Raw genomic sequence first — 71937 nt, 5'->3', positions numbered from 1 at the left:
CTAAAAATGAAAGAGATCTCCACAGTGGATGCACATCATTGAAGGTTTCCTTTCCTTTCCTTCATACCTTGGGAATCCAGACCACTTCCCAAAGCCAGCAAGTGCATCATGGTCCTTCTAGGTTTCACTCCAACCACTGTAACTGTTTGGTTAATACAAATGCACAGTTTCTAGCAAAAGGGCTTACTGCAGCAGGACTACTTACAGCCAGGCCAAAATGTTTGGCAGGGTTCTTCTAGAAGAAGCTCTCTCTGGTTCCCTACTACCCCAAGCTGCCTGGCCACTTTCTGGTGCCAAGCAGAGACTGTGTGCAGGCAGCCAAAGTGCTTCAGGTACACATAAGCTTTATTCCAGCTTCCAGTGATATATCTTAAAACCAACCAAAAATGTAAGGTTTTTGAGGTGAAGCTCAGCTAAGGAGCCAGTATTTTAAAGGCTTGAGGACACGGGATTATTTCAGTATGCTTTTATGCCAGGAAACCCTTAAAATATCTTCTACTTTTTGTTAAAAAAGTATCTTTCTTACATAACTCCCTCTCCAAAAATAGACTTGAGGTTTTTAGTAACGTAATCAAACACTAAGAGAAAGTGAATGCCTCAGCTAATCTGCTGTTATGTTAGGTAAGTTTATATATTAGCTCACTAAATAATAAAGTAAAATAAATTAGTTCCTATCAAATGTTTCCTGAATGCATTCCAGCAGGAGCTTATTGTTATTTATTCATCTCTTGGACTGCATCTCTAAAAGCTGAAGCTGTTTCAGGAGTGTATGTGACTGGAATAGTCTAAGCAGAGGAGCCTTGGCTCGAGAATGAAACCAGCAAGTCATTAATTAAGGAGCTGTACTGTTTGCAGTCAGCCTTGTATTTCTGCAAACCACCTAAAACCCACCACTGTCCTTCTCCAGTTGTGCAGCATTTGGGTCACGAGGGGCATTGTCCCCCAGGAGCTGGGGATAACCATAAACCACAGTGTTGTCCCCCACTTACACAGGGGGCTGAAACACAGTGGTGTTGGAAACTGTCCTCAAAATGCCAGCAGCAGAGATTGAAGCAGCCTTTGGTGTTCAAGGCAAATGCACACAACCACATGAAGCACTGCAGGGCTACAGCACAAGATGTCAGCTTTCTGCTTCTCACTTGACACGACTTTGTCTTCCTAGAAGGTATGTAATATTCTTTGCATCCTATATGGTGTCAAGTCTGCATTTCTGGCCATATCTATCTGCTCGTGTTTGCATGAGCACCAGTGCAGGAATAGTTGAGATGGAGATGAGGATGACATAGCAGCCACACACAACAGAAACCACTCCAGATCCTCCAGGTCTTATTTCACAACGTTGCTTTTCTGCCCTCTCTCAAATGTGGTGCAGCAAGGAGAAATGTGCCTGGCTAGCACAACGGGCTGCTTCTGTCTCACTGCACTTGGGACTCTTTTGATTGCACTTCTAGAGGTAGCCCATAATGTTTCAATAGCAATACAAATACATATTTAAATTACACGTTATCATCAGAAATATGTTGAGTAACTTGGCCAGTTTGTCTTTGAAAATGATGAACTGGAAAATTCACTTTGGCCAAATTCAATCAGGAAGGGCTGAGAGTTGGTTCCCAAAGCAGACCAGAGCACCCCCAGCTGGATGGCTTTCGTGCCCATCCCTCAATCAGCACATTCCCAAGACTTATAAATAGGGATTTCACACGCTGTCATAAGGTTGTGTTCCAGTGGTTCCCTCATTCTCTGTGTTGTTTACCCTTTGAAGAGCTCTAGATTATAAATCATTTTAACCATTATATACAACGCTTTGCTCCCTTTGTGCAATAAAAAAACATGGCAAACCATTTCTACACTTCTTCCTGAAGAAAAACTGGGAAGCTGTAAGACAGAGAAAGAAGTCTGAGCTGTAGCTCAGGTCCTTTTTAGGCTGTGTGCTGGGAGGATGGTACGTTGGCCTCACCTCCTGCAGCATTCCTGCAGGGAACAACAAGGTCACTCTGGTTGCTCGACACACAGGCACCCACCTGACAGCTCCCATAGATGAAATATTCATTCTGCTTTTTAAAAGCAGAATGTGTTAAGACTTACAGGAAAGGGAGGATGTCGCAAATCTTCATCTGTTCCCAGAATGGGTGAATCCTTCGCCTTCAGCCCCAGAGCTGCACCCTTCAGCCAAAAAAAAAACACAGAAGGCAAAATCCCACCCACTCCTGGGCCACGGAGGGAAATGTGCTGCCTGTTACTGTGAGCAGAACGCGGTGTGGGAGAGCACCGGGCACCTTTGTCTTCTCATTAGCACCAATGGCTGATGCTCTTTAAAGAGGGGACTTTCCCACTGTGTATTTACATAGGGGGAGCTGATCTGATGAGGGCTGCTGGATGCTGAGGTATAAATAATGAATTGCACAACACACATTACAGGACTGGTTGAGTTGAGGACAAAAAAAAACATGGCAAACAAAGAAATCCACCACATTAGTTAGAAATCCCATGTCAAGGTCCAACAGAGATTCTTATCAACATCTTCCGTGAGCCCGGAGCAGAAGTATGATTCCTTAAATACAAAATTCTTTTACATACCAAACTTTGGTATGTCTCACATCCACCCAAAGGGCAGAACAAGTGCAGATTTCCTTTTCTATCTGCATTCAGTTTCTAATATGAGCCTGACCTGTTACAGAATCAGCTTTTTGCATATTTGTCTCCGGTGGCAGCAAGGAGTTACTACTTGATCTCTCCTCTAGAAAGAAAAAATTAACACAATATTTATTTCGACAATAGCTGTATATTAGTCAGCCAGGGAACTTTGTGATGCACAGGGAAAACGTCTGTGTAATAAACCATGAGAAGGGCTGTGAATTCTGCCAGCACTGCAGAGCTCTGGGCTCAGAGCCGCTCTCCTGGCCTCGTTCAGATGCTGCTATTGATCTAATCCATAGCGAAATGATCCCAGGAGACACTCCTTACATTATTTATCTTGGATTTGGGGTTGGATGGGGATTTTTTTTTAGTTCTCTTCTTTATTTGTCTCTGTTATTACTAATATCAGATGCTGTTAATGAATTCCACAGACAAATGGCTCTCACCTCTCGTGACACATTATTAATCACAAGTGTTGAAGGATTCTGTGTTCTTTATCTCTTGAGCTGTGCGGCCAGCCCCAAGCTGGGCACCCACCTGCACTGTAATGCAGGGACCAGCCACAGGGGAGCACGGGGGAATAGGGCACGTGGGGGGAATAGAGCACACAGGAATGTTCTGTGGGGCAAACAGCAGCATACACTGTCTCTCTTGATCCCCACACAGCCCCAAGCCGGGCAGGAGCATCTGCATCTCCGTTAAGCAGATACATGGGGAAGACAGAGCCAAGAAAGAGATGAGAGATGCCAACTCTCCAAGGGATTGATGCCTGACAAGGGAAATAACAAGCACCTGGCTAAAAGAGATCCAGCATTGCAATGCTCGGCTTTGCAGAGATGTCAGTTTGTGCATGGGTGCTCTTCACTCCTGAGCTCCTCATGCTGCACGTGTTATTTGGGTCCAGCATTAATGCCCCCTGCAGTCCAATTAACTCAGCTGAGGAACTCAGCTGCAATCATAGACATGGGGAATATCAGAGCAACTCTCAATGGCTGATAGTTTTCTGTCTGTTTTCCAAGCAGGGATCATAGAGTATCCCGGGTTGGAAATTACCATAAGGATCATTGAGTCCAACTCCTGGTTCCACACAGAGCCATTCAAAAATCAGACCAGAATTTCTAGTTGGGGCTTCTCCTGCAAGCAAGAAAAGCCACTGGGAGATTTCAAGGAGCAAAGGATGGAGCTCCCACACTTCTGGCCAGTTCCTGAACCAGCAGCAGCCCACAGCATTGCTCCATGGGATAGCAGGTTTGTGTTCCTGCTGATCCCATGGGAGAGGGGGATGGGACAAGAAGGAGATGCACAACGGAGCTGCTGCAGTTTTATAACACTCCTCATTGGCTACTGGAAAGAGGTCAATACCAATAGATGTACAGCATCAAGCTTAATGTGACCCAGGACGTGGTGGCTAATCAGCAATACAAGTTGTATATGGGGCACATGGGGCTCCACACCTTTGGTGTTTCTTTTTTTTCCCATGATTATTTCCTTCCTTTTGCAGCACCAAAGTTGTTTAGCATGAAAAGTGGAGAGTTGGACTAAATGACCTTTTAAGTCTCCTTCCAACACACTCCCACGACCCTATGATAAAATACCTGTTTGCTCTTCATCCGTGCAAGGCCCTACCACATACCTGTGTGCCATACAACCCCTCCTGCACATACATACATCAAAAATGTCAAACACATCTCTCGAGGTTGTCAGAAATAGTTATCGTTGTAGCCCAAGCTCTTGAGATTGCAAACGGTAACGCTGAACCTCCCAAATGGGCGATATCATCCTGTCACCATGAATGACAGATAATTATGGCTTTTTCTAGATGCCTGTAATTAACATTGCTTTCTAACTTTGACAAGAGCATCCAGAAACGCAGTAGATGGAGACATCCTCTGAAAGCTTTGGCATTCCCTCCTTGTCCATTTCTTTACACTACAGGTCTTTAAACAAAGAAATCACCAGCTGTTTAGTATAGAACATCCTAGAAGGGAAGTAGCAATCCAGAGCTCCAAATAAATACGTGGGTAAATATCAGAGTAAAGGCTGAACCCAAGTGCTGTGTGCACGCAGCCCTTCCCCGCCAGCGTCCACACATGAATAATGCAGGGCATGGCGCCGGAGAGTCATGGTGTTATCTTGAAAATCAGGATCGACTGCTACCAATCTCCCTCTGCCCTACGCCTCCTAATATCCTCTGCCATTTCTGTCTTTTATCACCTTCACGCATCTATTTCTTAACATTTTTGCTGCTGACCTATGGCAGTATGCTTGATTAGGGCAATACAATTTAATATGTGGTGGATGCATAATGTCAGCAGTGGGCTCGGGTACCTGAAGAGCCCAGCAAAGAATAATAAGTCCCTGCTCCTCAGCCTGCATCGCTGCTTAACTACGTGACACTGAACATCAATCAGAGAAGGATTAGACTCTCCTGGTAATAGATAAACAGCAAAATGAACAAGATCATCTAAGCTCTTCAAACAAAATAATGTATTTTTAGTCAATGGAAATTCAAACCAGGTCTCAGCCAGAGAACCAGAAAAAGCAAAACAAAGATTATTGAAAGCTTATGTTTAAACAGTTTTAGCCCAAATATTTACTGATGACACAAAAAAGAAATGAGTGTATGTTTTGCAAGGAAGAGCTGGACCCCTTAATTGCATAGGAAGTCGGGCTTGGGGAATCCAAAGAGAAAATAAACATGCCCCCTGCAGAATGCACTGCAAAGCCTGCACATTATTTACACTCCCATTTCTCTTTAACCTACATTCCCCCTGACAGAAGTGTTGTTTTGGGTAATAATCCTTTTCATACGGGCCCAGACTACAAGAAACTATTTGCAATTCATTTCAAATATGGATTTTGGAATCTGCAGTGAATCTCTTTTGCTAAGAAAAAAAAAAGCACAAAGAAAGAATAACATGCTGCTTAATCTCTGTGCTCATCACATCCTGGAAGTTTATTTTGACAGTTAAGTTGATGCATTTAACTGAGCTCCTGGTCTATATTGCTCAAAGAAAGCCATCATTTATGACTCGCAGCTTTGTAGGAACATCCCGGATAGCTGCAGCATCTTTAGAGAAAATATTTACAAGGGGAAAGACTGTCCATTACTGCTTCCCTGCTGTTGGAACTTGGTCCTCCCAAAACCCACAGCACATCCTGGCTGCCTCTCTCTGGTTCTCAGTGGCTGCTCCTCAGGCAGTGATGAGCTGCAGGAAAGCAAAAGGTCTCTGTGGGGATGCTCCCTGCTGTGCCTCCTTGCAAACCACGGTGTAGAAGTGGCTTCATTCCTGCATCCCAGAATATAGATACACCCTTGGGGACAGCTATGGCCTTTGGCACGTGGACACCCGTGGTTGTGGGATCCACGGAGGAGTGGAAGGTCACCACATGAGCAGTGCCACTGTCCCTCCCAGTAACTGCCTTCCTTCCTCAGATTTGCTAAGGTGCAGTTTATTGCAGCACAAGGCACCACCGCTCCTGCAAGTCAGAAAACAAGGGAAGCTGTTGTGCTGCAATTACAAAAAGTAGGTCAGGTCCCACAAATGCAAACAGACAGGAGCATGTGGTTCTCTATGCTTATCTTTGGGAACAGCTCTGTAGCAAGAACCAAAAGTCCTCCAAGGATGGTGCTGAAGCATGGCTGCCCAGTGCTGTTCACTAGTCCCCTAGGATGCTCACAGCTGGGCATCCCTTGCAAGCAGCACAGCATCCTCACACAGCAGCTGCTCCGGGGTGGTGCACCAGTGTGCTCAATGGGACAGGAGGGGATGGATAGCAGCTGCCTCTCTTCACAAACCAGCCCCTGCCCTGTGTTCTCCTTCCAAAGATGATGCCAAGGAGTAGCAGAGATCAGAGACACTTGGAGAAGTGACCAGCAGCAGAAGCAGAGCGATTCCCCTGAGGTCAAGCCAGATGCTCTGTGTTTTGGGATGCTTTTGGCTAGTAACCCAGATTTTTGACTATGCACAAGCTTGTTCTTCCCTTTCAGAACACAGGGCTGGAGGCAATCAGCCAACAGTTTTCCTAGGCAAGGTGAGAACTGCAGCACCATTTAATTAAGCTGATGCTTTAAATGCACTCCAGCATTCCTCCAGCCTGCTGGAGATGCAGCAGCTGATGAACACGCGTCTGCAGCAGAGAACATTTTAATTCCCCCCTTCCCCCCTACCCCAGCCTCACTCTCTGCAGAATGATGGTACTTTCTGCCCCTGCAGGTGATGCCAGGCACTGAACCAAGCACGTTTCTGGATCAAAATCACTGCAGCACCAAACAACCTGCAGGACAGATCACCAGTACAAGGAGCTGGCTTGGTTGTATTGAGCTAAGAGGCACTCACCTGGAGCCACACACTGTGAGGTTCTGCAGGTGACACTTTGGTTTTATGAGGTCAGGATCAGCTCTTTGAATCACCCACTGAGAACTACTCTGCGTGCTGCAGTGCTGACAGGCAACCAAGACCTTCGCTCAGCTGCTGACCCCAGGTTATTTCAGACATCACCAGACCCTGTAGAGAGCTGTGATACCATCCAGCTACAGACTGCTGTAAGTGATCTCCTTTTCCCCCACCAGCATCAGACAAGCCACCCAAAGTATTTTCAACCAGAGATTCAGTGTATTCTTACCATAATGGATGTGCATAGTATTAAAAATAATTGCATTTTTTGACTTAACAACTACAATTGCCAAACACTTTTCTGCAGCTTGGCTATTGTAACACTGCATTAGCAAATGGGAGTTCATTTGCTCCAGTTGACTCACTTTGGGCCTCATCTAAGCCCATTCAAATGACTTTCTGCTGTCTTGAGAATATTTTGGACGAGGCTTTGCTGGTACTAAGCACACATGGAAAAGCACCCCGGCCTTCCTAACAGTGTGCAGATGAGCCAAGGCCATGCCTGCACTGCTCTGCCTGGACAGGATGGGGCCACCCCAAGTCTGACCTTACTGTGCATGTCCTTGGGAAGCACCAAACTTTTGAACCACAGCAGCAGCAGAAAAAGAGTTTTCACTATAAATATTCACAAGATCACACGCAGCCCTGCAAATCTTCTCTAAATGAAGGAAAATAAATTAGGAGAGGATGCTGGCCTGCTGATTAAATCTTAACCTCCGCTCCCTGTGATGAGCTGACATTTGCTGGCTCAGAAGCAGCAGTCACACAGACAGCCCCTCTGGCTGCCAGTGACATTCAGGGACAGCTCTGCCCCAGTTTTAGCACAGGAAGGTTTGATGGCACCAGTGCTCCATGGGAAGATGAGTGCTGGTGCCCGCATCACTGCTGCATGATGTAGGAGCAAGGTCCCTCATGCCCGCTCCCAGCTTTCCCTCCTCGTACCCACAGCAAACCTGTTGGCCATTGTATAACCACACCCCAATTTGCCTCAAAGAAAGCCAAATAAAACCAGAGGAAAAAGAATGCCCCCTTGCAATGCCTACCAAGCTCTGTTAAATTTTTCATTTACAATTATTTCCTGAGCAGCACTCGAGAGTTCAGGTGGTAACATTAAAAATTCCCCGCGCCCTCAGCTTTCCCTAATTAAAATTGACAACCCTCATTTTGAACCACAAACATAATTACCCAGTCCTCCTCACCAGCTTGATCACTGAGATTGTTTGTTGATAATTTATGAGTGCTAGGGAAGATGAATAACAAAGCGGAGGCTCCGAGAAGCCTCTCAGCTCCTGCCTTTGAAGTCACAGAGGTGCCAGTGCAGACATCCCCTTCCCATGCCATCACCACCACGGTGACATCCGTGGGACACGGGGCCCCACTCCTTCAGGAGTGCTTTTCTGGAGGGTTTCTAGGAATACCAGGGCGTGTGCTCAACCCCAGCTACTCTGCAGTATGGAAAGCATGGAAAGCATCCTGGGTGGCTTGGGGTGCCCTGGAGGGGCTGTAATAGGGTGAGCCCTGCCCCTGTGTGAAGAGCCCCTGCCACAACCAAAGTCAACAGCACACACAGTGTCAGTCCAAGAACAGCTTTTAAAAAGAGCTTCCCTAAACCAAACTGATTTCCCCTCCCAGTTTCCCCGTATTCCCTTAATATCTACAAAAATAATTGTATCATAAAGCTGGAATAAACCATTTTTGTGCTTATCTTTGCTCATCCACAGACCTCTATGCACAACAACAGCTCCTTTAGCAGCACTAAGGCCCTCCACGTGCAGGAGATGGAGCAGGATGCAGGTGGCTAAACTCTTTCCTCAAAATCATCACAGCTTCCTTACATCCGTGCAGTACTGCAGGAAAGGAAATCACAACAGAGGGATCAGCAAGAAGGCAAACATCAGTGCACCCTCTTTGAGGTACATTTTCCTCCTGGAACCATCAGACTTCAGGGGAACCCATACATCAAAGGGGCTCTCCACAATCAGCCCCATGAAACACACTTGTTCTATCCAGGCTGCATTTTGGAGAGGCTTTCCCACTGGTAGCCATGCAGCTGCAGGTGAAAAATCAGGTTAAGGGATCCAGAGGGTGCGAGCAGCACCAGCCATCCCAGTGATGGAGGAGGCAGGCACCAGGTATTGGCCAAGTCACTGTTTACCAGGGGGAGAGAAGCTGTGAAACAGCAGAGATGCTCTCAGATGATTGTTAAATGTTGGGTTTATTTAGGGAAATTTTTTCCCAGCCCTGCTTCTCAGGCATTTCCAGCATGGGAAATGAAGTGCTACTTGGATGAGAGTGGCAAAGCCCTTTCTCTGTGAAAAACTACTGCCTGTGTTTGCAGATGGCAAGAGCATGGGGTTGTTCTGCATGTCAGTGCTTGGACCCACAGCAGCTGCCAGCAGTGCAGAGGCTGCAGCCGTGAGAAAAATGGGGAAGGGACTGAAGCACAGAGAGGGGGCTATTAGAAATGCATGTATAAATGAAACAGTGTGCTGAGAGCTAGGCAACGACATTGAGCAACACAGAGTGCAAACAGGCAGAGCAAAGCTGTGCTATTCCCTTTAAGGTCAAAGCTTTCTATAAACTCACAACAAAACAACTCAAGTGCACCCTGTTCTCCCCTTGCACTTACCCAGACCAAAGCTGCTGTATATCTGCATCTGCAAGGAAGCTCTAACACTGCATGAGCACACACATTTATCTATAAAAGATTCCCCTCCTGAGAGGTGGTCCAAGATGGCCATGGGGGTGGTGGGTTGGACTCAGCACAGACCAAGTACAGTACTCTCCATTTGAGCTCTGCCTATGCTCAGGGGTCCATCAGATCCAACATCAACAGATGAACTACTGCCACTGCAGACATGTGTCCCCAGCAGGAAAAATAATTGTGTGATTATCATCATAATTCATCTGCAAGAAGACACCATGCTGAAAGAAACAGATAGAAAAGAATCAAAACATCCAGGAATCAAACAGCTCGTGTCTTTGGAATGAAAGTCCTTTTTGTGCTCTCAGTTTGGAGTTGAATTAGGTCTGTTTGGGTGGTTTTTTCCCCTCTTCCCAAAATGGAAAGTGAAAGATTTAAAGGAAAAATCAAAATAGCTCTTTCTGGAAGCATTAAAGTCATGTTTTGACTTGAAGAGATTTTTATACAAGCAGGTAGGAGAAGACAAGAAGAACGCCTGAAACATTCGGATATTGGCACATCCACTCAAAACCCTTCTGCTTAAAGCAGAGCCTGTCTCTGCCTCCAGCTGCTACAGGGGTTTTCCTCTGATTTCAGGTCATTCCCAACCTGTTTCCCTGCTGCTGTTACCATTATTTCATCAATAAGCTACATGAAAAATGACAAACCACAGAGGAGCAATTAATATCCATCCATTTCCTTTGGCATTAGCAAAACGCTTCATTTACAAATCAGCTCTGTGTGCTGCAACCCAGACATGTGCCTCAATTGTTCCCATTTGTCACCAACCCATCTCTCAGAGCACACAGGGTGAGTGCTGGACCCTGAACCAGGAGGGGAACCTCAGCCCCTGCAAAGAAATAGCATTAGGGGAGATCAGCATCACCCCAAATGTGGACTGGATAAATCAGGACTGTGGTTTTCTCCTAATTCTTGTTTAGGTTTTGGTGCTGTGAGAGCATCAGGTGTAGCTTGAAGCCTGACTTAGCTGTGCTATCAATCCTGTGCAGGAAGAAGTACCAAGATCTGTATGGAAGCCACAGAGGAGAGGTGTTTCCTCACAGCTAAAACCTAAGACAGGCAGAAGTCACCACAGATTCTCTGCTTTTCCCTTCAAAGCATGAGGGTCAGAGATATGAGGTGGGCACAGGATGGCACCATGGAATCTTTAAGGTTGAAAAAGACCACTGAGCTCATCCACTCCAACCACCAACCCATCCACACCATGCCCACATCCCTCAGTGCCACATCTGCCCACTTCTTGAGCACCTCCAGGGATCTGGGGGCAGTCTCAGAACAAGGGGCTCCTCCATGAGATCACAGGCACAATCTGAATTAAGAAGTACACAACAAGCTACTGGCACCAGCTCTTATCACACATTTGCTATCAGCACAAAAACAGCTTTAAAGAATCTCTCATTAAAAACAAGGCTCAGGATTTCCCCAGTCAACACGAAAGAAATGGCACATCTTGGTGTGCCATGTGCAGGAGCAGAGCTCACTTCTGGGATCACGCTGCTACTCCCATGCATATTAATGGCCTGAATTTAAAGCAGAGCGAGGGAAGCAGACAGCTGGGTTGCCAAAATCCCCCACGCATGCTGTGACCCGGGCAGGATGTCACCACTGCCCCCGAGTGCTGGGGACAGTGCCCTGCGAGAAGAGGACTTGGCACTGCTATCAGCAAGCAGAGCTTGAGATGATTATTCCGTTTAATCACTGGCACAGTCATTAGGAATTTCTTTTATTTTTAATCTGCCCTGTTCAGCATTTAGTTATGCAAGATCTGAGTTACTGCTGTGCCTGGTGCTCAGCACGTTTGGTGTTTCAAAGAGAGCAAGGTTACTGCCACCGAGGCAGGAGTGGAGCCCCAGCATCTGCTGCTGGAGGATGGAAATGAGGGTTTGTGTTAATTGAATATGTGGATTTCATTTTCTTGTGGAAGCTGAGATTTCAGGTTATGTTTCAATCTCTATACTAGGAAATAGAAGAAAATGTGTTTTTTAGTATTGAGCTAGTATTTGCACAGCTCTTGTCACTCAAGCAGAGCATCTTACAGTCACCAATTACCTCTATCTTCCCAGCATCTGCGTGAAGTAGAAAATCCCTGCCTGCAATGAAGGGTGGAGAAATAAAGCACTGCAAAATTCAGCTGTCTGCAGATCCAGGAGACTCAACTACAAGCAGTCCTTCTCCCGAGCTGGGAAGGCCAAGCTGGGTCCTCCCAGCCACAGGCCACATTGTGATGTTAGCCTGACAAATCCAACATCAGCACAAGCCTCCATGAACCTACGTTACTCCTCTGCTGCCTTTGTGAGTTTTGTGCTAGCAAAGGAAAGCTCTGCAGAGTGGTGATGCTCACCCTCCAACAGCAGAGGAGCGCAGCAAACCACCACCTGGGGCTGTGAGAGCAAGTGGTTGCCACAAAGCTTAAGGGAAGAAAAAAGCCCTGAAACTGCCCACCCCACCCACCCTTAAAACTCCTCCCTTAATTACCAACATCCTCATCCACTCTGTGGCAGTACAAAGCCACAGCAGACACCGCACTGCTGTTGTCAAGTGTCCTCAAAACAACCAAAAATGGGACAATATACATAATACAAATAAACATAATGTAATTGTCGTGATTATAATTTCCAGTAAGATCTACATGGGTTAGACTTTCTGTATAATTAAATCTATAGATTTCCCTCACATGCTTACCTTGCAGTTCCCCAAGCTCTGATGAAAAGCGTGCTGTTTCCAACAAGATTTATTGCATCCAGCACTCTATATTATAGCTGCTCTGCTAACCACAGTAAACAAGATATGAAAAGCAATCACACAGATAATGCCACAGAGGAACAAGCACTGGCTCTGTCTTTAACCCTTTCCTTCATGCTGGAAACATTGGGCAGCATTTCCATGCCACCATCCTGCTGCATTAAGGGTCTTGTTTCTGTCCTTACAGAGCCAGGGTTTGGGTTTCTCATTCATCTCATTTCCAAATTGTCAGGGGAGGAGAGTTTAACCTCAATGGCCGCCAGAGGGTACAGCCCATGGAGGGAAGAGCACTAAACAGGCAGGGCCAGGCAAGCTGCCTTGCTGGGACATCCTAGTGCTGCTCTGGGCTCAGCAGGATGTTGGCCCAGGAGACAGTGCTCTTGTTTGTAGTGCTTTGCATCACAGAAGCTTGGATTTGACCCTAGAGACTTGGAACCAGTATTTAAAGGGCACATTTCCATATGGAGGTCAAGTGGAGATGTGTAAGCTTAATCAAGTCATTGCTCACAAGCAGAATAGGTCCCCTGCTGCCCACATGGCACAGAGCATTCCCTCAGCCTCCCTTTTTCCCTCCTTTACATCTTCACCAGATTCAGAAAAACACTCCAGAGACGTGAACAGCAAACAAAGACAACAGTAACAATGATAAAAATCTGTTTTTCCCCATTCCCATCCTACTTATGCAAACAGTGAGCACACATCCCTTGCACCTAACCAAATAAATAAAGCCCTGCTAAATATCAGCACACAAGAGGATGAAGAAGCAAGCAGCCACTTGTTTGCTGCCTTACAGAAGGAAACTCTTGTCCATTCCAACTCAGTGGAATGAGAAAAATCACTGCTCCATTACAGTATTTTCCATCCCAAAACTCAGTTAACCATTTATGAACAAGACAAAGGCACCAAAAAGGCTTAATTTCTCCTTTATACACAGACATCTGCTCCCATTCCTTCCTGCCCACTTTCCTCCAGCTGTAAGCCTGCCTTCAGCCAGGCAGGAGCTGTCACAGCCCTTATCCAGGCAGAAGTCCTCCAGAATAATGAGCTCCTTCTGAGCGATGCTGAGGTCGGACAGCAGCTGAAGTACAGCCCAAAATGTTCTAGCAAGGGGAGAAAAGTTAAAACGTGCTGGAAATAAATGTAAAAATAGACTGGGGTCTGCAACCCAAACAGAATGTATATTTAGCAGCTGTGAGTGGGAAAGAGCATAATATTCCTGGAAAACATTCAAAAAGCATCCAAGGAAGATTAAAAGATTTCCAAGCAGAGGTTTTTAAAGCAGGTTGCTAGGGACGCTGGAGAGGGACATTACACTCTGCCTTTCAAAATATGTTCCCTAAAAAAAGCCATTTTTCCAGAGAGAATGTTGGTTCTGGAAACTTCTGAGAAAGGAGGTGTTTGGTATACAGCAGACCTGAAGAACACACAGCTGTCAGTACTGGGGACAAATAACCCTGGGAAGAACCCCTGGGAAGAACCAGGAGGGGCTTAACCCTTTGCTCTTCCTGGCAATAAGGGTTTGTCAGAAGCATTTTCCCTATTCAGGTTGTTCTTCAACATTTCTCTAGGCAGAGACCGTCATAGAATCATTAAGGTTGGAAAAGACCACTAAGATCATCCAGTCCTACTGTGCCATCCACCTCCCCAAGGTCACCCTGCCCCAGCCTCACTTCCTACGTCCCACGTGCCCTGCTCACTGCAGCTTAACTCTGCTCTTTCCTGTCCCATCCACTACACACACATATTATCTTTTCTATATAACATATTCAGATGTTTACGCCAAATAAACTTTGGCAGGATTGGGTCTTTCAGCCTGATAGAGACAGCAAGAGACTCATCTTCTGTGAAAATGACACTAATAAGGCTGAAGCTTCCTCTGCAAGTTTTGCTCCTTGTTATGTCTCTTAAGAAAATAAACCTTTGTGGCATGTGCTGCACATACAGCTCGTTAGTGCAATACATTTGATGGAGACAGGGTGTGTAAGCAAGGCCAAGAGGCAGAGCTGGCCCCCAAGAGCCACCAAAAACTGTTTGTGCTGCAGTTTTTGCCTTTGCAAGCGTGGTTCTCTGTTACATAAGCTGGACCCACTGTCTGTTGGCCCAGCTGAGAAGCAGTCCAAGACCTGTATACAAAAATGAGGATTCTGATACTGAAAGATTACTGTCAAGGAGCTGAAATGTGCCTGTTATTCCAGAGCGCAGCCATGAGCATCTTTCTACAACACAAAAGCAAGGATCCCTCTTAGCAGGGACAGGGGTTTCATCTATTTGTAATATAATAGAAGAATTTCAGAGATTTGTGCCTTATTGATTTTGCCTAATGGAACAAGCTCATTTCCAAGGGTTATGTGTACTCTGGTCTGCAACACAAAGGGCAGGAGAAATCCCCCGCTCCCTTTCTAGCGGGCTGTCAGCATTTAATTAATCTGGCAGCTGCAGGGTAGATTCTTAGTGCAACCCTCCAAAAAAGAAAAAAAAAAAAAGACAAAACATCAATTTATGTTCTGAATGCCCCGGTGCATTATTATACCCTTACAGCTCATAAACTGGAGCCTCCAAGGTGGGTTTGCCAGGAGCAGCAGTGCACCTGTCAGATTTCTCCCCTTTAAGGCCCTTTCAGATGCTCTCTCTCCTTTAAAGCACCAAACGCTTTCAGCAGGAGGTCCTCTTTGATGCTGATTTTCTGAATGCAGATAAACGAATTCCTCCTCTGTATTTGGAAGTGCAGAGGAAGTACCTGGAATTCTGTAACTGCAGCATGCATGGCACAGTGGACCCGGGCACGCTCTTTGGGAGCATCCCATAACACTCCAGCCAGTCACTCCTGCCTGTCCCCAGCAATCCTGCCATTCTGAGTGCCACCACTCAGAAGCTTTTCTCCCTGTCAGTGCTGCTAACAGCTTTGTCACTCCAGCCTCTCCTCTTCCCAGCTCTGCAAAGACCTCCCATTCACATGGATGGCACTGGTAACCATCACCTGCTTTGGTTCAGCCAGCTAAAAAACAATTCCTGAGGAGAAAAAACATTTTTATAAGCTGTAACAGCTGCAGCAAAGCCAACACCTCTGTACACCTTCAGGGAACCATGCAGAGGTCAGGTCTGCTGCCTAGCAATTAGAATCGTGGAATCTTTAAGATTGGAAAAGACCACAGAGATCACCAAGTCCAACTCCCCACCCACCCCCACTGACCACATCTCCATGTGCCACATTTCCAAGGTTCTCTAAGGACAGCGACCCCCACCTCCCTGCACTGCCTCTGTCACTGCATCACCACTCTATCAGAGAAGAAATTTTTCCTAAAGTCCATCCTGAATCTGCTCTGGCACAGCTTAAGGCCATTACCCCTCATCCTAATCCCAGGCCCCTGGGAGCTCCCTCCCTGGTGCACAGGGTTGCAGCATGCAGTGTTGGCCTAAGGGAGTGGATGAACAAAAACCTGTCCAGGGACCCAACGTGACCCAAATCTCTGTTGATCTTCTTGTCTGAGCTTAGGGAATGCAGACAAACAGCAAGCAGACACCTCCAGAGAGATATTAACTAAATGGAGAGAAAAAACCTTATCACAATACAACATAGCTTTCCATCTCCCAGACTTGGCAGGGAATGGATAATTTAGGGCCACGTCTGGGAAACAAGTGATTTTGCAGCTTGGCATGGCACACTCCCCATTTAGATGAGAATACTTTCTGGCACTGTGTGCAGACCAGAATTTGACACCAGCAGTGACTCACTGTGAAAAGTGGGTGGTGATTGACTTGGCTTCTTCCAAACAGTGCTACCAGAGATCAAAAGCCACACAGCACTAATGTAGGAAACTGCTGTATTTTGAGGAGCCTTTCTCAGCTGCCTTTTGGGTATTCAAACTTTTTTGTCTATTTCTGTTCTTTTAGACTCAGGAGGCTTTTACATTTCATGCCTCCCTGGTACTGAGTGAATTGGTACAGAAAGAGGGACCCAGATACAAGAAGAGAGAAAGATGACACAAGTACAGTGAGTTTCTTCAGTTCAAGGCTAGGGTTTCCATTCCTTTCCATTTCAAGAAAAGCTTAAAGGGACTCCAAGGGCTTTGCTTGTGGTAAAGCATTAACCTAAACTGTGATTTACATACAGCAAGAGAAACCAAGTCAAGGCTACCCATTGCCAAGAGTTCCTCCGCAGGGGTTCAGGTTGGTTGAAGAACCCCTTCAGCCATTCATTCAAGTCACACTTCCACTGCTCATATTCCATCAGCACTGGTGGGATAAATACTGGTTAAAGCATGACTTCAGGTGCCCGATCTCTAGTTCTTACATTAAAAGTGGATGCAGCAAGTGTGGAAGCACGTAGGAAGATGCCCTACCCCTCATGAATTCTTCGCCATCCATTCGCTTTCCCTCACGTTAACTCCCAGAGACACCACAGCCGTGCAGGTAGCTGTGTGCTGGACTGCCACAGCCCCACACGAGTAAGGGCACATTCAGGCCTGGGATGTTTTCTAGCAGCAGCATCGAGCTTCAATCCTAAGAGCTGAAAGTGCTCAAAGGGCATTGTAATGGCTGCCCAACATCAGAGGCGCTCCCGTGGATGTTTGGTTTCCTCACGCGTGGTCTGAAATTCATACAAGGTTTGCAAAGGATCAAATCTGTTCTTCTCAGAGCCAGCTGGGAACACCCCCAGAAAAATGAGAAAAACACAGCGTGTGTTGGGACCGGTGCCTCTCCCTCATTATTCCATGTAAATACATGCAGCCCGACCCTCCAAAAAGACTTTGCATTTCTCAGAAAGTGACCATCTGTCAGGCAGCAAGGGGCACTCATTATTTAAATTAAGGAGCTATTCCCTGCTGCCATGTTCACTCACATCTCGTTACAACAGCAGTTCTCAGACACCCCATTCCCTTCACTGTGAGCTGAGATCACAACCCACCCTGCAGCTATTTCCCATAAGGGCCCTGCTAAAGGATGCCAAAAAGACGTGGGCCAGAAGAGCCGTGGGTTTGCCATTCAAGGATGTTACACAAAGCAGAAAATAACCGTAAAGAACCCCATAGCCATGCAATGGCAATTTTGGGGCACCTCATTATGCTATCTGAGTGCTTTTGAGGGGAGCGGAGGAGAGCTGTGGTGCCATGCAGAGGCCTGCCCTCAGGCTGGGGCTGGCAGGAGCTGCCCCTGCACGCTCCTTGGGCTGCTCTGAGCTCCTGCATTTCCCAATCACCTGCACCATGCAGGGTGAAAGTAGGCGAGGCCACCCAAATATCAATAGTCATCACTGTGACTCACAGCAACACCTCATGCACAATTGCAGAAGCACGGGGATGGAGGATACCCAGCACAGCCTCCACTAGACATGGTTGGAGTGGATGCTCTTGCTGGGCTTTTCCAACCCTTATGATTCTAGGGCTCCCTTAGCAGTCCTGCAGCTTTCCCCAAGCATTTGCTGCTGAACAAACTGCTGTGGGATAGATTTTCTTGCTAGTTGTGCTAATCAAGGATTCCCATCCTGCTTCAACCAGGCCAGAAGGATCACATCAAAAAATCCCCGAAGCCCTATTCCTCATGGCTGGGAGAAAGTAAAGAAATTGAAGACCATATCATACCCAGGGATGAAAATAAGCAGAGCTGGTCTGAGGAATCATCTGCAGGGGATGGAGGGCCTCCCAAGGTTCCTCCAACCCCTACAAGTCTGTGATTCTGTGCATCCCCAGCTCCTGCTCAGCTGGTGGAGCAGGTCCAGCTTTTCACAGGTTGTCACCTCCACCACCAGATGCACATTGGGATCTGAAACGTGACTTCCCTGCGGCTGCAGAGACAGGCAGGGAAGCCCATGCCAACCACAATTAGAGGGTTGACAGCAGCACAGCATCCAGAGGTGCCACGCGGACTGAGAGTGTTTTGCTGGAGGCAAGCTGCGTGGCCAGGCACCAGAAAGGACTGTGAAGAGCTGGAAAGAGCCTTGGGAGTGTAAACTTGTTATTAAAAACTGAAAAACAAACAAACTGAGCTTTTACAGGAAGGGAAATGAATCTATTTTATTATTTGGAATAAGTATTTGGACAAATCAAGAGTAGATCCCTTCCCTGTTCTAAGCAAGGATAGATTCTCCACAAGCAATCCCAGGCTGTGTTTATTATGGATATTTCTGCATCTTGAAAAATGTGACAATAAGAATCAACAAAGCACAGGCTGTTGTATCAAATTGCTCTAAAAAAAGCCAGAAGGGAGCAGATCTTTAGGAATGCTGAAATGACATCAGCTCTTTTCTTGATCAAAATCAAGACTGAACAAGTAGAGGTATGCAATCTTCTCAAGTGCTGAATGCCAGAGGACCACGCACCAGGAAATTCTGAGCACCACATCGCAGATGGAGGCCAACATTGCTCATGGGGAAGCAAAGAGAAACGGAGTCAATATATGGGAGTGGCAATGGATGGCCACAGAGAGGCCTGGTCAATGCTAGGATAACTGGGCAACTCGAGAACACACAAAGAAATCCTGTTACACATGGATAATCAAAGATTTAGAGGGATGGATGGTGTAACGGTGCCTGCTGCTTGCCTCCTTGGCATGGCTGGGATCAGGATTTTCAGAGGAATTGAAACTCTGCATCCTGAGCGTTTGTGTGTTCCATGTCCAGCCACAAAAACAGCCATTCCTGAGCTCCTGCTGCTGCCAGCCACACTCTGGGGGGGAAAACAAGCAAGCAAGCAAAAACTGCTGGTACAGAATTTTGGAAAGCTGGGCAGAAATAAAATCAAAGCTCATCTCTGGAGCACTCTTCAAAAGAGAACAGTTGAAAGCAAGTCAAAGGCTATCATCCAAGAACAGCAATGGAAAAACCTCCTAGTGACACCAGTTTTAGCAGCCACTACAAAAGATAACCAAGGACAAGCAGGAGAGTGCAGCGCTTTGTGCCTGCTCTCTGAAAGTCCTTATTTCCATCACAAGGTGCTTTGCCCCCAGGCATGCCTCTAGGAGCAGCCTGTAGAGGTGCACCCAGCACACACAACAAGGGATTGGTTTCTTCTTGATGGCCATTTTGCCCACAGGAGGGATATCCCAGCAGGAAGCCCTGCTGAAAAAAATGGTGCTGCTATTGCACAAGCAGAAACACAGCCCTAGAAGAGCCATGCCCCTCTGTTTTGCACTGGAAGATCCTCAGCTGAACTATTTGGTCTAGCTATGCATCACATTTCAGCAGGTCCAGAGGAAAACAAAATCAGCCCAGGGAGTGGTGGGAAAAAAAAAGGCTGAATGAACAGGGTCTAAAATGAAAGATGAGTGATAACCTTCAGGTACACAGACATCTTCCCAGCACTCACAACAGCATCCATCCTAAGAACCATGCTCTTCAAGTAGGGACCCATGAGCTTTGACATCCCACAGCACAGGAGCCCCTTCCACCCATCTCATGACCAATATCTGCTGGGTCCGATGGGACTGGAGGGGGTCAACCCACCTCTGTGTCTCCATTACAGCTTTCTCCTGCTGCTTCTCGAGCAGGAGAAGCAATTCTTCACAGCCAACAAAGCACCTTCGCTATCAAATTGAGGTTAAATGAGAATTCAAAGAAATGCTTAAAAATTTCATCAGTGCCACTTGGACACATGCCTTCAGGCTGTTTATCTTTAAATGAGATGTCACATGTAATTTAGTGGCTAGATTAAGCACTGTTTTTCACTTTTAGTCGCTTGCTGTGGGCAGCTCTGTATCAGTGCGCACCTTCGTTCTTTATTAGGCAAGATAAATGAAAATGGCACCATTTTTCTGCATTAGAGTCCAAATATCTGACACGTCAACACCATCTAATGGAACAAAGCACTACAGATTCCTAGAGCAGGTGTTTAATTTGCATGCTATTACCAACAAGCAAGATTAATGCTTTACTAAGTACTTACGTTGCAGTAACGAGTGAAGCAGGGTGGGGTTCTCCTCGGGATGGCAAACGAGCCATACTCCACATTCCTTTTACTCCTCCAGTTTTACTGTCTTCAGAACTCTCATAGCTTCAGTGGGTTTTTTTGTTTGTATTCATTTTTTAAGTTGCCACATTTTTCTTGCAGTGAAAAAGCAGCTTGTAGCACCCAAGTTGGAGCAGTTTTTGATTGGATAGTAAGAATGTACTGTTGTGGGTGCACTCTGCCTTGGCTTCTTAGGTGTGATGCTCTTCCTATCTCCAGGGCCAAGCAAGCTTGAAGGAATCTCTTTTCTCTCTGCCTCAGGGCTTCCAGCTGTAAAGTGGAAGCTGTAATATCAGTCCTCATTTCTAAAGCCCTTTAAAACACACTGAAATCAAGAGGTTTTCTTTGCAGGCTGAGGGGAAGCCTCACTTCCAGATTTCATGGCATCAGCATCTATGGCTCTCACTTGCAGCTACCCTGCGTGCTACGTACAGAAAGAAGAGTGCCTGAACCTCCTGAAAGCTGCTCTCATTAGCAAGGATACCTCCTGTTCTTCACCAGGTTAATAACACCCTGTGAGCTGCACTTGGGGCACACCACATCCACGTGGTGACACATGGACCATCCCCTGCCCCATGAGCCAGAGAGAGCAGAGCAAAACTTAAGGGAATGACAAACTCAGCTGGAGGGGGACACACTGAGCCATCACCAACACACCTGCAGCTTCCTCCATTAAAGAGCTTGATTTTTAAGGAACACACCCCACCTGGATTCTCCTTTGGTCAGCTAGGAAATGCTTCTCTACAGGCTGCATTGCCCTTCAGATCTTCCTACCAGACCAGGAAGCTTTGGTGCAACCACACGCCCTCACCAATCAACCCCAAGCCTGGAGCTGCCCCTCATTTATACCACCCACTCCCCCCCATTTGCAGAGGCTCCACCTGTCCCCCAGCTGTAAGGGCTCCATCCACCCTTGGGGGTAACTTATGGCAAACTGGGCTATGGGGGATACTCCCTGAGCTGATCACACAGCTGAGAGCACTTTGCCCCATCCTTAGCACAGCTTTGTTAAAAGCCATCCTTTTCCTGAGGAGGAAACGTGAAGACAAGCAGCTCCTTCAGCTGCTCCTCCTGTGACAGCTGATGTGATGCAGCCTGCAGGATGAAGGGAACTGCTGCATCCAGACATTAAATAAAGGAAAAGCCTCACCCGCCGTGCTGCCGTGCTCCTGCTGCATTGCCTATTGTAGGAGAAATGAGGAAAAAATTAATTACTATTGATTTAAATAAACGTGCTTGCATTATTGGATGGTGGCAACAAACAGGCAGCTGCAGGGAAGGCACTTCCCCACTGCCAGCTGGGCTGTGCTGGAGCCTCAGCAGAAATGCTGCCACAAATGGGGTATCTCAGTCTTTTAGTCCCAATGAGGACAGCACTCAGTGGTGTCAGTGGGAACTCTGGTGTGTGCACTGCTTGCTGCTGGGGCAGCTCTGACACCAGAGGGGTCCCACGGATGCAGGGGGGCACGGAGGTGCCATGGCTGTTTGCATTGATTATTTTATCTCAGGGGGAAAAAAAGTAGCACAGAAATTAACTTCACAGCTCCCGCTGTTGCTCTGTTCCTATTTTATTTATTAGTCATTACGCGCTGAGGAAAACAAAGGGCAGCATGTTGGCACCAGCACTCCTTTGCCCACCTCTGCACCAGCACTGCTCTGTAGCTCCATCTGCACACTGAGTAAACTCTTTAAGGCTTTAATCAAACAAATGGATCCCCAGCTCACCCGTTCCTTTGGAGCTGTTATTCAGGTGTCTCATTCCTCATTTCCAAGAGCCCCATTCGTGTGGAGCGTGATTGCAAATTGGAAAACTCCTTTCAGAATGGGCAGATGGGAGATTTGTTCCCCTTCCTGCTTTATGTCTGGGCAGAGCACAGGGATGCACGACACAGCCCCATCTCCCTCCATCCCATGCAGACATCACTGCCCCGAGCTCGGTGTGGAACTGGGGCTGAAAGGCATTTACCAGCACACAGCAGCCAGCAAGCTGTGAATTACTGACAAGGTTTTACTAAGAATAATTGCTGCTTTTAAAAGTGAATTTCCCCTCCTTCCTCCCCAGGGCCTTTAGATGGTGGCAGTAATCATGAGTAAAAGGAAAATACAAATGAACTAAAACACAAAGTCACCCAATGGCAGCTGCCTGGGATCCACTCAGCTGTGGTGCAGAGGAAAACCAGAGCATCCTGAACGTGGATCCATACACAACTGCAGAGATCCAAATGAGCATGCTGCCCGCAGCCAGCCCCAGCCCAGCAGCCCAGGCAGGACGAGGCACAGCTCTCAACGTGTTCATTAGTGACCCCAGAGTGCTGGGGACAGTGGAGGACCTGCAGGTGATGGCATCAGCACTGTGATGTGTGCAGAGCAGCACCCACAGCACTTTGAAACTCAGAGGGTTTTCCAGCTGCCCCTCCCTGCACTCCCAATGCTTCCCTCAATTAGCAGCACCGCTCCTCTCATGCATGACGATGCACTCCAGGCACAAGACCTCGAGCAAGATGCTCTCTATTGATTCCTCTATTGATTTTTTATCTTTTCCCTTCTTGTTGTTGTACATGCAAACAGATGGTAATGACTCCCCATTACCACCACTCTTCAAGTCCAGCAGCAGAAAACCCATCAGTTCCAATTCGCAGCAGATTCTGAATGGAGCATTGGTGGCAAAATGCAAGTGAAGCCTACATGTTGGGGCAGATGGAGTATCGTTGCAGAGGGGCAGGGGGAACGGGAAAGTGATCTCTTCCCTCTTCTTCAGCATCTTTTTTTGGATGGGAGGACTTTGCAGCATTGCCCTGGAGCAGAGCAGTGCTGCATGGAGTGATCCTCCCACTTGCAGCACGTCCCATCCCTCTCCATGCAGACGGTGCCGCTGTGCACCGTCCTCATGCACTGCCCAAAGCAATTGTGTCGGTGGGAGCCACAAGAAAAAGAAACACAAAAGCACAAAATGAGGTTTGTTTGAATGCATTTGTTTGGTTGGTTTGTTTTAATCACTGACCTCAGAGCTTGTGGTGGAGCAGCAAACCCACAAGTGCTGGTTCTTATCCATCCCATCCGGCTCTGGATAGTTCAGATGGAGAACCAACAGCTGAAGATGACGCTGGGAAATTCCTGATGTTTTCCCCTTTAGCAGGGCCCAGAGGACAGCACAGGAGCAGCCTTTCCCATGGGGCTGCAGTGTTCCTTGTCTGAGAGCCACCTCGGGCAGGAAGGCAGAGCCTGCTCCAACAACGAGGTTTGGAGCAGAACGTGCCTTGGTCCCTGGGTGTGCAAATGAAACAAGTAACAGCCCTTGCCAAGTAGCAAGGGATCGGGCTCGTTGCCAGCTCCTGCACTGCCTTACAGTGCCACAGCCCTGCAATGCAGCTGGCTGCTCTGCCAAACGATGCACCCATACTCCAGCCCCACAAAAACTCCCCCTTGTGAATGCCCTGCAGGAAGCTGCAGGCTTCTGAGCACAGTTTTCCTTGCCTGCTTCTGGCCAGCCCCAGCTGTGCCAGGCTAGCAGCTAGGCCTCTGCTTACAGCTGCTGCTAATGAGGTTAATGGCATTAAACGAGGGTCGTGGTAAGGTGCTTGAAGCTGTGGTCCATGAAAGAGGTCACCAAGCGTGTATAGCAGAGGAGGAAAAGAAACAGGAACGGGATGGAGGGATGGAGGAAATGAAGCCCTGCAGGGCTGTACCTCTCTGCAGAGCCATGCTCTCTGCTCCTAGCTCTGAAAAAGAGCAGAGCTGTGGATGCAGAGCACACATCACATTAACCTGATGACTGGAGTGTTGTTGGAGCTGATCTGGAGCTGCTGTTATCTGAGCTCATTGAGCCTTTCTTGCTTTTTCTGTTTTTAAACGAGTAGTAAGATACTTTTTCAAATTCTGCACTGCTGGAAAGCCCCATCTGCACGCAGACAGCTGCTGTTTTTACAGACACCATCCAAAATGCAGCTAAGTACGACAGGTCTCTTGGAGCAGTCGACATTTGTTACACTGATCGCTTCCAGAGGGGTCGCAGGAGCTCTCTGCTTTATTTCTGTTGTAAAGCAGAAGCCTTGTCCTTATGCAAGGACAAAAGTCCCAGATGGAAACGTGCCTTGGGAAGGCCCTAAGTGCACACCAGGCACAGCCTTACAGCCCACAGGGCTCTCCCTCCTCCAGCAGCTCACCCCACGCATGCTGCCCTTGATGGAGCCCAGCACATGGAGTGCTCTCCTCCACTTTTCACCCGGTCCCCCTCCCTCAGTTTTTTGCCTTTAAGTGATGAAAATTAATTCCTGGCTTGCTTTCCTAAGGCGGTGCTCCCAAAAGGCTGCCGAGCTCCCACATCAAGCCAGACCCAACTGTGACACCTAGTGGGTACGAGGTGAATACCTCCCGTGAACTGAAAAATAAAACTGAGATAAAAGCGTTTTTTTTTCCCACCCCACTTCGGACTCTGGCAACGAGAGCCCACACAATGGGGCACTGTCTGCGGGGAAGGGCTTCCCGGCCCCACTGCCTTCCAAACATCACTCGAGACAAACCCTCGTGTAAAAGGCTCAGTCCTCAAGAACTGTTTCTTTCAGTACAGCACACGGATGTGGAAGCTCCATCAGAATAATGCATACAGGTGTCAGCAGCCCCAAAGCAATGGCACTGTGCTCTCTCAAGGCACGGAGCCACAGCTCTCCCGTGTCACTGCGAGGAACCACAGGCAGCACATCACGGTTTTGACCACACTCTGTGCTCCAGGAGAGATTATCCCAGAGAAACTCGAGCTTCAGTCTGAGTCGGCCCCAAATAAGAAATGGTTTTGCAGAACAGCCCAGCTCCATGCAGGCTGAGTCTGGGATGGAGATCTTCTGCTGTCTCAGGGCAAAAATCCACAGCGCTTTGGATCGCTGACATTTCAATGGTGAGGAAAGCAATGCAAGTCAAGGGAAGGTGAAAGAATACAGTGCACAAATAAAAGCCCAGAGGTGGAGGGGAACCAACGGTCCAGGGGAGCAGCACACAGCAGGGAGCTGGCCCTGCAGTGCCCCATCAATGCTCTGAGGGCTCCACGTTATGCCCCTGGAGCTCAGCAGCCCCTGCTGTGGGGTACAAAAGATGCTGTGCAGTTTGAAGAAGCCACTGCTTCCCTTCCCATGTGCCCTGCTGCCAGCACAGAGCTCCTGGAGCAGGTGGGAAGCCACGTCCCTGCTGCTCCCTGCGCTGCCTCATGGCACTGTGATGCTGTGAGGGCAGCAGGCCTGAGCACAGCATCGTTATCTTCTTGTCCTACATCAGTTCCAGGACGGCTTCAGGGTGAGCAGTCAGCAAAACACAGACACAAAGAGCCCCATCCTGAAAGCATGGGAGGGAAGGGGCCTGGGGCCCACAGGTGAGGCAGTGGAGCTGTCTGGGCTACGAGCACCCACCACCTCCACACCTGCAGCCACCACAGGTCCTGGCAGCCTCAAGCACAGGGACGTGCCTCACCTCACTGTCACCACGTCACCCCTCCACATCACCCATGGGGCCATCACAGCAGGGACAGCAGCTGCAGCCTCCCTCCTTCATGGGAGAAAACATCCATCTACAAAACCGAACCCAATCCATCCAAAACTTCATCCATCTGTCACATCCTTCGTAGGCACAGAGATGCACAGCACCAGTTTTGCTGCTGGAAAAGCTTACATTCACAGCAACTGCTCCATCATCTGACTCTCCTGACACATACAAGAGGAGCCCTGCACATGCAGAGTGAAACCCTTTCTTGTCACATTTGAGTCATGTCCCAGCTCTTCCAGCCCAGAAATGAAATGGCTGAAGGGAGGGCAGCTCTGCAAGGAGCTGTTGGTCAAATAATGCCAAAAACGAAAGAGGGAGCAGATTTTGGGAATAAGAGCCAGACCTGCAGCACAAGCAGCACTCAACCCCAGTGTGCAAAACCCAGAGCCTGCAAGGGACCCAGGCTCCAGCAAAGCAGACTGCTTCCAAATATTTGAAAAGCTCCAGACAGCTGTGGGAGGAAGAAAGCTCTCACAGGCTGTGACAGGGCAGAGCAACATCCGAGGGAAATCCTCCTCCATGAAACCTGACAGGGCCCAGCTGCCCCCAAGGATGCTCAAGGAGCACTCAGCTGCTCTGGGGGCACAGAATACAGGACCTTTCCCCATGACAGCTGCTATTCCAGAGGCATCAGCCCCTGACCAAAGGCAGTGCAAGGTCAGAATCACATGGCCATGGCTTTATGAAGCCAACAGCAGTGCTTTAAGTGTGCACACCACGACGGGCACCTGGAGCCAATGCCATGAGAGCATTATCACCATCACTTGGAGCAAAGCCACCACCATCACACGCAGTGCCTGAGCACAGCCAAGGTTTATGGTAGGACAGTGCAGAGCTTTTGAAAGGCCCCAGCACACTGTGTGTCTGCTGCCTTTTGCCAGTATTATCTCTGGGTGCTCAGTGGTGGGAGCAGGAGGTCATTTTTCTGCATACGTTTCAGCCATGAATTTAAAAACCCACGGAAATCATTCGTCAGCATTTTCCAACTGTCTAAGATACGACACTGAATAGAGACTCAGCCTCAGCTTGTTATCAAAGCAATGCTGGGGCTCCAATAGTAGCTCCAGGCTCCACTTTCCAAATGATGCTTTTCTATCTTACTTATGTGTAAGAGGAATGAATGCACTAAATACACTCCACTAGCTATAACTTGCAGGTACGTCATGCAAACTGACTGATAAAACCCAATATACCTCAACACGGATCTCCTCCACGTACAGAAGCAAGTGGTTTAAATATACCACTATGCTTTGACTCAAACACTGTAAAGAAAAATCTATGACTTCTTATATTTCCTCATTCCCTTCTGGTTTTTTTTTTCCCCCACACACTGTGTCCACAGAAGCAAACTTTTCTCAGATTTTGGCTATTGGTTCTTATTAAACTCATTTCTGCATTCTGTTTATATTTTTCCTGCCCTGGAAGTCACAGAAGTGAATAACCTCTGTTCTTTCCCCTGCTGCAGAGCTGAAATGTGAACAGCGGTATCTGTACACTCCAACCTGCAGTGATTGCACAGTCACACTTTGTACGACAGGAGCACACAGCTCAGTTTTGTTCTTCAGAAGGCAGAGTAGTGGTGACCATGCAGCTGATAGCTGCACGTCTCACTGAAAGATCTTATGATGTGTGCACAGAAACAGCAGATTTTTCTTCTTCCCCAGAGAGCAGTGAGCAGCTTGTTTTAAGGTCAAACAGGACAGAATCCATCTTATTGCACAAGGTTAGTGGGGTGAGGCAGCACTTCCTTGCAGCAGTGTCACACTGCTGCTTATTTGCTTATGTTCTCTTCTATTTAAAGAACTAGGTCTACCTCTCTGTAGCTTAAGGAGCCTGACAAACATCCTATCATCAAATAGAGGGGACCTGTGGGATCCACTGTGCATCCCTTCATCCAGATACTCTGCTGCAAAGCCCTGCAGAGAAGAGAGAAAACTATGAGTTCTCCACAAAGGAAATAGCAACATGCCTGTAAGAATTAATTCACACTATCACAGGTGAAGCTTTTTCAGTGCCAAAGCCTGGCTGAGCCCCAACCCCTCAGTATTAGAAAGACCTCACGAAAAGCAATTAGATCAAAATAGCAGATAAGTTTCACTTCAGCTCCCTCAGAGTTTACAGAGCGAACAAGAAACCCTATCAGCATCTTTACAAGCTTACCTCTTCCAAATGCAGCAACTGAATGCTTTTTTCTTCCTTTTAGCTGTGCATCTGCCTCGTTCAGTGAGAACAAAGGGAAACACAATGCTGCTAGAGTACAAGGTGGAAGGAAAATTCTTCCAGTGTCCTTTTACATACGTGTAGATAAATCACACACACCCCTATGGCCACCTACACCAGCAGTTCACCTGCAACTCTCAACATTAAGTCTGAAAATGCAATTACAGTACTGTCTGGATGTGAATGCAGATCTGCCAGTATTACCCAGAAGGGTTCTGCAATGTAGAAAAACAAATTTGAAAACACACTTCTTCCTTGGCAGTAAAACCAAGATCTGTACGTGTGCCCAAATCTTCCAGCTCATCAGCAGAAAGCAGCTCCCACAGCCCTGGAAAGCTGTTACTCATCTGTTTGTCATACTCAGTCTTTTTTGGTGAAATGAAAACTGAAGTGGTAAATGAAACATTATGTTTTAAGATAACTAAGAACACATTCTCTCGGTTAGCTAGAACATCCCACTTCAACACAAGAAACAGGAGAAACAGAACAGCTACAGTAAATAAAACAGACAGCTCAAATTGCTTGAGTATACATATTTATTTGTAATTTTACAGTGGCTTTAGTACTGTTTTACGGTACAACTTTTGGAGAAAAAAAGCTTCAGAACAAGGCTTTAACTAGCACTTCAGAACTAGTTATTGGCAGCTTTCTTCATGAAATTCTAGTTCCCTTAAAAAAAAAAAATCAATCCAAAAGAAGAAAGAAACAAGGAAGCATGACTGCTGCCCATACAACAAAAATATCTCCCATCATCCTGAACTCAAAGTCCAGCAGACAAAAGTCACTGCATTGAAGGGAACATGTTCCTATTGCACGAGAACGAGACACGACAATCAAAGCCTAATTTCATAGGCAGAAGAGGCCACGTGTTTATGTAATCACACTTCAAAGTACATCTTTCTTCTGCAATAAGATACCGTATCGTAACTAATATTAAGGCCATAAAATCAGAACACTGTGACAAGTGGCAGGGCTTGATGCTACTCCGTGATGTTTGGGAAAGGGGCAGCAAAGATGGCCCAAAGGGGACAGACAGAGCATTTTGGGGGGGGTTAAATCATAGGTGATGTCAGATCTCCTAACAAATCACTCAAGGAGCCAACCATTCCCTTTAATAGCACGTGTTCTGGAGCAAACCATGGAATACATTCTCTGGAATTAACATCTGAATTTATACCAAACCAGTCCATTTATTTCCATTTGTTCCATTTCTCTTTAAAATAGATGAAAACAATAATATATCTAATCTCTCTGCATTATCTTAATGACCCGAGAAGGCTTTGCAGTACTGGGTACCTGCACACAGGATCTCATTTGCCCTGATTTAGGTTTCTGGATGACACAATGCTCCCGGAACCACCTGTGGGACCCAGTGTGCCCTGGAACTTAAAACAACAGGATTGCAGTTATGTGTTGCTATCATTTCTAATCACATTCATTTTATCAGTGTACAAAACACCTGAAACAGTCGCTCCCAAGAAGCAGTAACCATGGGATTTTAAACACTTTAGGAAAATTTGGAAACCCAATGAAGCTGAAAATGCACATTAGTCACCTTATAAAGTTCAATTTGCCAACATCTAAGAAAATATAGGTATCAAAAACAGACAAATACACTGCTAGCCATCTGTTACATTTTTTCTTTTAAAAAATTAGCACCAATGTAAGCATCTGAATTCATAGAAAAGCTAGTGGCACACACAGCTCTTCAAAAAGTTACTCCCCATCAGCAGACAAAATAACAGCAAGGTATTATGGGTACTAACCGGCTCTGTTCTCACTAACAGAGAGGACTACTGTTTCAGGTAGCAGACATAAAACGTGGTTCTTACCTGACTGCTTTCTCCTCTGCTTTTGTTATCCTAGAAACTATGAAGTGCAGAGGCAGCACGGGGAACACACACCCACGGGCACGCATCTGAGCGAGCACACCGTGGATGTCAGGCTGCCAGAGCTCTGCTCTGGGCACTCTGTCCCCTTACAGTGTCTACAGAGCATCTATTACAGCAGAGTCCCAGTGTAAGCAGATGTTACTGTACACACATCTGGATTAGGATTAAGAGCCAAAGGGTGATAGAAGATTTTTGTTTTAAGAAAAAAATCCTCGTGCCCATAGCTAGCTGAGCTTTCCATACAGCTGTAATAAAGACTTTGCCATTGTTCATACAACAGATGCCTAGGTAGTCATGGTGCTGCTGAAGTCACCCTACATGCAACTACATAGAGAGGTGTTTCTCAAATGATCTCTTACTCTATGATGAATTTTAGCCCATCAAAAAAAAAAAAATCTCAAATACGACATCTCTGAGAACAGGTTCAAACTCAAAGGAAAAATGCTGATCAAATCTACTGCATCCAAATTTAAATATAGCAAATATTTATGTCATTCCTTCCGACACCATGCACTGGTTTTATTTGGAAGTACCCTAAAGTGCTTCAAAACCCAACAATTAACAAAGCTGATTTTGGTTGTGCAAAACTGCAAGCACCTTTCCAAGAAATAAGCAGCAGCTTCAAGGAGAACAAACTCAAACAGTAACTTGTATATGCTCTACCTTCTTTTGAATACTCAGACCAATATAACCTGCCATATTTTCAGTAACAAACAACAGAAGACTATTTTATTATCTTAATTTTATACTGGACTTGTTCTACATATATTTTTTGAAATAGAGGACCTTGGTAAATCTCCACCCACCAAACAAGGATGTGGGATTGAAAGCCAACAACTGAAATTCTAGCTACAAAAATAGTCCTTTTATTAAACAAGCAGAAATGATGATCTCTTTGCTTTCCTCCAACACTAATACGGGAAAAGATGGCTAACATCAAACATCAGTTTAGCTCCAGACATTTTCAGCACGCAGTGTGCAAAATTAGAAGTGATTTGGTAAGTTGTGCAATAAGCTCTATAAGAACATCACTATTACTCACATGATTAGACAATTTAAGATATATGTAAAAGAATAAGCCAGAATACTTTTTTTTTCCTGTCATACTTTGAGCACATTTAAAAAAATAAGACATCGAAGACACTGTGGCAAAGCAAAGTTACTAGATTCACCTACAGGAACTTCAGCCCAAATTCTACATCTGGGTGTAGGTATCCCCGGATCAAAACCAGTTTTGAGCAGGCATTACACAGCACCCATCCCAGGAAAGAATTTGGCTCCCAGCATACAGCATCACTAAGTTTAGCATCAAGCCCTGATAGAATCCATGTGACATACGTGGAACATGCAAAGGCTGTTAGCATTTCCCCCCTGCACTCTAGTGCTTGCATTTCAAGAGTCACAATTTAAATGAAACACTCCACACAAGAGTGAGCCTGTGTTCAGATCCAGCACTGTGCTCCTGAAAGATTGGTCTGCACCTCAACAGCTCAACTCCAGCACACACTGAACGAGGGGACTGCACTGCTGCCCAAAGCAGCACATTCCCCTCTTGGAGGCTCAGTTTTATTCTGAATGCCTAAATCTTACTTCAGTTGTAAAACTGTAATTTTAAGGCAAGTAGAAACCAATCCAGCACTGCAATTTAGCATTTGAGGTCCTTCCTTTAGGAAGGAAAAACAGAACATATGGTATTCCTATTTCCTCCCCCCCCACCCCCACTTAATTTTGAATAAACATCTATATACTCTGTTAGGACTTAAAGACAAATGCTCTCTGGGTCCTCAACAGGTTTGAAATTACCCATGAATTCATTAATTATAAGTTTAGGTTGGGTTTCATTTTCACTATTTTGACAAGGCAAACCCTTGCAGGAAACACCACAAGGGCCCAGAAACTGTTTGCAAACACTGGTTCCAGCCAGACTCACTTGTTGTGTATGCTCTGTGCAGACAGAGCCTTTGTTTTAACATTTGATCCTTGTGTTTTTTGTCATTTTCAGTTAAGATAAACAAAACTTGTCATATCATACCATATCCTCAAAGCTTACAGGTTTCACAATGCCAGGGTTCTCCTTCTAAAGGTTTGGGTTTGTTTTTTGAGGAAAAATGATATGAGCACAGATAAACCTTAAAAACATACTCCATTTCTGCAATGCCAGTCAGCTACTCAGTGTTCATACATCTATCAAGGTTTCTGGTAAAGAATCTGATTAATAGCCACAGATTCTCTATTTTTTTTCTCTTCAGGTGAGCAGTTAAGATTACTGATTGCATCAATGTTGACCACCACTTATTTTTCGGTGTATTTCATAAATTGCTTATGTTCACTGCAGTAGTGTTAACGCAAAACAAAGTCTCTCATACAGAAAAGTAACATTTGTGTTTACAAAACTGAGCAGGTTTCTACTATATATATGCATACGTATACACACATTCTTAATCTTTAAATACACATAAATATTTATAAATGCCAAAGTGCAAAAAAAAGTCATTTGCATCACTTTACATACATGATTTTAGTATTAGGAATAAAAGTGATTATATTGCACGCCAAACTCTCTACACTTTCAAACCCCTGTGAAGTTACACGTGCATTTTGTTTTCCACCAGTGATGGGATCTCACAGCATCCACAACCACTACAGAGACGTGGCACCGAACCTAACCTGCAGTCAGGAATACAACCATGTGTAAAATCTGCATGCAGTGCTGTACAGCCTCTATGTGCACACTGGAAAAGCGTGAGAACATCAGCATGCATCTGTTCTGCACGTGTTTTGCTGGACATAATCTGCTCATCTGCCTTCTCTGAGAGCTGGATGCTTATTTGGGTTCTTAGCAGTTTGTTTCCATTTGTACCAGAATCAAAATCCACAGTATTCATACTTTCATCTCATGCTCCATAGGCAACAATGTTATGGTAGAGTTTAGAAGCTTCAACGAACGCAACAGCAAGGAGCAATTATAAACATGAGGTATGGAACAGCTTTTCCTACTGTCAGATTTACAAGGAAGCTCAGTGTCAGGGCTTATTTTGTTCAAAGACTACATGAGAGATAATCATAAATACCAGGAGAAGGTCAGATGTCAGCTCACATCATGCAGATAGGGCAGTTCTGTGTTCAAAACCCAAAAGCATTACAAAAACTACTCAAATCACAGAGTAAATTGGGTTGGAAGAGACCTGGAGGCCACCTGGTATCTGAACCACATGAAAAACATTCGTTGCATTCAACCTTCTGGAACAGTAAAGGTTAAAAGGATGCATCTAGTACAGTGCAACTTCAGATGAAAAAGATAAAAATAAATCATGAAACAAAGTCCAGAAGATTACTGCCACAGTGAATCAAGAATATTGAAATGCACAGCAGTAACTTCCACAGAAGGCTCTGGTGTAAAGCAGGAAAAGACCCAGACAGTTACCATGCAGGTAAATGGGACAGGTTTGTTCTGCACTTGTTGGAGCAGCAGATAGAATAAGCTGCTGGAGATCTTTGTCCCTCGTGTTCGTACAAAGGTTTAAACAAGCTTTTTATCAAGAATAACATGAAATGTATAAAATGCTGTGTTCTACCATTCTTCAGAGACTTTGGGCAGCCCTCTAAAAAAAAGGCAGGCAGAAACTGTGGACGACCAACATGAGACAGCTCACAGGATGCTATTTTTAAAGAGAATGCAAAACTTCCATCGTCAGGAAAGCAGCCACCCCTTTAATAAAGGACTGCTGGCTTAACACCATTATGTCACTGATAACTTTGGAAAATATGACCAGAGACAACCAGTAAAGCACAGCTAACTTCTGAAATTCAACTGTTAGTTTCCCTGTTGTTTTTGTTTGCTCGTTTTTAGTTTCATTCCACAGTGGTTGCAGCTTTTGATGGGCTAAAGAGAAAGGGTAAAAAACCACAGCTAGTCTGAAATCACTAATGGCAATTTTGAATAGGCACCTTTAATAATTTTAACTTACACATATAACAATGATTAAAAAAATACAAAAGAACAGCAACCTGTACTGTACTGCTATACAGTAATAGGTATTTTAGATACTTTGTCAGTGACAAAAATGCACTAAAAATATTTCATATATATCATCAGTATCCAAAGAAACTGGTTTTAAACCTACGACTCAGATTTCTTTTGGAAAAAATAATCGTAATTCCAGATGAACATTCTGAAGTTAAAAGAAAAATTTAATGCAATGCTGTTACATTATGGGGCAGAAAAACCTCAATATTTTTACTACACCAAATAAAGCTCATTAAAACCATATGGGTACAATTTATAACAAAAAAAAGCAATGTTTGCATTAGAAAAAGTTGCTGTTTTCAAATCTTAAGGTCAGAAACAAGGGTCAGTTTTCTCCTACAAGAGTCTATTAGACATCTCAGTAATGCAGCAGCTAGCTACGCCAGCACATTTTGTAAGTCCTCTGTATATATTCAAGTCAGCAGTATCTGGACCATCAGCTGAATACAGTGCCTTTAAGAAAGTGGTGTTTTACCTCAACTTGCACATCTGTTACAGTCACACAGTTTTATCTCACTCACACACAATCCTTTAGCAGAACTTCACACAGCTGTGTACTGCTCTGAAGGGACTGCACAAATTCACAGGTGTGCAGTACCTGGTAACTCAAGCCCTGCTCTATCACAGACGTTTTCTAAGAACGTAACAGATTGTGCAGGTGGTGTTTGTGTTATACAGTCCTGAAAACTGCATCGAGAAGCCTGTGTTGAAACAGAAACAATCCCTCCTCTGACACTGTAATTAGAAAATGCATGTATTATATATATATTACGTTTTCCTCTCCCAGTAAAAATAGAGAGTGTTTCTTAATTTGGAACTAGAGCTAAGTTCAGTAAATAATTGACAAATTACTCAAAGCTACTATATTTTTAATTTTTGATTACTCACTAGATAGAATGGACCCATTAAAAAAATGGAAAACATTTATGCAGTTCTTTTTCAGGGCACTTAGACTGCAAGTCTCTCCAATTCACCTGTCACTGAATGAAGAGCACCACATACGTAATTTCCTTTTCTGTTTTAGTTAAAGGATCAGTATCAAGAGCTAAAAAAATACAAAAGAGTTGAGCACCCTCCCCTCCTTTGAACAGGCACAGCTTCACAGAAAGTCACCCATCCTTCCTTAAGTTTGAACTAAGCCACTGTATCCTCCATCCACGTTTAATGAATTAGAAAAGAGTCAGATAGTCACTCGTGAAATATGACAGTATGGCTATACTCTCTGAATGTGTTTTTCTCTTCTACAAGAAGACAGAACCATTGGGAAGCAAAGATAGATAGGGCTCAAAAAAGTGCTATATGGAAAAGTAACTGCCCCTAAAACACAGTACTGAGAGCGTTCAACATGCGAGTTATCACTTACACACAACACTCCAGTCATTAAATAATGCAAACTGCCATAGTCACACGTTAAAACAAACTTCATAGACACTGTACATTCAAAAAAAACCCTACAAATGAGCAATACTGTACTAAAATGTAAACAACCATTGATTTCACAAAAGCCTGCCAGTTAGGACTGAAGATGCATGAACTCACTCAAGAGAGGTTATTGGCTAGAAGTCTATTATAACTGCTCACCTGAAATAGGCTGAAACAAAGAAAAGTCTGTAATAGTGTCTAAACCTATTTTTTCTTTTGTTCCTTAGACAAAGATTTGCTTTCATTCTACAACATTAAGCAGGCAGTTTCATAACAACTGAGTAAACATAAAAACAGGCATTACTTTAGCAGAACATGCAGAACATGGAGTTTCTCTACTTTGTTCCATTAACTTACAAGCAATTCAGGCCCAATGGAAGCAAGTTCTTTTCCAAAATTAAGTCTGCAATCCTGGCTGATCATCGGCATCCTTCAAGGGGTCCTGTCAAGGCATCGAGGCTGCTGTCTGTATCTGAAGCCAATGTTTGCTCTGTTGACATGGATGAAATGTCATTGATAGATGATGACTGGGAAGGACTGGTGTTGCTATTCACTGCTGCATCTGTGCTAAGTAAACCAAACATAATAAAATCTGAGGCAAGACAATATTGCAAGCACAAATAACCACACACGGGCTCTGAGCACATCGTTTTCCTCAGACAAACTCTTAGAAAATAGACAAATCATTAAACAGTAGAAATGCAAGAAATAAGTCCCCTAAGAGTTAAAACTTGCAGCACAACATTCCAATTACTGAACCAAGAGAACAGCAACAATCTTCAAAGACTCAACAGCAGGCAAAAATACCTCATACTATTACGGTCTTAAAATAAAAAGCTCCAGAAAATGTTTAAATGTGCATGAAAGGTACACAAAGCCAAGAATAAGCAAATAAGCATTCAGCATAAAATACATCTGTGCGACAGCTGATGTAACACAGCATCAATTCTTTCAGCTGATGACTGAGCATTCTGAGGAGAAGAAAGTCCCATGTGTTGGATATCCTGGACTTCAGACTTGTTTTCATACAACTCATTTCATAATGATGAAAAATTACTGCCCATGGATCTCCAAAGGCTAACCAGAAACTTAGTCCATAACAACAGAACTTTTGCCTACCTGAATTAAGTAGGATTGTTTTCCTTCCTTTAGTCCAACAGATCACTCTATGCAGCATAATGTTATAGAAGAACTACTGAAACAATGACTAACCTGAGGGCTGATCTTTTACCACACCATTCTTGCTTCTTTCTTCCCAATCCATTACTTCTTTGTATATTAATTCTTATGAGGTAGGAGGAATAAGAGAAGAGATGGAAAAAAGAGTATATAAATCCTTTGTGATCTTAACATATTTACAAATGCATAAAGGTACAATAGTTACAGTCAGTCAGGACCACTGTACTTAGAGTCAGAACTAGATTTAGGACACAGCACCTGAATACAATACCATTTAAATGTAACCAAGATCCATTATTTTGTTTTAGTTCTCTATGGAACAGTACAAGCAGGATGTCTCACCCTCAATTCTCCTAGAGGAAAGGGTTTACTACAGCAGAGCACACGTACACACATTTATACAAAGCAGAACATTTTTCCTTTATCAATGTATTTTCATATCACTGCAAGCAGTGCTGCATATTTTGAAGAGTGAGTTCCAGTTGCACAACACAGCACACGCACAAGATTAACACACAGCTCACAGTACAAGTTATCACAGCAAATTAACTGGTCATGCTCACTTTTTACCTTTCCATTCTTCAATTGCATGTTCTCTCTCTTCCAGTTGTGCATCATAAATTTGAGGAGGAGGCTACAAAGAAAAGTAAGTCTATATGTTATCTATCACACTGCAGGCAAAACTAATAATGATTACTTTCTTAGCCAACTGTTACCTTCCTCTGGCAGTCCCTAGAACTCCAATTTACATTCATTTTACATCTCCAGAATTTAGGTTCTACCTCCTACTCAATTGCTGTTTAAAAGCAACAACTAAAAACTAGTTTCTGTAAGGTGTGGCAGGGCCTCAGCTGAAGCCCACTTCCCAAAATGCAGATTTCTGCCCTGTGAGGCAATGCTTCCCACAAAGGGAGCTATCAATTATCGCTATCAAAACTGTATCAATTCCACTTCAGCTCTTCAGCTGGTTCCATCTCTAACGTTAACCTGAATGCTTTACATCAGTGCACCTCTCACTAACCAAAAAATGAGTTCAAAGCATGCACTTGGACCCAAACTAAAGTCATTCCTTTATCATTGAACGGATATCTTAACATTAATTTTTAAATGCAAACTTACAGCTTCTGCTTCAGCTGGATCATACCAGACAGTAATATAGGGATGACGTAAGGCTTCATCTACGGAAATTCTCTTGTCTGGATCTACTACAAGCATTTTTGATAATAAATCTCTAGCTTGACTGGCTAGAAAGTAAAAATGAAAAAGAACATATACATAAAAGAACTGTAGATTTTAAACAACTGACAAAGCATACACAAACAGATCTCTTAAGCTTCTCTTCCTTTCAACAAGTTCCATTTGTCGGTGACATGTGAATACTTAACTTTTAATCCTCTGGAGTTAAACAGGTCTCAGTGAGCACTGTTTTTAAATCAGCAGGGTAGCACTAGAGCTCCACTCTCACTAAATACCCAGCAGTGTTGGGCTGCACTGCCAGGACAGGCACGGGCATGGCAGCTCTCCGACACTGCTGCAGATTTCTTTCAAAAGGAGGTCACAATCCTCTAATGTCAATGTTATTTTACTGTAATCCAAAACATAAACCCTGCAGCTGGCACAAGCCAATCTCAATTTTGAGCACTTGTGCTGCTGCATAGGTCAGAGTTTGTCATCAACTACTGCGCATAAGCCCCAGTTTAAAACGCACAGTAAATGGCTACTTGTCACAGTGGCATTTGACTGACATTTCTTCTTTTGTCTCAACTACAAATGCAGTATAATAAAACAACTTGGCATGGCCCATTTTGTGTAAAGGCTTGTGTGTATAGAACAGATTTTTTTTTCAACTTTTTGGTCATTTATCTGAAGCCCAGGTACAGCTGACATGAATTACATTCACACATGAACCAGAAAAATATACAAATAACTTCAATGAGCTATTACTTTCAGGAACATTTCAGCCACAAGCATTACTCAACTCGTTAGAATGAAGTGAATTAAACAGAACAGTGAAATATCTGCATACTTCTTAACTAGTATTAAAAAATCAGAACCTGTCATAAATGAAAAAATCAGCATTTGTGGAACTTCTGTCAACATCTATTGCAATACAGATGTTTCGTGTTAGTTGCTGGTTGCATGGTTTGCTGGTTTTTAATTTTTTTTATTAAATGTATTGCAAACATTTTAAATCACTTACAGAAAAAGAAAAAAACCCTCTGTCTTACTTTTTAACTTGTCACGGTCAGATTCTGATGGAAATATCCAGTCGGGAAAGAGCTCTTCAAATTTAATACCAGGATATTTTGGCCTGTTTTCTACATAATTCCTCACTGTAGGCTGTAGTTTCTTCATGAATTCTGCTGAGGGCGTTCCTAGCTGTTCAATAACTTTATTCCATTGATCAATATCTGCACCACATCTTTAGGAAAATCAGCTGCGGAATTGGAAGTCTGCACTACACAAAAATATCACTTGCAGAAATCTGAAAAGCTGAAAACTAGCACTAATAATAAGACAAGAACTTCATTCTAACAACAGTAACATTCTAGAACTGCCATGTGAAAAGCTATGCTGGCAAACATGTAAAATTTCAGCCTACTAAGATAAGGACAGGCTGGAAATGCAGCACATCTTATTAGGCTTAAGTATGTTCTGGCAATCTATCAGCCAGGCTGAAAACACTACTTTTGAAGAATTGAAAAGAAACTTCATTTTGTAATTATGCCCATAATGAAACAGCTGTGGGGGCCGAAAAGAAAGGCTGCTGGTGAATCGTCTGATGTACACCTAACTCTACCACCTGCAAGATTTTGGATGGTAGGGAAAAATGCATAAAAGAATACATAATACGTAGTACATCTTCTACATACTGCATCAGTACTGTTGATACTGTACAAGTAAGTTTACTCAAATCAACACTTTTTCTGATGATAGGAATTCTAGCAACCTAACTACAAACCTTGCAAACATACCTAAACTCAGACTATCACTTCAAACTACTGATTTGCATATCAATTTCTTAACAGGACATATGTACTGCACTTCAAATTATATTTAAAAAACACTAAAGTTTAAGAAACACCTACTTTTGTTAGCATGCCAAAAATACATCCAGAACTACACTTCCCACTAAAACTTTGGACTTCTGATGCGAAGACTGAAAATGGTATCTGCTTAGTCAATACATTCCAATGGAAACACAGAATTAAGCATCAAGAAGTCAGTATTATTGACTCTCATGCTGAGATAGAGCACATACAACGCAAGATTTGACACACCAGGAAATTTTGTTCCTTGTTGGATAAGTAATTTGTGCGAGAACTCCACCAATCCATATTCAAGAAAATGCCCATTATTTGAGTGACAGCAGCTTAGTTTACCACGCAGCCAAATTCAGAGGCATTCTCTGGTGGTTTGGGGGTGGGAGACCTACTCTTCTGAAATAAAAACATGGGGAAAAAAACCTGAAAAGATGTTTTCCCCAACACAGGTTGGAATATGAAATAAACTGTGTTTGTTACCAGAAACCCAACTGGAGCAAAACTTAATGAGGATGCAAAGCACGCAGTGTCCCTGTGAATAAACTTGCAGTCCGCTGACAGAATTACCCTTTCTGTTCAACTAAAGACCTAGAGGTCACAAGTAACCCAGAACAGTTTAGCCCATAGCAGTGTGTCTGTCTGCTTTGTGAGACTCCAAGAGAAAATGTTGAAAACAGAGCCCTTATTATAATCAATTAATAATAAAGCATGACTTTTCCCAAGAAATCATGGCTATGCTCTCATGCTTTTTCCATCAGTCAGATGGTTTCCTTCACCTCCTGCATACAAGAGCGCTGAAAACATTCTCTGGTGCCACTAGGCTTTCCATTACTTCATCTCCAGTATCTACACAGCATGTTTTTTCTACATTTTTCATCTCCAGTGCAACAGCAGCTGCCAACCTCTCAGCTCAGGCTACAGCCAGGAACAGGTTCAGCCCATCCTCCACCCCAATAACGTGGAACATCTCAGCATATAGGGTGAATAACCCAAACGAATAGTATTCGCAGAAAATAATGAGGTGGATGGTATATTTTGCTTGGCTTACCTGGGTGGTAAACAGACAACTGGTAAATAAAGAAAGGCTCACCTTTTGCAGGTGGCCGAGGCTCAACAATAACTCCACAGGGATGGGATCTCCAACAAGAGAGCTTTCCCCAGTGGTGGTCAGCCCTTAAATGGGGTCTGGGAGAGGTGGAGCCAGACTCCACCCCTTCACACATGTGAGCTGCCTTCACCTGTGCTCCTGCAGTTGACTTAGTGCTTGCCTCAGGTGATCAATCAGTGGTTCAGGGCGTGATTCAACAGTTCCCATACACAGCCCATGTAGGGCTCTGCTGAAACTCTCCAAGAAATCCCTACTGACCATACAGCAACATACAAACTACTGGATCAGAAAGCAGGTTCTCCTGAAGACAGCCATGAACACACTGTTAGACAAGGCATTGAGCTTGGTTCCCTGCTCTAAGTTCTGAAACACTAGGACATGCCAAGATCTCTTTGAAGTATGGACTGGTGGAGCTTCAGCAACCCACAAATGGTAACTGAATATTCAACAAATACAGACAAAATTTCCTTCTTTTTTCATGGATAAACCAAAACAGCCCATGCTGACATGCAGGTGAAGGACACATAACAAATATGAAGAATTGTGTTAGGTTGGTCTGAAGGCTTTAAAAGGTAAAACAATATAGAAAGGAAGAAAGGTAGAAAAGAGACTTATTTAATAATAATTTATGCTACTAACTGATAAGCGATCAACTGCTGAAGATTAGTGTCATGAAACTTTAAATTTAAAATACTCCTCTGCAACATATATAGCTATCTATGAAAAGATTATAGGAACATACACTTGGTATTCTAAGTGGTGGACCCAGCTTTTACTTGCTGACAAGCAGAAATACTATACAACATATTAATACAAAGTCCTTTGCTTCTTGTGGCTCACAGCCCTCATGGGCAGTCGTGGTTTAATTGTGCCTTCCACCTTCTATTTATTTCAAGATCAATTTGGAATAGCTAGCCCTGGAACACTACTGCCACGCAAGACTATTTTTTATAGAAAGGATTACACTGGTTTAAAACCAAGTTTCCTTTAACTGGAATTTGATAATGAGTCCACTGTTTCAACTTCTTTTTCTAGGGAAATACTTTTAAACACATAAAACTATTTGAAGAATGTGGATTTGATTAAATAAGCATTTTTATTCACCTTGCACAGTGCAAAGGCTTCTCTCTGACCCAGTAATATGCTACTGAGACTTCCCAAGTCTAAGGGCACGAGGGCATAAAAATGTTTGTTTCCAATATAGAAGAGCTCCCACAAATTCTATCACATAACAAACTAAAGTTCTGTGAAGACAAACTTGGGACAAAAATCCTGGAGGGGAAGGGGAAAGAATGACAATCTTATAGAAAAAGTAAATCCAAAATAAAGTTTTCATAAAATGATAACAAAAATTCAAAAAATTGTTTTTATATTAAATAATAATAGTAAGAAAAAGAGACTTCATGCAGCGTGCTTGCAATTAGCACTTGCTGGACAGCAGCATCCTAATGAGTGAGAAAAAAAAAATCTGACTGAAACTCAAGAAACTCGTACGTTCAAAAACAAGTTCAACCAAACAGGAAGCAAAACCCATGCACAATAAAAGCTAACTGTAGATTTCTGCTTATTATATTTATCTACTAAGAACAACAGTAAGAAAAAAATATGTAATGCTCTCTTTTTTTCTTTAACCTACCAGCATTCTATTAAAGATAGAAAAGCTGAAGCTCTTATGGATTCATTCAGTACAGATTACAATAAATATAGTCTGCTAAGAAAATGAAATAGGAAGCTCAACAATTTGGTCAATGACACTAATTTCATAGATAACAGTAGATCTACTAAAACATTACTGAAAACAGTTTATGCTCTTATACAGATCAAAGTATGTTTCTGTTGGAAGTGGAAAAGGGTTGAGGGATGACTAGGGAAGGATACGATCAGTGCCTTGGAATATCACACAACCTTTCACCAATTCTCCCATGATGCAACCAACTGACCAGATATCAACTGAAAGTAAAAATGAAATGATCAAATTATGAAGTATCATGAACAAAAGCGAGGAAAACAAACAAACAAAATGAAGACATCTAGCACCTACAATAAAACACAACGATGTGGAAAACCAAACTGCTAACATGAATTTTCAATCATTTCAACACCAACTAATTCAACTGTTGCTACATTTTCTTTTCAGTATTTTGTAAAAATATAATCAGTGTTTACATTTCTGAAACGACCGTGAAGAAGGATACAATCTCTTCCTGGGAACAGGACTTTATGGAGGACCATTTCTGCCATAATGCACCCAACAGACCAGATATCCACTATCATGTGTTAGGTGTAACAAGGACAAGAGATTAAAGAGGTTTTATTTAAATATGACAATTATTTATTTGTAACTTCACACTGTTTATTTATAATCGTGCAGGTAAGTACTTTTGTCCCATCCAGAACTGCCTCCAGAGATGTACTCATCCACGTGAGCACTTGCAGTAGTGCAAGTGCCATGTGCATCCATGTAAATTTTTCAGAGGCTCAGAAAGGTCCTGCGAGTCCCTTGTATCACAGAGCTAAAGTTATAAACAGCAAGACATCACCAAGCCCCAGTGAAAAAGTGAAAAGATGTACTAGGTTAGAAGACCAGGGGAGGCAGCAAGTTACTTCACAGCTAGTAAATATCAGCAAGTAAAACAGTAATGCAGGTCAAGGACAGTTTCCTTGACAGTCGTTTTGTTGGCTGAATGTTCAATATATTAAACCCAGTATATATATAGTACAACACCCAGCCTCTTTAAGTGCTATTTATACAGATTTAGGAGAAGAAAAGGCATGGTTTATTGGAGAATCTGAAATAGATTTTTAATGAAGTCATCACATACACAAAGGGGACAGACTTAAAATATGCTTCACAGTAAAAATCACAATGGTAAAAGGGTTTATTATTTACACACTGATCATTGGTTAGTTGGTTTTCTAAAACATCATGCAGCTTAGTTTTCTCATAAATTGGCAGGATAAAGAAAATGGCAACAGGACAACAGAGGAAAAGGTAAGACAGCAGGGCAGCAGGAATAGTATATGCTAAATGGAGATGTGCATACAGCAGAAAACTCTTATTCTCCACAAAATACTTATTGTACATTTTATTTCCATGTTTTAATAATCTCCAGTAACGTGACTAGAATTAAAAATAGACATGGCAGAGGGAAATTAGCTCTATCCCAGCCTTTTAAAGCTGTTATGTTCAGAGACACATATGCTTTAGACAGACAATTTAAAGCATTACTCCAGTAACTTACCATTCTCTTTGTATCCCATTCCAAGGATAACCTCTGGTGCTCTGTAATATCGTGTTACTACATATGGAGTCATCATAAAATTAGTACACGCTGTTCTTGCCAGTCCAAAATCAAGGATTTTGAGTGTACAATCTGATTTTACTACTATGTTGCTGGGCTTCAAATCCTAACAAGAAATTAGTGCAGTTAAGGAAGGATCAACATACTGAATACATGCCCCCTCTGAAGTCATTAAGGTCACCTCACATTAGCAGCTTTACATTCATTTACATTCACAAGAATTTGAATTATAGACTAGATTTTGACTCTGCTGAAGTATTTGACATAGTTTCAACCACAGGAACTATGCTTTCAGGTGCAGAACTTCCTTATCTTAAGAGAGGCAGGGACATGCAAATAGGAAAGCAACACTTTTCTGCAGTCTGGTATTGAATCAGCTTGCCTGCAATTTCTAATTGTCTGCTCAGACTTTTCTCTTGAAATAACTGAATAATTATTTACAGTAGTTGGCAGTGAAATTTGTTATCTCATCTTGTTATAATGCTGGGCCATGTGAAGCATATCAGATTTCAATATTCATCTATTAATAACAGAGGTTGGTGTCACATACATTATTTCAAGCTCTGTTTAGTCACAGACTCTTTTTAAGTCATCCCTAGATATATTCCTTTGAGCTATCCAAGTTCTGTCCCTTTCCTAGCCTGGCTTCTTTCCAAAATCCAGTCTCTCATCTAATCCAGAGTTTCCACTCAGGGTCCTGACAGGTCTTCTTGGTTTGCACCCAGACTAACCCAACACAATTCACTTTAGCCTATTTAAATAAACTTCCTGCCTTTGTTCAGCTATTCACAGTCTGGTTAGTTTGGCTCCTCCAAAGGCCCATTTCCATACTCAACCAGGATTGCTTCTGTCCAACTGCTCCGTTTGCTCCAATGGATTCAGATTTCTCAGCAAACATTTTGTCACCCCTTTAGCTCCAAATCACAGCCAACAAGTCAGGTGGAGCCCAGCTGGGGCTCCAGCCCTCCCCTTCTGTCTCTTACACATGTTAACTATACACAGTGGTAGCTATTTTCAGAAAGGTAAAGAAAATTGCAATTTACACCAATTCCCAATTATGCTTTTGGATTGAACATGAAGAAGAAAAAGCACATGAGACTAGAAGCTGACTGAATTTTTCAACTACCAGGCAGAGGAGATTTAAAGGGTCTGTGCAGGAAATAGGGAAAAAGGAACAAAAACAAGCACGACTGTCAAGCAGACTGACTGGTCATAGGAAATACAAGGAGCAGCTGCATGAAACCAGAACCAGAGTTGCATGAAGTACGCTCAGGAATTTAAAGTTCTGAACAACCATTCACTGATATAACTTAGAAAAGTTAAATATTAAATTTGAAATACTCATTCTTTAGTAATTTGGAAGGTACACAGTTGCTCATGTTTTATGAGTTAATCAGTTCAGCGTCAGTTAAATGCACAGAACTGATCTGTTTTAAGACCTGTCAACAGCACATTAGTCTTCAAATCAGAAAATCTCCAGGCTTATTAATAATACAAATGAAAGAATATGAATGTATGAAACAGCAATTCCCTGCCAACCCCCCCAGGGTGCATGAGACATCCACGTTCATAAAGAATATCAGTAATGATCTAATACTACCTACTCTGTGGATGATACCAGCTGAGTGGAGATGTTTGATACCACACAGCATCTGATAAAGGAGATAAGACATTCTTTCATGATCCAATTCCATATGAATTACTTGGCACAAGTTGGCATCCATCAGCTCCATAACCAAATATCTGAAACGTAAAAAAATATTACGAAAGCTTATGATTTTAAGGAAAAAAAAATCATGCATTACCACAATTTCAAAATTAGGATCATGCACTGGAATGTATGAATACCCCAAAATTAAATCACCATGAGTTCTATCTAGCTTGATTGACCTATCTGGCATAAAATATGGATATACTGAGTTCTAAATTGAGGCCAAAGACACTGTGGTAGAGATATGATTAGTATAGCAAGAAGACAAAAAAAACACCACCTACATACTATCTGGCTGTCCAGACTGAGTTATTAACCTGAAGACAACGCACACAAAGCAGATGCACATGCTACCAGCAAAGTTTCATACAGGGATAAACAAAATTTCCCACTTCCATTTGGTGTTTGTAGCAAAACAACTTTATCTCCTGATTTATTTCAGAAGCATCAAGAAAGACTAAAAACTAAACTAAACTAAACTAAAGTTTCAAATTAGACTTCAGTTATCCTCTACTTCCAAAGCATAAAGTCTGTGAGATAGTGAAGCTACACTGCTAGATTATTACTTCTCAGGAAAAACTGAAACAAAAATCCAGTACTTACACATCCTGAAATTCTTCTAGTGACTTCTGTGGTGTAAATACATTTAATAAACTAATTATCTATAAAGAAAAAAGAAGCTTCAGCTTTAATTCAAGTAAAAATCCAAATATTACAGAAATTATTATTGAAAACAAAATGCACACTGATACTATGCACAATTTAATATTACTTGGTTACACTTAACTCACACTGAAGGACTGCTGTTTCAAATACAGTTGAAAACAGCATCACATGTACTGAAGGGACTAAGACAGAGCACAGATTTGTTTTCCTAGTTACGTGACAGTCATGTCCCTCTTCAGAATCTGAAATGTATCCCTTTTTTCCATACACAAACAATAACCTCTTATTTTAAATTGCATATTGAGACTGTCCAACGAGTGTGGAGGTGCCCCATGCCATCTCATTCAATTTACCTTGTTAAATGCTATTTCTAAAAGAACTGCTACCATTACTGTACTGCCATACTTAATCATTTCCTTCTGGACTTCACCAGAAGCTTATTTCAGCAGTCCTAGAAGATTACTCGACTTGAGGAATTCTAACACCCAAGTACAAAACTTTCACCATCAGCACTGTTTATAGCTTATGTTGACACTGCAGTGTAACAAACTGTGATCCCTGTATTCTTGTACTTACACATGCAAGTACTGACATGAAGGCTTAGTACCTGAACAGGTTCAGTGATCTTGTATGTATGTATAGTATGTGCGTGTTTCACTTTTGCTTATCAATAAGTTTTTAAGCTGCACAGCTACACCCACCACATAAACATTATATGCAATAAAAATCTTGCATAAACTCAGAAAATACAACTACAGAGCAGCTAGAAGAGCCAAACCCACAACCAAACGCAGCGCCAAGCAGGCTCTGCTGCAGTCAGAGATAAAAAGGCAAATTCACCACAGCAAAACCATCTTCAAAGTCTACACTGATGGTAAACCCAAGCTGACACTGCGACAAAAGCCTCCTGCTCTTGGCACTTCATCCTCCCAGCAGCTCACCCAAGAGCTGAACCACATGTGACAAACAACTGTATAACCCACTGCAAATTCCACTGTTCTCTCTCACCATTTTTTCCACTACTTCGGTTAAAGATTTGCAAGAAAGCAAACCTTTAGCTTTTTAGATATGAGAGAGGGAAATACAAAGGCAGACTTACATTTTTGTGATTGACACATTTTAAAAGAACAAGCTCTCTGTACGCTCTTTTTGCGTGGGTTTGATTCTGAAAAGGACGACTCAACTTCTTTACAGCAACGTTTATTCCAAGGACTGTATCGAACGCAGCACTGCAAGTTGTCAGAGACAAACAGCTTAAGTTGAAGTCTGCTTGGGGGAGGGGTGAGGGAAGAAGGGAGATGGGAACACAGAGAGAAATCAAGATTTGAGAAAATAAATATCGACTAAGCTTTTACATTTAGAAAAGAAACATTAAAAGAGAATCAAAATATTCCTTAGAAAACAAAGGTAGGCTGAACAGAAGCCACTAACATTATTATGAAAAGCCTTCTGTGCCCTCCTCCCCTCCCCCAAATAAGACAGAATCTGATGACTCGAGACTTTGATTCAAAATTGGGAGATCTAAAAATACATTAAGCACGTTTTCAAGCAGTATTTCAGCTGTCTGTATTTCCAGCTTAGTCTGCACACTTGGGAACGTTTCTGGACACTCTTGCTGACTGACAGTCACTTAACATTTGCAGTACAAGTTTATCTTTCCTGAAGAATAGTCACAGCATCTGAACTGTCCTGCAGGCGTCAGTGCTCTCATCCACATGGATAGTTTACAACTCAAAGCAATTTTAGTGCTTCACAGAAAATTCATTGTCCAGTTTCAGCACAAACAAAAATCAATGAGGAAGATTTACAGATTGTAGGGAGCAATGCGACAGCTTAAAATTTAAAATGACCATTCATTTGGGAGTATTTTTCAGTTGTTCTTGTCTTGTTGACTCAGGTCTTTTCCAAAGCTGCCACTTTGTTAGCTTCTTCCCCATCTCATCAGGACACATACAGCACCAGGTGTAAAGGCCCACCATATTACAGCACTCTTACAAGAAGTGCAGTTCATCTCTGGCACCAGTACTCAAATTCTATGAAGTTTACCAACATCAGATCACTGCCTTCCCTACTGGAAGGAATTTGGCAGGGCTCACCTATGAGATGCTGTTTTCTGGGAGGCACGGTTCAATGCCAAATTTGAATCACTTCACCTTTTTCATTAAAGGCTTGCTAGGTTTCATTCTGACTCAGTTCTGTGACACATGCAAGTTACTACTCAGTGACAGGATCACTCTCATATTTAAAGCTTTTTATTTAACTATCCAAAACAAAACGGGAACCAGACAGAAACTGTTTTCCTCCCAGATATGAAAAGCGAGAGCTCTGATGTTTCCAGTATTTCACACAGAAGACATTTTGTGTACAATTTTATGTATATTAATGGCTTTAACAGCACCCAAGAATTAGTAAACAACCACTAATCAACAGGGTCCAAATTAAACAGCTGTTCAAGCCAGTCATGAGCAGAAAGACCACTGCAGCAGTGGGACAGACAGGGGAAGATACCCCTTTACAATCTGAGAAACCAGGTATGTGTCAAGACTCCATCCCAGCACATACAAACAACTTCACCTGTACTTGCTTTTGTTCTGCAGGCAAAAGGCTTTGGCTTTGCACTGCAATGTGCTCCTGCTGTGCATTCCTGCCTCACCAGTTCTCTCACTCTTTCCCTGCTGCCTAAACATGAGTTTGCAAACAGCAACAAACTCCTGTTTCTTCAAGGGCAACTGCAGGGAAGCTATCAACAACCCAAACTCACACGAGCTTGCTAGATCACAGTTTTGCTATCTTGAAGAATAAAAGAAATTCCTTGGGGCAGAAAAATCAGATGGACTAATTAAACATAGGAAATCCAGGGCAAGAAAGGAAAAACTGATATCAAGTCTAAAACGAGAATTATTTCAAGAAAATCATTTTGTGCAAGTGCTTACTCGTTTGCAAATAGATTCTAAGGTTTTGAGCACATCAGAACTCAAGAAGTGTGCAAAGTCATGTACAGAAGCACACTCAGTATAAAAAATACAGAAATAAACTCTATATAAAACAACCAAGTTCCTTTTTCATTTCCTACAGTTCTCATTTTGTATTTCATTTACGCAACACACAAATGATGCTGACATTTTCCTAGCCAAAAATGACAGGATAGCACTCATCCTATGGTGAGATTTCTACATGATGTGCCCCTGTATTTTGCATATTTCCCCTTTGTATTTTAGGGACTTTTACAGAGAAATTTAGATTTTGCACCTTCTTCAACTTGGACATAGCTTTCAGATGTTTCACATGAAGAGAATTTATGCAATGCTTCACCCTGTTGTTCCAAAAATCAAGTTTTCTCAAAACAAGTCCATAAATCAGATCATCCCTTCCTCCACCCAAGATGTTGACCTTAACACTACTCCAACTGTTCTGAAACAACGCCTAGTTTAAGTCATTATCATTTAGAAATGCACTACCTCCAATGAAAGGAGAAGCAATTACAAACACCCTAAATTCTTGCGTGCAATCTAGAACCAGCATAGCACTAAGAATATTTATACCCAGAACATGTTGTGTTGGCACTATACTAACACTTACCCAAATGCTAATACCAAGATCTAGTATACCTACCCACTCCTCACTCAACCCATTGAAGAAGAACCAAGTATGGTGTTCTCATTTCACTGATTTACCAACTCTTTGCACTTTTTTCCTAAGTATAAAACATTTTTAAGGTTTTAAAAAAAGCCATCAAGTCATGGGCAGGTGCTGTATAAAGGGTTGCTCACAGTGTGAGTCATCACACTTATTCTGCAGAATTTATAGGCCAACAGACACTGCAGACTGGATTTCAAGCATGAACAACTCACCCTGCGTTTCTGATTGAGTCTGATACTACAGAGTTCCTAAGTATATCTGCTTGCTCCCTCGTGTATGGAACTGTAAAACCTCATCAATAAGAATTGCTGCTGTTACCAAGTAAGTTTTGCCCAAGAAAACAAGGGCTGGCAGTAAGTGGTGCAGGATGGATTGCTGCAGTCTAAAAACCATTTGGAAGTGTTTACCTTTAGCTGGCCCAGAGGTGTGGTACCATACAAGAGACTAAGGTTCAGGATCAGACTATCCTGGGCCCGTGGAGGCTGGACACAGCTGAGGTGACACAGCAAGGAAAAGATGGCCAGCCCAACCCCTCACAGGGGCAAGAAAAGGGTTATGATGAAGAAATCAGAAAAACCCAAAATCTCTCACCATCTCACTGTCATACACTGTAATACCATAACTACATGGGGAAGGTGAGAACTAAAACAAAAATAAAGTGGTTAATGAGAAAGGAATCTGTTGATCCTCTTCATTTATGCTGTTATCCAAATATTTTTCCCCTAAAATCAAAACCAAAGCTAGTTTTCACACATGAACTACATTAGGCATGTATTTTAGTAACTATTTAGTCCACCATAACCCCGTAGCAAGAGATGAAGCACACAGTGATTTTGATAAACATTTGACATTCTGGCACCCTTATCAGGAACATTCAAATTTTGTTATGCATTTATGCATTTTCATGCTTAAACCAAGTATTTATTACTCACCAAACAATGCCCTGTGCCCCTGATCCTATGGGCTTCAATTGCTGATAACGTTTTAGTACAGTGAATGTTGAATCTGCAACTTGAACACTGTAAAACTGACTATCGCATTTACTGTCACTCATGGTGTAGTGTCATGTAGTTTTCTCTCTCAAGGACCTGGTACAGGCTTCAAGATCTTAAAGAAAAAAAAGAAAACAGATGTTCAATTTGAGTAATTCAAGGCAGAGAAGACGGAAAATAGATTATGCATATTTTAACACATGAATTTTTCAATAGCATACTATTAAATAAGCATTATTTCAGCTTCACTTACAACTACTGCTAATGAAAAAGCCCAGCAGATCAAACAACAAATAGTCATACCTTTCCCAGCTGTAAGCAAACATTTCCATTCTAATCACTAAAACAAAAAGCAGGTAAGTAAACAACTGTGAAAACAAACAATGCCCTCAGGCAACAACTCTCTCCTCCTGGAAGGAGACTTCAGGACTCAGAACTTCTGTAACTTTGAGTTACTGCTATCACCTCCCACTCTCCTGTCTGAAATACACAATGACATCCTATGCTAACAGTTCAAGTCCCACGAGGATTAAGAGTTGGTACTGAAGTTTGTAAGACCTGGCCATGCTACAACAGTAAGTCTTATCCCAAATGCATTACAGTGCTTGAGGACTGTTTTGTGTGCATGTTAACAATCCCCTTTAATGAAGGGAAAAGCAAACTGCAGGCAAACAGCAATCCCATCCAGGCAGTCACATTGCAGTTCGCCCCTCCCAGACAGTTCTCATCTGCCTTCCCCTCAAAGCTGCAACTGGACTTCCAGAAAGACCGAGTCCAGAGGGCAGTAAGGAGCAAGGCCTAGGAGGAAAAGACATCTTGTTAACTGCGTTACTGCAAACAGAGAGAAGGAACTGCACTAAAGACAGAGAAAAGGAGGAATGAAATAATGCACAAGCACAATGGATGTGGTGATTAGCAATGAGCCACAAAGATTTTGGTTAGACTTTTTGGAAGACGTGAAGGAAAGGGAAGAAAGAGAAACAAAGTCCATTTTGTAAAGCGAGAAGTGGTGTAGTGATACAGAAGATACCCTAAGGAAGTTACAGGCTCTCCCTCACTGGATGTTGTCAGTCTGCAATGAATTAGATGTAGGCAATTAATCTGAGAACAAGGTAGTGGACTACACCTCTTCAATTCCAAGATGCTACAGACCTCTCTTTCCTGGGCATCCACCTCCCCTCCAAGCCTTACCAGACAATTACCTCAGTGATAACCAAAGAGGGCTCTGAGAAATTCTCCAATTTTTAATTTCACACGCATCATGATAGATCGTGTCATTACAGCCCAGACCAAACTGCACAGCCAAGAGTTCCTTGAAACAGGAAATGAAAGCAGATCACCTCCCCTATAAGCAGCCAGCCTAACCACCCGGCTGTACTGCATCATCTGTAGCTGAAGAGCAGTTATTCCCTCCCTCTTCACCAGTCTACAGAACGTTGGTGAGCCCATGCAAAGCAGAAGAGCCTCAACAGCAACCCAGAAGCACACCCTGGAAGGTTGAAATTTCTTCTTCTTTCTTTTCATTCTCTTGCTGAAAAGGGCTTAGAGAGGGGAAAAAAAGTGTAGCCATTGATTATGCTGGAAATCAACTTAGACTTGTTAGTTAGGTGGGATCTATGCTGGTATTCCTTCATGGGTTAAAGAAGATCACTGCTGTTCTGTAATAGAGAAAAGAAGCAGAGGGAAAAGGAAGTGATCCTGAACCAAAGAAACCCCACTTTTAGAAATCTGGTCTGTACAAAGTCATCACTTGAAAACAGTTAGAAGACCAGGATAAACTCTTTAGATGAGACACAAAGAGGGATTTGTAAAGTACAACACACAAGCTCTATGTATTCAGATATCCCTGGAGTTCAGTGCACTGAGCACCCACCTCTCCCCAGCCCCAGCTTCTGCCTGGGCTAAACCCCTTGAATAAGGATGCTGCCCACTGCTCAAGAGGGATAAGTACATCCTATAGGTAAGTTTCTTAAACCTGAGCTGTTACTCTACTACCTGAGCTGGTTTGATTCATCACTCCCCCTCGCAGGTACTTGACATATCCCACACACCTCCCATACAGGCATCTTTTGGAAGCTGGCATTACTTCCACTTGAGAAATAGACATTTTCATTGATGGCTTCCTAGCTGCATTGCCAAATGTGGAAGTCATTCATTCGTGGGCTGGTCAGCATAGTTCTGAGCAATGATAAGGGCACTCTCCTCAATCACAGCGTTTCGAGATAGTTTTCTATTTTTGAGCATGCACGAGATGCAGATAACTTAAGCACAGGTTTGTGTGTTTGTTTTAGTAACATGCTGGAAAAATTAAAAATCAGAAAGCTGATTTTACTCTATGCAGAGGGATCAGAAGCACTCACAGAAGTGGTTTTCAGCCTCAGCTCACGTAAGGTAAAATAACCAAAATAGGAAAACAGATGCATCAAACCCACCTCCAATAAATATATTATCTGTCATACAGAACTGCAGTAGAGAAATATTCAGGGGTTGAAAGCAATGCACTGTATGTACATACCGCACCAGACACCTCTGCAAAAGGCACCTATTAAAATGGCAACTTATTATTAACCAGATCCATTCTCTGGATATTTTCCACGTCAAAAGCTTCTGAAGCAAACAGGTTGGAACAGCTGGGAACGTTCCCTGCGCTGTTTTGGATACACAAACGTTATCACAATGAACATCAAGAAACTGAACGTCAGGCTAACTTGCACTGCAGACAGAAAGCACGCACGGGGCACACACACACGGACGTGTGAAAAGACAAGGAAACCGCACGGAATATCCCCCTCCACAAACGTACTCTGCAAAGTACCCGATGCTGGTTTTATCCGCTCAGCTCTCTCAGAAGCACCCCTGCCTTTAAGCAGCACCGACAGCCACCAGCCCCGGTGCCATTCAGCTGCTAAACGAACGCTGAAAGCAAACGCCGGGTGGGCGCACCTCGGCCGGGAAACGGAGGGGAAAAACTTCAAACGTGTTACGCGCCGTGCAATTACTCCGCGGTGAAATCACGAAGCAGCCGTGCAGCGCTCACGGAATTCCTTCACTCGTGTGATGTCTGTCGCCGCCGGGCACAGCTCGGCTTCCCCGCCCGCCCCGCCGGGCACCGGGCGCGGCCGGGCAGGGGTAGCAGTGCGGCACGGGTAGCAGTGCGGCACGGGAAGGGCGAGGGGCACGACAGGGCCGAGAAGAAGGAAGGGGCCCCCAGCTCGGGCACGCCGCCTCCTCCCCCGCTCCGGGGGGTCGGGCCCGGGGCAGCGACACGCGGGGAAACACCGCCCGGCCCCGGCTGCGCCTCGGCGGGCGGGGCCCGCGGGAAGAGCCGGGAACTCCTGAGAGCGCAGGGCCGGGGGGGGGGACTCGGCTCAGCTCGGGGAGCTCCGGCTCGGCCGCCCGCAACGCCCTCCTCGCGGCCCTCCCTCACCGTCTGTTCACTCGGTCAAGCTCCAGCGGGACGGGGCGCGGCGCTCGCGAGCCGCGCTGCCACCTCCGCCGCCTCCACCTCCTCCGGCGCGCAGGGCCGCCCCAGCCACAATGGCCTCCCGGTGCTCCGCGCAGGCCGCGCCAGGCCTGCGCGCGCTGACGGGCGGCCGCCCGGACCAATCGCGAGCCCGTACCGCGACGCTCAGCCAATGGCGGCCAGGAGGCGGGACAGCGCTGGGGCTATATAAGGCAGGGCAGCGGGGAAGGACCGCAGTGGGAGCGGGGAGGTTGAGCCAATGAGGGTGCGCTCTCCGCCCTCGGCCGTGATGTCATCACCGCACGTCAGCTTGTCACCACACTTCTGACGTCGGCGCACAGCAGCGGCCTCTCTCGCACAGACAACAAGGAGACTTTATTAAAATACACCTGTAATTCTCTTTACCAAATCCGCATGCCACACACGAGCCTTCATTATATGGCGATGTTCAGTTCCTGAGTGCTAGGACACAACACCCGTGCTGCTGTCAGAGCACTGTAGTGGTGCTATAGTGAGTCATTAAGGGCAGGGGAAAAAAAAAAGCCTCAAAACCAGAAGAATGTGTATAACATTTTCTTTAATTGCATATTAATTACATTGTACATACTTCAACCAGAAGCCTCTTTCAGAAGGTAGCTTCTTTGGAAGTTCCCTTGTTTTGTTGCACTGCATGAGCCAGGCACTAAGAACTGGAGCAGCACACAAAACACTGCTGGGCCTTCTCACAGCACGAGCTGAAAGGAGCTGAACACACAACTGAGAATTTACAGCCACAGGAACTCTTTGCAAAAGGTGATGGAGTACAAACCAGATGCAAACTGTAGGAGGAAGGGGGCAGGAAGCTGGGAGGAAGAGGACAACCAATTTCCAGTTTGAGGCTGCAGTAGAAAAATCTAAAAAACTGTACACAAACTCCCCGTGAGCATCACCTCATTAACAATGCTATAGTTAAGCAACATACTAAAAAAAATAACTTAAGAAAAGCTATACAGTTGTACTTATAAATACTTTATCTTTAAAACTAGTAAAGTAGTATAGGCTAAAAAAAAGTTCACAGTTACTCTGAAGAGAGCTGTAAATATATATTGCACAGTAGAAAAAGTTCATTCAGTATACCATGTGTAAACAATGATTTTTTATCTTCTCCTTTGGCAATTTCAGGACTTAGGAATATCTGCTGTGAGCAAAAGCACTTGGGTAACAAGGCACATCAAAAGCTTTTAAAGCTGCAAGATAAATCCTTTGACACTCTCCAGTTATCACTCTCATTCCCTTTCAAAAACGTGTACCTATTGATTCAGAATGTCAACAAATATAACAGAGGTCTGGAGACAAAAATATCCGCTGTTCTTGGCTGTTACTCCACAGTAACTGATTTGGCCAAATTTCTTGGAAAATCCACCTAGAATGAAAAGACAGTTTTTCAGCATGACAGAATACGACTGGCATTCTGCATTTGATAGCTCATACAGTGTGCTGTTTTGGTTTGCTGAGTTTTTTTGCCTTTTTAAAAAAGAATTCCTACTGAGTTCTGCTTTACCCTGAACACACTAATGCACACAAGAGATTACAGATCTGTAGATAACTCACTGCTGAACTCATCCTTACTCACAAAACCCTAACAAATCTTTATGTTGCTTTGCATGGGGTGCCTTTCCATTGGGGTCATCACTATCAAACTGACACACCTAGAGTCAACAAACTAAGCTGTACAAAGCAATAAACTGTTCTCTGTTAAAGTTCAATATCACACTTCAATGCTTAGTTTTCTGAAAACATGCATATATATCATCTGCATTCTTCACTAATCAAGCTAAGCTAATAATCTTTACATTTTTTTAGAGCCATCATCCATACCAATTCAACAAAAGGCTGAAAAATTGGCAGTGAAATGCCACCTCTACTATCTCAGTAAGTATCAGTTGCAGCAACTATTATCATTGTTCTTTGTTAGAAATGCCATATAAACTTATCTCTCCCTTAACATTTGTAGGAGGAAGTGTAAAACTGCTCTAACTGGAATGCTAAATGTAGAAAGCACTTACATCATATCCTCTGAGAACAGCCAGGTGGAATGAAAGCAACTGAAGAGGAATAACACTCAAGATTCCTTGAAGGCAGTCAACTGTATGAGGCAGCTCAATGGTTTTGTAGGCAAATTTTGAGCTTTCTGTGTCTTCTTTAGAACACAGGATGATTGGACGACCCTGAAAATAAAGTTCTACAGTTAAAAGCTGGCTTAGAGCTGCTTTGAAATATTAGTTCACAGCATATCTGTAGTATGTCTGAAAAATAACAAAGATAACTAACAAAGATAATGTCTTTCTGCATAATGGCTTCTGTCACTCACTGAAAACATTCAAGTCACATGCAACCATCCACAGTTTTAATATCATTCTCTTTGCTTCAAGATCAAGAAACACCTACATACAATCACTTTTCACTACTGGGGTTAACCTTTAATGCCAAGCTGCAATGCTGACATAGCACCTCATTTATAGCTTTTTAAGTAGAGAAAAAGGTAAATCACCACATCCTGCCTCTGAAGCACACTCAGCAGCAATCCAGTGTGCACTTTCTTTCCCTGCAACAATGCACTACTTAAACAGCTTACCTGTCGAGCAGTGACCTGTTGCAGAGCATTCTGGCACTTGGTGAAGCAAGGATCCTTCATTATGACCATGATAACAGGCATTTGTTTATCTATTAGAGCTAGTGGACCATGTTTAAGCTCACCAGCCAGGATTCCTTCAGAGTGCATATAGGTGATTTCTTTTATTTTCTAAAAAAAATAAAAAAAAAAATAAAAAAAAGCAAATATCAGAAAGTTAGAAGTAAATTAGAAATGAAAGCTGCAAGAAGCAAAACATCCATCAGTTAAATGCAAACACACAGTATCAAGTTGCTATGTTCAAAGAAATCAGTTAATGGCTAGGACAGACACCCCTGTACACTGGGATTTCCAGCAGGCTGCTGGCAGAAATGGAGCTTGCTCATGCACGTGCATTTGCAGATAATGAAATGGAGTAATCAACAGGAATTTAAGCTCTTAACATTTAGCACAATTCTAACTTCTACTCAAGAAGGATATCACTCCATTACATGAGGACATCTGTAATTTAGCAGTTTCCTGCATCGATATCTTGCCTCAACACCAGCATATTGAACTCACTGTGTTTTAAGAGGATGTTTTCAAACAGGACAGCATTTGAAGTGGTATTAAGTTGTAGGGTAAGAATGACACCAAATTCACCTTATGTATGTGTTCAGTCCAACAGGATTAAATGTTCTAGTTATACATGGCAGCAGTTTTACTATAGCAGAATTAAACTAAATAAATATGAGAGAAAATGCTGCAGAAGCAAAAGTTCATTTCGAGTAGCATCCAATGATTTTGAGATGGTCCTACCAGAGCGCCTTCCAGACAAGTGGCATAATTATATCCACGACCCATAACCAGCAGTGATCTTTGTTTGTACAGTTCAAGAGCCAAGTCATGTATCTTCTCATCCAAGGACAAGACTTCTTTAATCATCTCTATCAGATCACATAAAAAGTACATATAAAAATCTCTATCAACTGGAAAAAAAAATATTTCCTAGATTTTTGTAGGATGATACTGTAATGATTTTTTTATAATCAGTTAAATTATGTTAAGTATATCTCTGCAACTTTGACAGTGCTTTAAATATGCTTTGTCCTATCTTATGTATAGTAACAAATCTAAGATCACTATTAGTTTAAGCAGAGTCTATGCATCACATTTGAATTTCTAAAGAAAATTCTGAACATCTGTTTTAATGTCAGTTTGGATTATTTTTGTTTTATCTACACTGATTTAAAGTGAAAGGCATTACAGATTTTAGACTATCCGTGTAGGAGATCAAGGAATAATTCTCAAACAAAGCTATCCTACTGTAATTCTGTTCTTCTTGCCAAGTCTCTTGGAAGCATATTTGTAAGACTGACAATTAGTGTAGAACCTAATACCTAATAGTTTATTTCTTTTATATTATTTACCTCTCAGGGAGAAAGGAAGAGTGAAACGTTTTTTTTTAAAGCTTTTTTGAGTAGTAGTTTATATTTCTATATTACCCATTAAATAAGATCTCAAAACCAAAATAAATATCAGTATACCTGGCAATGATTTTAGTCCACTAATGATTTCCCGTCTCCTTTTCTGCAAAGAAATTCTGTCTTCAGACATCATGAGGCCAAACATTACAAGAGACACAAACTGGCTGGTATAAGCCTGCAGACAAAACAGAACATTTAGCAGCTAAGCATGAAGTGAGTTAGTATGACCTCAATCTGAAGTGCTACAATTAAAATTTTAATTAGATTACACAGCGGTGAAGTATGAAAATCAAACATGGAACAGCTATTACCTTTGTGCTTGCCACACCTATCTCAGGTCCTGCATTGATATGTACACCACAGTCAGTCTCCCTGGATATGGAGCTTCCAACTGTGTTTGTGATCCCAACTGTCAGAGCGCGGCGTTCCTTACAGTACCTCAAAGCCATAAGTGTATCTGCAGTTTCACCTGGAAAACATTCACAACTTGACTCAAAGTTGACGTAGGATAGCAACAACTCCTGAAAAGCATAAAACGCTACAAAAGAAATTATTCTATTCTGAATTTAAAAAGTTTCAGCACTCACTCATTGTCTATGTATTTGAATCAAGACTGAAATAAACTTTCATTCCAGACAAACACAGCCCATCCTCCTCCTTCACAACATTCAGAAAGTAATAAAATGTTTTTCATTTCTTTTTAGTTTGCACTCAGTTGAAGACAAACAGCAGAGGCAGCTCACCTGACTGACTTATGAAAAAACAGACATCATCTCTGAACACAGGCGTGTTCCTGTCCAAGAAGTCACTAGCAAGTTCCACCATCACAGGCAACTCAGTTAATTCTTCAAGTACTTGTCGAGTCTGTAATCAAGCAGCATGGAATTTTTGTTAATATCACCTCCTACAAAGTCTTGAATTAAAAGAATGAAAAGAATAACCTTGACTTGATTCTTATCACAAAAGATTCAGACTTAGAGCTCACCAAGATGGAATAAAAAGTTAATTTTCAAGCATAGAGCTCCAGTGCTACTGCCTACCAATAAAGAACGTGGCACAAAGGCAGATTAAAGAAATGGTGCAACCCCTCAATGAAAGGCAAAGCTTTTGGAACAGAAGGAAAAGCAGACCAAGATCTATTGTGTTAAAACCCCAGCAACTAGGATTCATAGATGTATTACAGCTAAGGCTGAACATACAGCTACTGCAGCATGATAACTAGTCCCACAGCCAATAATGATCAGTCTTCGGCATCTTCTGATTTCTTTTAAATGGTCCTTCAGGCCTCCCAGCAGAACTGTAATCAAACAGAAGAAAAAGCAACAGTATATTCTATTTTCCAGTTAATATGCTCAAAATCAGTGCTTAGAGCAGCCTGAATGCCTGTTCTGAGTTACCTGTGCTGTTCTCAAAATTCACTCTGCCTCTCATGGTATTGACAACTGATTCTGGTTGTTCAAAAATTTCCTTTTGCATGAATGCACTGAAGTTACCTGTTAAGAAAAACATAAGGTCGTGCTTATAGATACATACAGTCTGTTGCCTGGAGTTACAAAGAGAACTTGGGCACTCATTCACATGTGCTTCAACTCACCCTTCATGATTTGCTGCAATTCCATTTGCAAGGTTTGAATGACCCGGGAAGGATCATCACTAGCTGAACGCTCCAGACGGTGAATTGAAAGTTTCCCATCAGTTACTGCTGCAATGTCATCATCTTCTAAGAAAATTACTCTGTTGGTATGCTCAATGATAGCACTACAGAAAAAAAACAAAAGCAAGAGAAACCTGACATTTCAGTAAGAAATGGCAGCAGCACTCCTTAAAGCAATTAAATATGCTATATTACATGTCTAGCTCCACTTCTACCTTCCTTTTGGACCTAACCACAAATACAGCCATCTCAAAGGAAATGGCTCCATCTGCTGCTCCTCCTGCACACTCACAGGAAACTGGAGCAGGAGGCTCCAGCACAGCAACTCATGTCAGCAAACTGGGGCCGATGTGACCTTGCCTCTTGTGATCTCAGATAGCTCCCTGATGTCAGGATCTTGCTTCTGAGACAAGCATGTACCCAGTACCCAGGTTCCTCTTAAGTTTGGAACTTCACTGCTATTTCCTCCTCTGATATCTCAGATAGCTGGATTAAAATGCCAAAACCCACACCCAAATATAGTCTGCCTAAATAAATGCCTGATAGTGGCTATTTGTATCCACCTTCTCTCACTGAATGTATTTTACACAGAAGGCAAGAAGGTCAGTAATTCACAGATACCACACCAGTAAACAACTCAAATGCTGTCGTCAAGCCTCTACATTTCTCAGTTGTCTTATCTTGTGGGTTTAATGAAGTAACTTAGATAAGAAGCTATCCTACCAGAACACAGCTGTGCAGCAACAAGCCAGCATAAGAGATCCAGAACCATCTAACTTCTAAACAAAAGCAGTTCTTTGAGAAAAGTTCGAGTACTTTACTACCTTGCATCTGAAGCAAAGAAAAATTCTACCGCCTTATCCCCAACAGCATGAAGGCAAGTAGAGCTGTCCAGTCTTTTCATTCGTGAATTGCACATGTTCTTCATATTCTCAATGTTGCCTATTGAAGAATAGAAGCACTTTAAATGCAAAACCAGACCTGTTCAAGTTGGAGATCACAGACCATACAGGTTAAAGTTATCACAGCTGCACAGTTACACAAATACTTTTCAGGGGAAGGGAGCACCTTTACATGAACAGCACATCCAGCAGCATAAAAATAGAACATCTTCAGATAAGAAGATATTGGGAGCATCAGCTGGCAGTTTTATAGTACAAAGACTAATTAACCTTGTTTCCAGTCAAAGAGTAACTATAATTTTAGCTCTTAAAAACAACACAATTAGATTTATCAACTTACATGTTCTATATAAAACAGGAATCTGTTCAGTGGAAAGCTTGTACTTGCTTCTAACTCCAATGAGCAAAGGACTCCCTCTCCTACAAAGGGAAAACATCCAAATTCATACAGAGAACACTGCATGCAGAGAAGTTAAAGGAAAACCGTGAAGATGAAAGACAATATCCCATCTAACCTAAACTCTGATCCTAATACTATTATATGACAGAAATTGTACAAACTTTTCTCATTTAAGACTCTCCAAAGTTTATGAATTATATTGGTCACGTGTCATATTAAAGAGCTTATTTTAAAAATCTCACAGGAATAAGAGTAAATCATTTTCTCAATAACTCAGATCACAATTTTAGCTCCTGTTAATCCCCTCACTCCTGAAAACTCAAACCACGTATAAAATAGTTCAGTTCAGAAGATGTTTTTCAGTTGGAATGATTGCACAGATGGCTTTTTCATGACTATACAGTCCCATTTTAGAGCTCAGAAGCAATGGGTTTTTTAGTTGTATTACAAAACAGTCTTTATGTCCAAAATAAATTGTAAATAAATAAATAAAATTGTGCCTGACCCATTCCCTCCCCTTTCTGATGAAGCAAAAATGTTCACATGCTCTTATGTAATTAATGCCATTTTAGGTTAAGAACATTATCAAATGGACTTTTACTAACCTCGTTGCGACAGCTTCACCTGGGTAATGGATGCTCTTGAAAACTAATGCAAAAGCACCTTCCTGGAAACCATGGAGACAGAAAAGAGGAAAAACAATCCTGAACAACTTATCTCAATTAGTTGTGCCTCATATAACTGGGGCCTCCCTTCCTGAGGAGGGTCCAAAAGGAAGCTCTTAGTACTATCACGAATCTCCTCCTGAAGGGCAGATGGCACCTTTAGAAGGAATTGGTCACTAAGCAGAATAAGCTCACACACACAGCGTGACTGTTGAAAGATCAGGAAGCAAGCACTTAGGCAAGATAATTTGCTTCCTTTTATAAATAAAAACAATACAAGGATTAAGGAAATCTCAAGAGAGTTACTGATAATCAACATAAAATTTGAGTTAGAAATTTAATAAGAATATGCACATCAGTTTGTCTATCATGCATTTTAAACTAAAATTATGCAGTCAAATTTAAGTCTAGTTTAAGCAGCAAAACCTCATTAGTGCATCTCTCAAAACAAACAGACAAGCCACCAAATTCCCTAATGCACAATGCAAACCCAAGAACAGGAATACACAATCAATAACTCCAGAGTATGAATGCAACTTGAGAAGTGTTCTGAAGGGAAGAACAAAAGTTCTCCCACCCCACAAAGAGAAAAGATATGGTAATGCTAACTCTTCTTAGAGTGCTCTAGTTTGAGACTGCTGTGCACTTGTTCTTGCAGACAGATGAATATACCCTTCCTCTCAACTAGGTTACTGCACTATTCCCTCTTGACCCACACAGGCGTTTGCTTCATGTGTATCCCAGTCCTGCTCTAGGGAGAACACTACAGAGCTGCTTTAGAGAAGAAGAAGAGGTCAAAAAGAGTGTAAGAAACTGCAGGAAGGGGAAAGAAACCATGTGCCTGGAGATTGGGGTCGGAAACAAAGCAAGCTTTCTCTAAGTTTACAGTGCATCTATCAAAGATCTGAAGCACTCACAACGAAGTAACAGTAGATTACCACTTTTACAGTTTCAGAATCAGCTAAGCCATGAATCATTACAGCTTGTTAGATCTGTTTCCAAACTTAGGAGCCAAAGCATCTTATCAGACAAATTTGAATCACAGCAGTGTTTTAAGTTTTAAAAGATCAGAGTAGCCTTTGAAAGTACGCTGTCCTTCATGGGAGATAGCAATCCCCAGAGGCTCCATCAATTAATTTATTTCTAACTTAGTTGCTTAGTTCAAAAACCATGCTAGCCTCTTTCTTAAATAAAAAAATAAAACTAAAATTAAAAACAAACCCCCAAAACAGCAATAACAAAAAACCCACACACCCCAAAGCCACCCACCACCTTCTAATGCAATTTAAAATTTAGGACTGAAAAGTCTTTGAAGCTTCCAGATTTTTAATCTGATTTCTTGGTCTATTAAGCATTCTTCAGAAGCCAAAAAGTACTTCTTGCAGAATCTTCTAAGGAACCCTGCAGAGGATCCTGAGGCACAAACACAGAATCCTAAGGAGCCCCATAAATAGCTTACACTTGGTAGAGGGGAGAAAAAATAAAAACAAACCTCCCACTTACCAACTGTTGAATAACTCTTTCTACCAAGGCTGAAAAACTGGTGTCCTCACTCTCTCTGTTGTCATACATGTATTTGATCAGTTTAGGGATCGTTTCCGTATCTGTTTCAGACTCAAATTCATAGCCTTTGCTTTCCTGAAACATCATATAAGAAATTAAAAGATATCGTCCTCAGGCAAGAAGCACTTCATCTCTCTCCCATCAGACACTGCACAGTAAAACAGACTGCTCAGAGCACTGCATTAGACTGGTTCTTACATACATGTGCATGCATGCATGCATACACACACACCACACTACAAAATATAAAGACCTGTCTTGCTAAGCAAGTCTTACTACAGTGCTTCTGAAAGAGTAAGCTATGACATCTGTTAAGCAGTGAGGCAGGAAGGAGCCCACTCCACAGATGCTTTCAATCAGTTTGAGCACAATGCTATTCTATCTGTAACTACTTCACATGTAGGGTTATAAGAACATACTGCAACTCAGCAGCTCCTGAGTATCTTTCTTAGACTCCCTTCACACTACTGTTTCATAGCTGACATCAAGAAACTTGAATTAAGATTCTAACAGCCATGAAAGACCAAACAGCAGATGGTGGGACATTTACTTTCTGTTTTAGAACCAACAAGCCACAGACTTACCAGAAATTTTCTAAGGTCCTTGTAATTTGTGATGATTCCATTATGGATAACAACAAATTCTAAAAGAAAGAAAAACAAATAAATACATAAGTAATGTATATATGTCATTTAATTCACAACACACAACTAAGGAAAACAGTTCAGAAGTATACTAGAAACTATCCTCTATTGTTTTCAGATCTACAGTTTACTACAACACACAGAGCAGCAAGCTCGAGCTTGGAACAACATTTGTATGCCTTCAGAATTCCCAAACTATATACCCAAGAAAATAGCACCAAGACATGCCTTAAAACAACGTGAAGATTTTTTGCAGCCATGACAATACTGAAGCACTTTGATTTTTGGATTCTTACCTTTGAAGATAAAATGATGTCCTATGACTAACACACATCAGTTTGAAGAGAACAGACCTCATAAGCCTTTTACAGCACTACTTAGCTTCAAAAGAGGCTATTTTATTGTACAAGTGTCTAACCTAAGTAGAATAGCAAAATCAGCCCTAGTACATGATGCAGCCTCTTTTCTTACTTGCTATAGGTTATTTGTGCTACGTGGATTCAGGCACTTTAAATTCGTACAGCTTCAAAGTGCTGCAGAGGATACATACCATTCCCTTTATCTGATCTCTGAGGGTGACTGTTTATTGCACTTGGTACTCCATGGGTCGCCCAGCGAGTATGAGCAATTCCAAAATGTGTTTCAAAATCTGCTTTGGAATCCAAGCCATCTTGTTCTACACACAAGAAATACATCTTATTCAATATTTAAAGTTGAGTCTGTCTCTCTCTCACACAAAAATCAGTAAATAAAACTCGAAGAGAATTCTTACAGCAAAAATCTAGAAGTTATCTTCTGGCTTCCTTTTAAACCATTTGCTTACTTGACATTACACTTCAGATAGTTCAAGCGGCTGTGATGATTAAAACTTTGTTTGGCAAGACTGAAGCATTCTCAGCCAATACTAACAGCTAGGCCAACAGAACACATTACTACAAATAATAACACAAACTTATTAAGCACAACCTCACAGATGGAAGTAGTGCATAAAGCAGATTGTGATGGCAGCCAGTTGCTTAAATGCTCATAAATTCTGTCAGAGTCCACGTTCTGACATTCCAGCTACCAAGCACAGAAATCACTGAAGTAAAGCACCAAGAGAGCCCAAGTACTGAACAAAGAGGCAACTAAATGAGATGGGAAGTAGACTGACAGTTTCACAGCACGGTATCTAGAGGCCGGATTGCTTTTCAAGTGCAAACTATTTAACCACCATTAGATTACATAATGCAGTTATTTCTGCTACAAAATCGTAACTGTAAATTTCACAGTCCAACTTTCTGCTGAGATGCAGACATTACCTGACCGAGTGGCCAAAGTAAAGGGGTATTTTATTTATGTATTTATTTTTAAAGGCACCTACTGTACAACTCTTCCTCCAGGGCCTTTACTTTTCCTCTTTTCTTGACAAGTTTGATGAACCTTTCCTTATCTTCATTATTATTTCCATCAATTGCCACTCCTGCAATACAGGACACAAACACAAGTGTTATTGAAAGTGTGAAATACACTGATGAGAAAAAGGCTGAGAAAATACAATTAAGCACAAGCAAATGCAATTGTTATTTGAAAACTATCCTTCCAAGAGATAGCTGTCACTAGATCTGTGTATGTTCCAGTCAAACTACCTGATTTCAAACCAGGTTGACATCTAACCAGTGCACAGACAAAAAAAGCAGAAGAGTCATTTCAAATTCTGCTTGAGTATATATTGGTATATTTTGCCTGGTAAAACTAGGAAACTCAAATTAAAAGTTCAAGCTTCCTCATCTTTTCACTAGGACTTACATGTACCAAAAAAAATGAGGCACAAATTAAATGAACCTGATTGGAAGTCTTCTTCCTCACACCTCATTTACTTTGCTCAGGTGTACTAGACTTAACCACCCTCTGATTCCAGAGCTCAACACCTGGTCAGAAATCCTGAGTAAAGTTGAAAGAAACAGCTCCAAGAATTAAGACAAATAGTGCTGGCCTTCCAATGTGAAAGACTGCAGGGAAGAATCTGATGAAGCTGAAAGTGTCCAAAAAGTGACACGGGTAACATAAGTAGCTACTGGTTGCTAAAATTAATTTGACGAGTTAATTTAGATACCTGCAGAGTCGTATCCTCTGTATTCCAGTCTCTGTAATCCTTTTATCAGGGTTTCAAAAATTTCCTTCCGAGTCCGAGGTACTCTGTAGTTCAGGTAAGCAAAAATTCCTGTTTAAAGAGAAAGGAAGAATTTAAAAAAATATTTGCTTTTCTTAAAGTCATTATACCTTCAAACCCAGCTTAAAACTCTTAATATTAGCATTACAGAGAAGCCCTAGGAGGATACCACTTCTCATTTACTACAATTCTTGCTAATGGGCTTTTAAATTGAAAGAGCACAAACACAAAATAAATCAGGAGCTTCAGAGCAATCACAAACACAAGCTTTCCTGGCCGATTTACTCTTCCCTTAATACACACCAGGAGTTAAACAGTTGAGAGCTTAAAAAAAATCTACTATTCCTGAAAACCACAGCTGAAAATGGGAACATTGTGATCTATTTCATATCCAAATCTAAAACTAGACATTCAAAGAAGCAATATATTCAGCAGCCCTAACACAAGGAGATTTTTGTAATCAAAGTCACAGCCCTAAATACCCATGGGTAGGTACTAGGCACAACACTATTTTTGAAAGGCTCCAGCTTAATCTGGTATACAACAGCCACTTCAGCAGGAAGAGAACAGAGAGGCCAATATAAAGAAAGGGCAGAAGTCAAAAGGATAGGACAACAAAGGAAAGAAACAGAAGATGCAGAACAGGCTCACCCAAAAAAAAAACAAGCATTCCCCCGTGGCGCTGCCTCACACAAAGCTGCCTGCCAAACCCTGCACAGACATCAGATCCCTTCCCCTGCCTCACATCACTCAGGTCAGCTCCTACAGAGGCAGCACAGGAAAGGCATGGACTCACGCCTTGCCTACTTGGCAAACAGAAGTAAGACTGAAAGAGCCTGCAAGTCTTGACCTCTCTTCTCTTCAACAGGCCACTCATCAACCAAGCAGCAGGTTTGTTTTTTTGTCTTTGAGTTGTTCCACCCTCCCTGCCCTCCAAACATGCAATTTTGTCTTCTTAAACTTAGTTTGGGGGAATGGTATTGCATCTTTAGGAAAGGTTTAACAAAAAAGCATCACCTGCAAAGGAAAGCAAAACTGCTTTATTTCTTCTGCCTACTACACTTCCTTGGGGACTTCTGCATCTGTAAGTGTAAAGTATGCCCTGACATTAACTCTCATAAATCTGCACTCCAGTACAACAGAGAAGTCTAACCTCACTGTTTCAATAGCTCCTTCAAGCAGCAAGTCAGGACTGGAACCTAAGCTCACAAAAGCCAGACTTGAAGAGATAAGAAGTTCAGAGACAAGCAAGTGTTTTAAATAGAAAGATCCTTTGTTTGAAATTCAACACCCTTTTCCCCTCCAATTACAGCTTTTGAACTGTAAGGGGTTGAAGGAAAAACAGTTACAATGATGTGCCAGTAAATCTTCTGCATACATACTGTTGGGAATCTGGGACTCTGTTGGTTTGAAGCCACCAATGCTGCTGACCTGACAGTGACTAAGGGACTGTTACATTGGTCTCTGCGTTTAACTTGGAAGGATTAGAGGCTGAAAACAGATTTCTGCTTAAGAAGTGAGATTTACGAGGATCTTCACCTAACTGTTTCTGGAAGTTCAACACTAATGGAGATATAAAGGCCATGGATACATTTAAAGGGGCATTTGGGAATCTGAACAGCTAAACACTGTTCTTCGTGGATGCTTTGAAAAACTGTGCCTCCAGTTACATAAAGCCACCTTAGACTGAGAGCTTGTTGATCATTTTTCCAGACAGCCATTTACCGTTCTCTGGCAGTAACCACGAGCCTCAAGAGCAGCATTCTTCAATACAAATTTCTCAACATCATTCCAAAACATTGCTACACACCTCGTTTCAAACTCAGCTCTACTTTCTAGGCCAGATTTCACAATGTATTTAAGATGCATCGGGCTTGTGTGCTCCATGTGGCATCTTGGACGATGCTGAGCTCCAGGAAAAACCTTCCTTCGGGACCATCCTCACAATGCTAGCAGTGTGCTGCGATTGTTAAAGGGATCCTTGTTTGCAGGCAGCTAGGGCTGTGCTCACACACGTGAGCCAGGGGAGGCTCAGACGTCACTGGGGCCCTTACAACAAAAGCAATAGCTGCAGCCTGTCTTATCAAGAAACACATTAAGACTCTTCACTCAGAGGAAATCAGTCTTGCTCTCAGTGCTGTTTCCTTGCTACTCCTCTGCTTCATGATATATACCCACTGCATACTTTCTACCCTACTCAATCATCGTTTTGACTAGATTTAAAGTACATTGCTCAACACGCAGAGAAGCAACATTTGATAAGGAGTTCTTATGGCTACATTCCTTCTGGAAGCAAATCAGTGTGACTGAATCCTAGATGAATCATAAAGAGTGGTCTGTGATGCTAGAAGTCCCTTTGTAGCAGCCTCCTCAAGCTGTTGGAAGCCATTTCCAGAGCTCGCTTCTCCCCAATAAAGACCCAAGTGTTCTCTAAGTTAATGCAATACTGATGCGACAAGTATCAAGTGCTGGCACAACATAAGCAATGTAATACTTTCCTAAGTGATACAAACAAACACATAATCCAGAGAAACGATTTAAGGAGCATTTTACCAGGGCATTGCTCTCTTGACCTCAATGCTGAGTCTAGTTTACAACTTCCCACTATTACCTAGTTTGCATAGAAGCACAAACTACCTCAACCACAACACAGCTTACCTTTAGGATCAGACACTCACAGAGGGTTTCAGACACTGAAAGCAAGGATGACCCCCCTGCATGCATACCAAGAGTTTAAAGTTTCCCTATTCATGACTGCAAGCTGAGCATTAAGAAGAGAGGGAGGAAAAAACATTCAATGAGTATTTTTTGTGGGAAAATTCCACAAGAAGCCTTGCAATTGCAAGATTTCACCAAAATCAAGAAGGGGGCAGCCTATACTTGAAGTTTGAGCAAAAATGATAATTATTTCTTTTAAATAAATGGGTGCCTTTAATGAGGTAAGCACATCGCTGATGCCAGAAGCTTAGCTCGGTGGTACTCCCAGACAGAACCTCAGAATTTTTATTCAGAATAGGTAAAATTTTTTAAGAATATTTTACCCATTCTTTTTTGTAAATGCACATAGTTTTGCTAACTTGTTTTTGGATACATGAGCACGGCAGCATCTCGAGTTTGTTTCCTAAAGAGAACGCATACATCAGTACCTAAGGACCTATGCATTTTCAAAGCGGTGATCACAAGCATCAAGCCTTCAGGTGCTATACAGAGTGAGAGAGAACATAAATGAACATATTTCTATCCCTAAACCTCAAAATTCATGCAGTTCCTACATCAGAGCAGAAGCAGCTGAAGCTAGGTGATCTTTAGATGACCCTTCCAATTTGAACTCTTTTGTGATTCTGTACGTTCAGTGTTGGAAGGAAACACAGCACAGCTTTCACGTTAACAGCCATCGCTTTGAATGGGCCAAGATTTAAAAGTTTGGGGAACAGAACAGGGATTCCCTAGGACATTTTGCTCCCACCTATTTTGCAACACTTGCCCATTTCGCTGCTGCTGAAGGTGACAGACCTCCAAACACCGATGGGAACAAACCAACGCTGCCCTCACTGCCTTTATGAATTACTGCTCCATGCCATTCCACATTGAGTCAGTCGCTCCACCCCAGGCTCGCTGATCTACCAAACTCATCGAACAGCGTTAACACCCTCGTTTCCCAATCACAAGTCTCTGACACCATCACGGTGTGCCTCGCCTGCAGCCCACACCTTTGGTGTGCACTGAGCCCATCTCTCACCTGAGGCTCCGGGGACAGCCGCTGTGGCACACAGGTGCTAGGTGGCACCTCCTGCTCCCATTCAAGCAAAAGGCTCCGAGGCAACTTGCTTTTTGAGGTTACAAAGAGAACGTGAAAGTAGGGGAAGAGCTACCTAGCTCATAACAAACGCTCCTGGGGAGCGGAACAGCTTTTTGTCAGCCTGCATCTCTCAAAGAAGGTTTGGTCTGGGGCTGTTAAAAAATGACAAGCGCAGATTTTTCTCGTTCCAACAGAAACACCCCTCCAAGGCTCAGGGAGCAGACAGGTGAAGCTCTGCCTCCATCTCCCTCATAACCGGAATGCACCACACTAGCGGTCTCCGTGCCCTTTTAACCTCACCCGCAGCACACCTTAAGCAACCCAGTACCGGATGCAGATACCATCTCCGCTGTCTTCACGAGATAAGGAAGGTGGAATAGCTCTCCCCAGCTCAGAACGAGGCTCCCTCACCGCCTTTGTCTGATACAGCAGGCTGTTCGGCGGGGAGCAGCGCTCAGCGCGGCGTTGCAGCCCCCATCCCCGCAAAATGGACGCCCCATCCCATGGGCTCTCCGCCTCGCGGGCGCGCAAGGAACAAAGCAGCCCTCGTCCGGCTCCTTTCCCGAATCGAGCGCGGGGGTCCCGGGCTGCCGCTCCCTCTGTCACTCACCGCACATGGCGACCCCTTCTCGCTGACACGAAGCGCGGCTCCCACCCGACGGCCCGGCTGAGGGCTTGCCGTCTTCTCGGCAGCCTCTTATAATGCGGCCACGCTGCCTCCGCGCTCATTGGCCGGGCCCGGGCCCCGATCCGGGTGCACGGCGGGGGCAGAGCTCTGGCGGAGGCGGAGGGCCGCGGCGGTTCGCGCCCAGACCCCGCCCGGCTCCCCCTGCCCTGGCGCCGTGTCCCGCCCGACACAGCGCGGGATGGTCCGGCTGAGGGGGGGAGGGACCTGTCCGCGTTCTGCTCCGTGTCCGCTCACAGGTGTTTAAGAAGCAGCTCGCTTCATCTCCGCCGAGCAGGGCCAAAAGCACCGCCACAAGGGCCAAAGGTGACGGCCATTGGCCTCCGCCTGCGGCTGAGGATTCCCAGCAGCAGCTGCCTGAGCTCCCAGCTGGGTGGTGTGGTCTTTCTGCAAACCTTTCCTTTGCGAGAAGAGCACCGCAGAGCTTCCCAACGCTTCAGGCTCAGGCCGGCTGCATAGCTCAGCTCGCAGCCACGCAGATGTGACCCAAGCAGCTTTTCCTTTTCTGCCCAAATCTTTGGCCAAATCTGTTATCTCAAGAAGCCTCTTCCCAGCAAAGTTGCGGCAGAGCGTGTTGCTGGGGGAGCTGCCACGCTGCTGGCAGAAGTAGCTCAGGAAGCTGTTTGGATGCGTGTGATTCAAGCACAGGGCACCGTATTTAAACTCAAGAGTAAGAGCTCAGTTTGTCTGGAGCTCCGTTTATCTAACATCTCTTTCTGTAGAAAATCTTCAATGTAAGGGAGTGATTGTGCCAAGCTCCATCACTTCCGCTGCTGATGGTT

The 71937-nt window shown here is 43.2% G+C and overlaps 2 protein-coding genes across 11 annotated transcripts; both read right to left on the bottom strand.

Moving 5' to 3' along the window:
• Window positions 1–29193: 29193 nt before the first annotated feature.
• Window positions 29194–54664, bottom strand: MAPK9 (mitogen-activated protein kinase 9). 10 transcript variants are annotated; one of them, XR_010622102.1, is made up of 12 exons: window positions 51092–51842; window positions 47620–47749; window positions 46458–46516; window positions 45748–45886; window positions 44084–44249; window positions 42720–42791; window positions 38918–39100; window positions 37809–37933; window positions 37253–37323; window positions 36723–36794; window positions 35868–36077; window positions 29194–29554 (listed from the first exon to the last, which is right to left on the bottom strand). XR_010622102.1 is itself a non-coding variant. In XM_065734808.1 (12 exons), exons 2-12 carry the CDS (start codon window positions 51211–51213, stop codon window positions 35930–35932), a joined length of 1287 nt encoding a protein of 428 aa, XP_065590880.1. In that variant the 5' UTR covers window positions 51214–51266; window positions 54579–54664; the 3' UTR covers window positions 34609–35929. The 10 variants fall into 10 exon arrangements, 8 of the variants coding, with proteins under 8 accessions (XP_065590880.1, XP_065590879.1, XP_065590883.1 ...); XM_065734808.1 differs by lacking the exon at window positions 29194–29554 and adding an exon at window positions 54579–54664 and having other exon boundaries at window positions 34609–36077; window positions 51092–51266; XM_065734807.1 differs by lacking the exon at window positions 29194–29554 and having other exon boundaries at window positions 34609–36077.
• A 654-nt stretch (window positions 54665–55318) lies between these two features.
• On the bottom strand, window positions 55319–71212 carry GFPT2 (glutamine-fructose-6-phosphate transaminase 2). Its single transcript, XM_065734784.1, has 19 exons — window positions 71081–71212; window positions 66615–66722; window positions 65883–65981; window positions 65070–65195; window positions 64460–64518; window positions 63816–63950; window positions 62253–62314; window positions 61588–61667; window positions 61170–61287; window positions 60286–60449; window positions 60089–60184; window positions 59891–59988; window positions 59435–59555; window positions 59003–59160; window positions 58752–58866; window positions 58024–58151; window positions 57229–57396; window positions 56660–56821; window positions 55319–56016 (listed from the first exon to the last, which is right to left on the bottom strand). Exons 1-19 carry the CDS (start codon window positions 71085–71087, stop codon window positions 55972–55974), a joined length of 2049 nt encoding a protein of 682 aa, XP_065590856.1. The 5' UTR covers window positions 71088–71212; the 3' UTR covers window positions 55319–55971.
• Between the last annotated feature and the right edge of the window lie 725 nt (window positions 71213–71937).

Source organism: Cyrtonyx montezumae, unplaced genomic scaffold, assembly GCF_038088225.1.
Source record: "Cyrtonyx montezumae isolate F1298 unplaced genomic scaffold, pur_monq_1.0 scaffold_18, whole genome shotgun sequence".
NCBI classification, from domain to species: domain Eukaryota; kingdom Metazoa; phylum Chordata; class Aves; order Galliformes; family Odontophoridae; genus Cyrtonyx; species Cyrtonyx montezumae.
Note: the sequence above shows the minus strand (reverse complement) of the source record. Positions and strands in the feature narration are given on the sequence as shown.

Coding starts and splice junctions, on each gene's coding strand:
- MAPK9 (XM_065734808.1), bottom strand. CDS start 51,213: ATGAGTGACAGTAAATGCGATAGTCAGTTTTACAGTGTTCAAGTTGCA. Junction 39,101..42,719: donor GATATTCCAAGGCACTGATC/GTATCCTTCCCT, acceptor GATGTGGTGCAG/ATATTGATCAATGGAATAAA. Junction 36,795..37,252: donor GAAGAATGGAAAGGTAAAAA/GTGAGCATGACC, acceptor CTACCTCATAAG/AATTAATATACAAAGAAGTA.
- GFPT2 (XM_065734784.1), bottom strand. Junction 64,519..65,069: donor GAGATCAGATAAAGGGAATG/GTATGTATCCTC, acceptor TCTTTCTTTTAG/AATTTGTTGTTATCCATAAT. Junction 61,288..61,587: donor TCCTGTTTTATATAGAACAT/GTAAGTTGATAA, acceptor ATTCTTCAATAG/GCAACATTGAGAATATGAAG.